The sequence below is a fragment of the Monodon monoceros genome, unplaced genomic scaffold (assembly GCF_005190385.1).
Source record: "Monodon monoceros isolate NGI ecotype Baffin Bay Population unplaced genomic scaffold, NGI_Narwhal_1 Super_Scaffold_6, whole genome shotgun sequence".
Classification (NCBI taxonomy): domain Eukaryota; kingdom Metazoa; phylum Chordata; class Mammalia; order Artiodactyla; family Monodontidae; genus Monodon; species Monodon monoceros.
The window spans coordinates 40,205,023-40,275,188 of NW_021703783.1; the positions used below are offsets into that span (position 1 = coordinate 40,205,023).

Here is a 70,166-nt window from a genome sequence, read left to right on the forward strand (position 1 = left end):
GTATTAGGAATGGGTACGGTTTAGGGTACAGTTTAGTGTACGACAGCGAGTTAGGTTTAGGATACGTGTTAGGGTATGGATTAGTGTTAGTGTACGGGTTAGGATTAGTGTCTGGGTTAGGGTAAGTGTTAGGGTTAGGGTTAGGGTTAGGGTTAGGGAACGGGTACTGTTTAGGGTACATGTTAATGTATGACCATGGGTTAGTGTTAGAGTATGTGTTAGGGTTCAGGTTAGTGCTAATGTACGTGTTAGGATTAGGGTATGGTTTAGGGTAAGGGTTAGGGTTAGTGTTAGGCTTACAGTTAGGTAACGGGTACTTTTTAGGGTACAGGCTAGGGTACAACAACGGGTTATGGTTAGGTTACGTGTTATGGTACAAGTTAGTGTTAATGTATGGGTTAGGATTAGGTTACAGGTTAGGGTAAGGGTTAGGGTTAAATTTAGGGTTAGGGTTAAGGTTAGGGTTAGGCAACGGGTACGGTTTAGGGTACAGGTTAGTGTACATCAACTGAAAAATGTTAGGGTATACGTTAGGGTACGATTTTGTGTTAGTGTACAGGTTAGGATTAGGGTACAGGTTAGGGTAAGGATTAAGTTTAGGGTTAGGGTTTTGGAACGTGTATGTTTTCGGGTACATATTAGCGTACGACAACAATTTTTGTTTAAGGTACGTGTTAGGGTACGGGTTAGGATTAGTGTACGGGTTAGGGTACGTGTTAGGTTTAGAGTTAGGGTTAGGTTTAGGGAATGGGTACGTTTAGGGTACAGGTTAGTGTACGACAACGGGTTAGGGTTAGGGTACGTGTTAGGAATAGGGTACAGTTTAGGGTAAGGTTTACAGTTAAGGTCAGGTTTAGGGTTAGCGTTAGGGAACGGGTAGGTTTAGGGTACAGGTTAGAGTGCGACAATGGGTTAGGGTTAGGGCACGTGGTAGGGTACGGGTTAGTGTTAGTGTACAGGTTAGGATTAGGTTTAGGGTTAGGGAATGGGTATGGTTTAGGGTTCAGCTTAGGGTACGACAAACGGGTTTTGGTTAGTTTACGTGTTAGGGTACAGGTTAGTGTTTGTGTACGGGTTAGGACAGACACTGGCTTCACCCTGTCAACCGGGGAAGCAAAACTTGCTTCTGAGTCTTGATCTGCTTGCCCTCCTCTACCGGCACCTACCGAATGGTGGTGTTGACTTCCTGGTTGAGGGCAGCTGATGGTCGCCTCCTGGAGTGGGTTGCTCAAGCCTGGCCCTGCAGCCTTGTCTTAAGCCCCAACCACTACTCTCAGGTACAATCCTTCAGTGCAGCCCTTCCATCCCATCCTCCAATCCCTCCACCTCCATCTCTGCAAGCCCTTTGGACTCCCAAAGACTTCCCAGCTGAGTTTTGCTTGCTCTTGCTGGTCACTGGGGAATCTGTCCATCTGTCCTCCTTCCAGCCCTCCTCACCACAGGGCAGGACTGGCCACCCCAACAGTAGTTCCAGGGTGGACAGGTGTCTGGAGAGGTACCAACTGCATAGTCACTAAATTTCACAATCTGCCCCTCCCCCATCTCACTCCCCCTCAGTCCAGGCTCAGGTTCGCAGAACTCTGGTTCCCTACCTTAGATTTTCTAACAGTGGGGCCAGCATGTGTGGTTCCCACCAGCTTCACCCTTCCTTGGAGACACGCCCCCCCCCGGAAGGCCAGGACGGTGAGAGTGAGGAACAGGCTGAACAAAGGCAGATACCTGTCCACCAAGCCCCTACCTTCCCTCTAGGAAAGATCCAGCTCTCCAGAAGAGGCCAGGACCCCTGTCAGGAGCATGACCGTTTCTGCCAGTGGTCACAGATAACACTTTTGTTGAAAACAACAAACCAGGCTGCACACACCCCCTCTCTATGGTTTCCTTTCTTCTCCCCACGCCTTCTCCTGCCCTCTTCCCAAACTCTCCGCGCTTCACCTCCCTGCAGCCCCAGAAGTGCTTCCAGCCCCTCTGCCGTGTGTGGTCTGAGAATGTCTTCTTTTTCTGCTCTACAGAGAAGATTAACCTGGAAATATAGGCTGCACAGGCGATATGCAGTGGTGTAGTGGTCCGTGTGGGATTGTGGTGTCGGCTCACATGAGCATCTGGACTGAGGTCCTTGTGCACACCTTAACTGCTCAAGAGGCCAAGGCATCAGATCATGCTGTTTATTGAGGATGCAGAGGGAGGGCCTTTAAGAAGAAAGGAGAAACGAACAGGCCTCCTCTTCCCTGCTTGTGAGTGCAGGAGAATGAAGAAAGAGACCCTGAGTTGTACTTGGTCCACTCAGAATGAGTCATGAGCCAGCCAGGGAGGGGCGGGGATGGCCTCGCTTAGTCGTTTGTCTTTCATTTGCCTTTTCCTGAACACAGAGCTGCTCCTACCACAGGTAGTTAGTAGGAGCTGGGACAAAGGCCCCAGTGTGAGAGGGAGGCCTCAGTCTGAGACCCACAGGGCCAGAGAGAGTAATTAGTGACTGAGCCAGAGGCTGTGCAGAGGATCGAAGGCTGGGAGCTGGTGGCATGGCTCGGGGACCACAGCCAAGGAGGCGAACCCCAAGCGTGTGCAGGGATGAATTTCACCAGGCTTAGTCATCCACACCTGTCCAGGTTCAGGATGACACAGGTGGGTGGCCAAGTCCAGCACTGGAGGTACAAAAGCAGGGCCAGCAGGGTGGGAGTGGGGCTGAGAGCAGGCTAGGGAGATTGCACGTGGGAGCCAGAGCTGGGATGAAGAGGTGGCGGGAGGACAGCCCTCTCTATGGACTGGCTTTCTTGGAGGGGGCACTCGGGCTGGAGCCCTTCCCCAGGGCATCCTTGTAGTCAGTGGTGCTGCTCTGGTTCCGGCCCTCCCTGCCATGGATGCTGCACACTCCAGAGATGCAGCTGCTGCCGTTGACCACATAGCCTCTGCTGACCGAGTTGGGCCAGAAGCCATAGCCACTGCTGACGCTGGTGCTGCTAATGGTGGCTGCCGGGGGAGAGCAGGGTCAACACCCCACAAGCACAGCTGGGAGTGGGACCGGACAAGGCCGCCTTTCCCCAGGACAGGTAGGGCTCTTCTTGGAACAATGGGTTTGGTGGGGGACCCAGTCACAGCCAACCCCGTCCCCACTGGGGAAAATATCTCAGAGACAGCTTCCTCCATGCATTGTCCTTGACTTGCCCAGCTTACATCCAATCTAGCCGATTCTTAACTTTCAGAGGTCCACCTCTTTGGTCCAGGTACCAATGGACCCACCTGTCATTCTGAACACTCTGCCTCTTCTATTAGTCTTTTTTCTAAACTTCCCAGCTTCCAACCTCTCCCTCCTACCGTCTGTCTTCCAGATGGCATCTTTTGGAAGCTATGATTTAACTCTTAGCCCTGATGAGAAATCCAGAGATCTAACACTTTCAGCTTGACCTCCGAGGTCCCCCATTTACCAATTCCCCAGCCCAGGTCTCATCATAACTTGCAACCTGGCTCCCCAGGCCTCACACACACCCATACTCACCTTCCTGCACTGTGTCCTTTGGTTCCCCATCACCATGGTGATAACCTTCCTAGCTGCCCTCAGAACAGGGAGACAGAATGATAAAAAGGAAGGAGTGCTGGGCTGGGAGTCAGAAGGCCTGATTTCTGGACATGCCCTGCCATCTGGCTGTGTGATCTCAGGCAAAGTTTTCCCCTCTCTGGTCCTTAGATTCCTCATCTCCACACACAGGGTATAACTAAGGCCCTTTCAAGTCCACACATTCTACAATTCTAGGTCCAAGAACACAAGTACTTACAGATGCTGACAGGGTAGGGAAATTCTCATGACATCCTGTTAGGGGAGAAATAAAATAAGAACAAACAGTCATTCAACCCACAAGTTATTAACCTCAAAGCTAGTGTTCCCACTGGCCTAATGTGGGTTTCTGAACTCAGTAGGCACCTATGGAAATACCAGGGCTCCATTGGCACAAGCAGAGCTCCAGAAGCTATGGGGGCCACCCCTGAATCTTTGGGGTAACCAGGCAAAAATCCATCAAACAGTAGCTCTTAAGAGGTGTACTTGTGGGGATGGCATGCACACCTCCCAAGGGTCAGTCTCCCAGGCATCGAGGCTTTCCTTCTCCCAAGAGCATTGGTGATGCTGGAGTGGCTGCCCTGGGACAGCACTCACAAGCTCATCTTGTACCTAGACAATTAAGGAAGAGAGAACAAGAAGGCCTAACAGAGTAACGTTTTTTGGGGGGGGCGGGGGGTGGGTAGTGTACCCAGGTACAGGCAGGGAAGTGGTGAGGACTGAATGAACCAATCAACGTAGCACAGTGCCTGGTATGAAGTAAGCACTCGTGTCTGTGTAGTATTATTAATTCTATTATTATTCCTAGCATCACCACCCCTTCTTTCCCCAAGAATTCATCTCTTCTGGATTAAGATGTGTTAGGCTTTCTCCTTTGGTCCTTCCCAAACCCCTGTGGCCTTCCTGCCAGAGCATCGCTCCCTCACCGGCACTCCTTGCTCTCCAGCAGCTTGCGGTAGGTGGCAATCTCCATGTCCAGGGCTAGCTTCAGGCTCATGAGTCCCTGGTACTCGTGCATCATCCTGGCCAGCTTGTCTTTGGAGGAGCTCATCCAGTTTGGCCCAGGCATCCTTCAGGGTGTTGTCCCCACTCTGCTTAGCATCAGCGATGGCCGTCTCCAGGTTGGAAGCCTAAATGGGGAATTACAGAGGTTGGAAACTGGAAGGGCTCACTGGAATCATCCACATCCAAGTCCCACTCATTCTTTGAGATTCTGGAGCAGAGATGCCCACCTCCACCCTTCAGACTCCCTGTTCCTCTTCTAGTTGGAACCCCTTCTGGGGTCGGCAAGTCCTTTCTTAGCTTTATCTCCACTCTGTTTAGACATTGGTGGTGATGAAAAATAGTTCATCCTGCCCCCCTGAGTTGATGGCTAATTCAGTGCCACTCAGTACCTTTCAAAGTCATTTATTTGGCCACCCTGCTCTGAGGATACAAAATGAGTAAGAGTAAGCTCAGCCTTCTGCTCTTGAGTTGTTTAAAGTCTAGGAGGACAGATCACTGGAATATGGTATTGCAGGTACCACAACAGTGGCTGCTCAGGTGCATGGGGTCACAGACGAGGAAATGGGGAAGGAGATACCCCAGGACAAACAATTTCCCAAATGCTTACCATACGCCCGGCACTGTGCTCAGCCCTACACATGGCTTTTATATAACTTGACTCATCCAGTCCTCACAACACCCTGTGCAGTGCAGACAAGTAACTTGCCCAATGTCCCAGAGCTACTAAGTGTTAAAACCCATGGGAGAGTGGAAAGAGCACTGGACCAGGAGTCAGGAGACCTTGGTTCAGATCACAACTCCACCACTTACCGCAGTGCAACACTCTTAACCTCTCTGAACCCCAGTTTCCTCATCTGTAACAACAGGTAAGGCTTGCCTCACAGGGTCTTTGGAAGGATTCAGTGTGATAAAATGACAGGAGATGCTGCTATTGTTAATGTATATGAGAATCTTGTCTCCCCACCTACTAGAACTGAGACTGCTGCCTATGTTCCCAGGAGCAGTACTCCGAGTAAGGCCTTCATAGACATCCACAGACAGATTTTAAGGGGTGCCCTCTGAACCCCCTTCTCCTCAATCCCTGAATCAACAAATGTTTATTAAGTAGCTACTCTGTGCCAGGCACTGTACTAGACGCTGGGCAAACAACAGGAGCAAAGTAGCCAGCTCTCTGCCTCCCTCTGGTCCAGTGGAAGAAGGGACATGCAGGTGTCTGGCAATTACAGAAGCCTGACAAGTACAGGGGAGACACAAGTGCCAGGAGAGCACATTGATCAGGGCAGGAGGGGCAGAGGGATGTGGTCCTAGCCCACCCTGTCGGGTGAGAGAAGTCTTCCTAGGGGAGGGGTCTTCAAATCAGGGGTCCTTGGGGCGAGTTGCAGATGAGATGCCCCAGGGACACCTGTTCTAAGGGTTTGACACAGTCACCTCTTTGGTCCCTTTCCTCCCCTGGGCAGAGATTTGGGAGGCTGACACTCTCGGCCCACTCATCCCCCTCCAACTGTGCCTGTCCACCCCATGCAAAGGCAACCAGCCACCTCACCTGCTTCTTCACATTCTCAGTCTCTGAGCGGATCCTCTGGATGAACCAGGTGAGCTCTGAGATCTCATTCTTGGTGTTTTTGAGGTCGTCCCCATGCTGGCCAGCTGCCAGCTGCTGTTCCTGGAACTGGGGACCCAAAGGGCGGAGCCATGGACGGGGGTGATGAGCGTGTCGTGGGAGTACATGGTGGCTTGGGGTTGGTGATGTCATGGGAGCAGGCCACGCTGGACATTTAACTAGACATTCCGGCCCAGCCCTCATGCCTACTGGGGTCACCCTCCCCGGGCCGGCCTCAGCCCAGCTCACCTTGGTTGGTATAGCGCCTTGGCCTCAGCCTTGCTCTGCAGGGTGATCTCCTCGTACTGGGCACGGACCTCATCAATGATGCTGTCCAGGTTCAGGTCGCGGTTGTTGTCCATGGACAGGATGACAGACATGTCACTGATGTGGGACTGGATCTGAGCGATCCCTTGAAGGGGAAACAGTGATGGTCTCAGGACTTGACTGATGGAGGCCAACAACCTCCCTCCCAAGGTAAGCAAATCCTGGTGATGCCAATTTAGAGGCTCCAAACCAAGGCTGTTGCTCTCTGGGCAAAGCGAGTTCCCTCCAGGCCCCAGACAGAGTCCTGCTGCTATGGAGATAAGGCCAGGACCATTTCCTTCCCACCCAGAGAGGAGATGAGGAGCCTCTGAGGGCTGAAATGGAGATGAGTGGTTGAGAGCTGGGGCCTGTGTGCCCCTCCCGGCCCCAGAATAGAATTTTACCCGCTGGCAGCCCTCGGAGGGGTGGAATGAAGAGACGGACTTACGGCTTCATAGAGACACTGGAAGAACATGATCTCCTGGTCCATGGAGTCCACCTTGGACTGCAGCTCCACCTTATTGGCATAAGCTGCAACCACGTCCTGAAAGATATCCCAGCCATCCCCAAATCACTGCCAGTGCAGCCCAGAAGGCAACACACACCCCAGCCTGGGTCCCCCGCATGGGGAAATAGCCACCTCTTCTCTTTGGGAGGTTCATGGGAAAGGGGAGGAAGGAGCAAAAGGCCCAGCCCTGCCCCATCCTGAGAATGGGCTCCCTCGGCAGTAGGGATGGGGTGCCCCTCTAAGGAAGGGAACCCATGGAGGCTGCTGTCAGTCATCACTGTGACATCCTAGCCAGGCCCGCAACTGCAGGGAGAGCCCCTGTGTGTCACCCTCCACTGTTCTTCACTGTGGACAAACCCCGACCCCATTAAACACTCAAGAATGCCATCATCCTCTCTGCCGTTTTTATTCCCTTCTCTGGATACTCTTGCATCGCGGTTTCCCCTGCCTTCCCCTCGCTATCTCTGAATCGGTTCACTCTCTTTGAAAGCAGGGCACACTGGCAGGCTCAGCTCCTCCAGGTCCCAGGCCAGCCCCAGATCCAACACCTGCCTACCCCTCACCTTTCTGAGAAGCACAAACTCATTCTCTGCTGCTGTCCGCCTGTCGATTTCTTCCTCATACCTGCAGGAATGCCAGTGCTCTGTCAGTTAATATGTCTCACTGAGAACCCTCGTTTGCCCAGGGAAGACCCTGAGCGAGGGCACAGGTGCTGCGGGGCTGCAGAGTCCAGGGCCAGTAGGACCAGCCAGGCAAGGAAGCCTTCCTGGAGGAGAAGATGTGATCACCAATTTTGGAAGGAGATTATTGAAGATCCAGCTTCAAAAATGAGGAAGGAGGGCTTCCCTGGTGGCGCAGTGTTTAGGAATCCGCCTGCCAGTGCAGGGGACACGGGTTCGTGCCCCGGTCCGGGAAGATCCCACATGCCGCAGAGCGGCTGGACCCATGAGCCACAACTACTGAGCCTGCGCGTCTGGAGCCTGTGCTCCGCAACGGGAGAGGCCGCAGCAGTGAGAGGCCCGCGCACCGCGATGAAGAGTGGCCCTCACTCGCCGCAACTGGAGAAAGCCCTCGCGCAGAAACGAAGACCCAATACAGCCAAAAATAAATATAAAATAAATACATTAATTTTAAAAAATGAGGAAGGAGCGTGTGGCATGAATGTCCTGTAGGAAATCTCACGTCTGTCCTAAGTGCCAGGCTGGAGGAGCAGGGAGCAAGTTTCCGTTTTCTTGGGGGTGATTCTGCTTGGTATGACAAGGAACACTGCCTCCCTCCACCTCCAAGAATGTTAAGCTGGGGTAGCTGCCCACTCCTGCTTGACAAGCTCAAAAGGGACAGGGACAGTCGTGTAGCTACAGGGGGTCCCCTCCCAGCTCACCTCTTCTTGTAGTCCTCCACCACATCCCACACGTTCCTCAGGTCCGAGTCCAGCCTCATCCGGCCCCCGGACAGCGTCTCCAGCTGCTTGCACAGGTCGCTGGTGCAGCCCTCGAGGATGGGCTCCAGGTTGTTCTTACAGTTGTTCAGGTCCAGCTGCTGCAGCAGCTCCTACTTGGTCCCCAGCACCTGGTTCTGCTGCTCCAGGATCCACACCTGGAGCCCAACAGCCAGAAGTGTTGAGCCACCACGAAAACAGTCACACCCGTCACTCCCAGGGAGCTTTGCAAAGCGCTCCCCTGCATTTTCTCCTCTACCCCTCACAACCTCTGCATGAGGTGGGTGCATCGTTAACCTTATTTTGTGTAAAGGAAACTGAGGCATAGAGAAGTTGGGCTTCTTTCCAAGGTCCAATAGTTTAATAAGTGGCAGAGCCCAGAACTGAACACAGATATGTGTCCCCATAACCCATGCATCAGATCACTCTGAACCCACTGTGGCCAAACCAGCCCAGGGCAGGGGTGAGCTTGAAAGTACTGGAACAGAGTCAGGCAGGGTTCATCTTTGAAAAGGTTGACCACTCTAAAGAAGGGAGTCTGCTCTTCATTTTCTAACATCTCAAGCTCAGTGAGGCTCAATGGACCAAGGACTTCTGGGTGTTCTAAATTCCTGCATCAGCCTCCAACTGCATCTCTGCTCATGCCTCCTCCTCCTCCCTTTGTCCTGCTCCTCAGAACCATCTTCCCTAGAGCAAGCATGGCTTACGGAGCCAGATGGACAGACGGAGCTCCCCACGCCACTGTGTCCTCACTGGGCCAGGAAACTGGCCAGAGCTGGTGGGTCTGCATACACCTCTCTTGTTTGGTTTGGGACTTTTCTTTAACGTGACTTCCCTTAATCGTACATGAACGCAGCTACTGTTTAAACAAGGTTGTGTCCCTTAAAGTCAGAAACACAGGACATTAGAAAACTGTCTGGTATTCAGTGTTGAGATGGGATTGGTCACCAAACAGCTTGCGTCCAGCAGATCTTCCAGCATTTGGTTTGGTTTAACCAGTCCTGACTTTTTCATGTCTACTCATAAGACTAAGCATTGACCAAAAAGAAAACCCTACACCCAGGACACCACAATACACATCTGAACTCCACATCTGGATGACCGATAGGATGCACGCATCTTCTCCGGCTGCCTGGGGTTATGGGATTATACTCCTCTAGAGAATAAAATTATTTAGGAACCCTCCAGGCTTTTGAGCCTGTTTCCCTCTCACCCCAGGCAGACCACATTTTTCACAGAGGTGACTGTCTTCATGTTTGTCTTTCTCTCCATGTCTCCAGACTTTACTCCTTAATGAGGTTTGATCAGCCCAGCCAAAAGTCAGTCCACTCCCATCCCCCCAGACCTCAAATTTCAGAACATTTTGATCTCCTAGAGGTAAAAGGCTTAGAGGTAAGAAGCCACAGAGAAGGTGCCAGCCCCTGAAGAGAGCAGAGGCAGCAGGGAATCCTCCGAGCCAGGGTCCAGAGCTGTGGGGAGGTGAGACTTCGATGGCCACTGACCATCACAACATAGGATTTGTCCTGGGCTGACTTGTCCTTGGTGCCTCACTGTCATGTGGCCAGCATAGCCCTCCAGTCCCCAGTACTAAGTCTGGAGGCAGGAGGCTGATCATCCAACCTCACCTTCCCTACCCTGGAGATGATCTTGGGCACGGCATTACTTCCATGCTTTTGCCGACCCACAAAATGGGAGCAATCATTTCTTATCTATGGAAAGTCAGGGCCTACCTGGACTGGATGATCCCTTGAGGCCTCTTCCAGACCTTTGATTCTTCTCCTTCTCAACACCCCTACCCTAGCTCTCAGAGATAAAAATGACAATAACAATAACCGCCATTTGGGGAGCACTTAGCATGTGTCAGGCATCGCGCCAACATCTTCACATGCATTTTCTTTCGTGAATCCGACAATGACCCCAAGAGGTAGATTAGTATCTCCGTTGTAGAGATGAAGAAACAGAGGCATAGACAGGATGAATGACTCTCCACATGTCCACATAGCTGGCTATGTGGCGGGCTTAGCCACACAAAGTCACACAGCTGGTAAGTGATGGGGCCAAGGTGGAAGCCAGGTCTGACTGCACAACACTGCGGAGACCTCTTCCCCACCACACTATTCTACTTCTCAAGAGAGTCCTTAGCCCACCAAACTAATGCCCATGGCCAAGCCGCCTGTGAATGACCACACACTGATGCTCCCAATCCACCTGTCAAATGACTAGCAGAGAAATCAGCTTAAAATTGATGGGAGGACAGCTTCCCTGACCAATCAGGGGCAGACTCCCTCTCACTGGCTTTCCCTGTGCACAGCCTGCATGGACCCAGGCTTAGCAATAGCACCAAGCTGGCCCTCAGGAGTAAGAAGCAAGGGTCTGTCTTCTCTTTGGAGCTCCTGCCAGTAACCCTGACAAGCCTCTGCCAGTAGAGATTGACCTACCTTCTCTCGGGAAAGACTACACAGCCCCATGCTAGCTGGTTGGAGCACAGTCCCTGGGGGACTTGGCCACAATCAGAGCCACACATCTGGGGGCAGGACAGCTGTTCAGCAGGTTTGCAGCTGGCAAAGCTGAAGGTGAGCTCACCCCAGAGGAGCTGGGATATAAAGGCCAAGGAGGACTGTCCTGCCAGACACTCAGCTCTGCTCCCATCCTGCTGTTTGGCTACCAGAGAGGTGCCTTCCTGGGCAGCCCCATCCCCCTCGCTTCCTCCTTGCTCAGCTCCGTGGCCGGGACCATCTCCTTTGAGTTTTGCTAGCCATCTTCTTCCTCCAGCCCCACCCCAAGCCTCTGGTGAAGTGTGTGGACTCAGGACTCTGAGGACCCAGGTCTTGGTCCTGCCATGTGACCACGGGCAGGTCTCCCAACTTCCTAAGCCTGTTTCCGCATCCCTAAAAAGGGGGGTGCTAATACCTGCTCCACCTACTCCCAGAGGTGTATGGGAGGCACCTTGTAAATAATAATGATGATGGTAATGATAATAGCTAACATACAGTGTGAGCTCTGCTGGGCACTGCTCTAAGCACTACACATATATTAACTCATTTAATGCTCACAGCGGCCCTGTGAGGCAGGTACTGTTGTTATCCCCATTTTACAGATGAAGATACTGAGGCACAAGGAAGTTAAGTAACTTACTGGTGGTTGCACAGCTAGTGAGTAGCTGAGCCAGGATTTGAGCCAGGGTTCAGCCCAGGCAGCCTGGTTACCATCTGTGCTCATAGCTTCTACACTGTCCTGGCTTTCTCATGTGCAAATGTCCAGTGCAGGTGCCTGCACGGTGTGAAAAACTGAGCTCACCAGCACTCACTTTTCCCTCACTCTTCTTCCTGTCCCAGACTCACTAGGCAGCGGAACTGACCCCCCCACTCCCCTTCTCAGCCTGCTTTACTCTTTTGAAGACAATTGTAATCTCGGGACTTGGGTAGGTGTGCTTATGAGACGATTGCATGTTTCTCACATGCATCATGCTTTTCCCTGATGACATGCTCTGGGCTGTTCTTCCAGCCTCCTGCCCACCAGGGCAGGCTTGTCCTATCCTTTAAGACAAACCAAGACACCCCTCCTCTAAGAAACCTCCCCCAAGCCCTCCCTGGGTCAGTTGCACCTTTCTTCACACAACCCTATTGCCTAAGTGCTGTATGCATTCCTCCAGCCTAACAGTTCCCTCCGAGGCCAGGTGATGCTCTCCGCTCCTTGGACCCAGGCTCGGGATCATGATATGAATTGTGAGCACTGCTCACCAGCTGAAAGATGTTCTCCCATATGTGTCAGAGGCCACATGGGGGTCCACATCTACATGCGAGTGGTCGTGAACACGAACTTAAGCAGAATGGTGCCCAGGGACTGGCATGGCTGTCTTGGTTGTCTGTGGCTGACAAGTACTTTGATGAGCTGGTCCTGATTATACCAGTTGTTAAGTATTGTGAGTATCTTCCGTAGACTTGAATCTGTGAGCCAATGAGCACGTGTCTATGCGCGCTCGAAGAGGGACCAAATATAAAAGGGGCTGTGGTGTGGAAGTGCACCAAGCAGGGAGGGAGGGCCAGGGCGGTGGAAATTGGTGTGCAGGAGAGGAGAGACCCTCAGCGTCTCTCTGGTCTGTACAGCACTTGCCGGATATGAGTCTAAGGGCTGAGGGATGGTACCATAAGCAGAGGGTTAGTCCTACAAGTGGTGGTCGTCCTGAGATGGCAGGAGTGGTGGAGGCCCTGGGAGGGAAATAGAGGCAGCTGGCAAAGGGCAGCTCAAACCTCAGAGCAGCTGCCAGATGAGACCTAAAACGTCTTAAGACACTCCCGTTCTCCAACAAGTAGTGTCCCCTTCACCTTCTATAGGAAGCCTTCCCAGGCTGTCTGTGTTCAGCTCTGATCCCTTCCTTCCTCTGTAGCCCCTTGCCTGTGTCTCACCAGTGCCTCCATGCCCAGATCATCTACTGCACTGGGGCAGGGGCGGGGTGTGGTATTGAGATCTCAGAGGGTCCGCCTTGCAGCCAGGGCAGGAGCTTACCTACAGTGCAGGTGAGGCTAGAGCACAGTATTGCTGAGGGACGGGGGCTCTCACTCCCCAGACTTCCTGACCAGCACCAAGATTTTCAGGTGCCTGTCAAGGAAGAGCTGTCTGAAGGTCCTCAAAGGGGTTTGGGCTGCAGCAATGCCAGCACTACCACAGTTCCTAACCCCCAATCCTGTGAGAGGAGAGATGGGAAAGGAGAGGGAGGGGAGACAGAAGCCAGGGCCTGGGCAACAAGGAGGCTGGGCCAGCCTGGGCACGCCAGGGAGCGAAACAGCATCTCCTCCAGCTGCCAGCTCCACGGTGGGCACAGAGCCTGTCCAAAATCATCCCACACCCTCTCCGTTTTAGGGAAGAGTCTTTCCTCCAAAGGCACGGGGCTGGAAGGTGCAGTACCCGAGGCTGATGGCAGAGGGCAGTGTATGCACAAAATACCAGCACCGGGGCTTCCCCGGTGGCGCAGTGGTTGAGAGTCCACCTGCCAATTCAGGGGACACGGGTTCGCGCCCCGGTCCGGGAAGATCCCACATGCCGCGGAGCAGCTGGGCCCGTGAGCCATGGCCGCTGAGCCTGCGTGTCCGGAGCCTGTGCTCCGCAACGGGAGAGGCCACAACAGTGAGAGGCAAGCGTATCGCAAAAAAAAAAAAAAAAAAAAAAAAAAATACTGGCACCGAGGAGTTACTCTTCCTGCTTGCAAATTAGCAGTTGGTGACTGAATGGGACCGTGTGTCAGTGAAGAGAGCCAGTGTTCGCCCTGGCCCTGCATTTAACCCGCCTGAGCCAGGTCTCCGGGCACAGTCCTGCTGTGGACTGCCTGCTCAGGAACCAGTGCACAGCTGGCAAAACACAAAAGGCCCAAAGAACATGCATTAATAGTAATTATTATAACAACAACTAACATCTATTGGCTGCAAATTATATTCCAGGCACTGTATTACTTCCATTATCCCTTTTCATATTCTCAACTCTTCTCTACGGTGAGAACTTTGACAGGTAAGGAGGTATCGTGCCTGGAAGCATGGACTCTGGGATTGGACTGAGGGTCAACTCCCAACTCTGCCATTTACTAACTGTGGGATGTTGGGTGGGTTATTTTACCCTTTTGAGTCTCAACATCTTCACGAGTGAGATCTGCATTATTAGAATTGCACCTTATAACAACTATACCTATCAGGTTGTTGGGAGAATTCATCGTTGCCAGACATAAAGTGCTGAGAGAAGTACCTGGCACATAGAAAGCACTCAGTAAAGGCCAGCTTGTATCGACCCTATTTTGTAAGGGCAGGATCTTGCACCCAGTCACAACTAGCCATTAGAAGAGCCAGGATTTGAAGTCAGGCATATGACACTCAGCCAGGACACTAGACCTACGACAGCATGTGCCTGACAGAGTCCTGGCTTATGCCTGCTGTCTGCAGATCCAGCTTAGCATGTGTCCAGAATAAAGGTGTCTCCGTTTGGTTGATAAATTCTATAAACTGCATACATGTGGATGCATGTAAAGCACAAATTTATTAACACAAATGTGTTTCATCACTTGCATGCCAAATCATCAGGACACATGTGTGTTCCATGAGCTCGTTCTCCCCAGTGAGGGTCGGTGAGACTGAGCCATGCATATCTGTGGCAAATGTTACATTGAGTGCCAACCGTGAGCCAGACTGAGGGCCCCGGAACAGAACACGGGGCTGTGAGTGGTGGGGGGAGGGGACAGACATGTGCGCAGCTAACGTGACACCAGGAAAATAAAGCAACAACTGTAATACGGGTTCGGGAACAGTGCTGTGAATGTGCAGGGCTCCGGTCCCCAACCTGCTGCTCACCAGCACTGTGAACATGGGGAGAGCACTTAGACATCCAGGCCTCCATTTGCTGGCCTATATAGTGAGGGTACCAGGGGAATTGTTGCCACCAGCTCTAATGTTCCTTCTCATTTAATGCTTGATGACTTGATGGAGTCCACCTGGAGGGACCAGAAAACGCATGTCCATGGGAGGTGGCATTTCAGCAGAGCCACGAAGGATGAGTGGGCTTTCAGGAAATGGGTCATGGGCATCAAGATTGGAAGTCATATTTGCCATGGTCCTGGGGTGTGAAGAGTCCTGGCCTCTGGGAAGAAAGACTGGAGTGTGAGGCTGGGGAATGACAGGGAGGAGAAGGGGTCATGGGCATCCTGAAAGTCACCCTCAAATGACACTCATCCTTGGAAGGTGGCCTCGCCCTGGAGGACTCTGCCCTTCCGCACCTTGATCAAGGCGACTGTGCTAACTGCTTCTGAGAGAACACTAACAGAAACACACATGTGCTTCAAAGGGCACCCTTCTTACTCCACTTAATTTTTCTTCACAGCAGTCATCACTGCCTGACAGCGTATCCTGCGTTTGTTAGTTGCTGATTTTTATTCTCCCCACCAGACTGTGAGCTCTCTGAGGACAGGCTCTGTGCACCCGTTTGCTGACTCCACAATTCCCGGTGCCTGACAATGCCGGGCTCACCGAAGCTCTGTCTAGTGAGCCACTGCTTTGCGGACACTGTAGATACAGATGCATCCATAAGCAAGTGGGCATGCTGGCCTCAAATGTGAGGGTGGAAAAGAATCGGCTGGAAGAAGAGGAAAGCAGGGCTGGAGTGGGGGAGTAGGACTGGGGGTGGGTTGGCAGGAGTGAGGAGGAAAGAAGGAGTGACTCTCCGGCAACAAGAGGCAGTTGCCGGGGACGCTGTGGGAGCTTTTTTTTTTTTTTTTTTTTTTTTGCGGTACACGGGCCTCTCACTGTTGTGGCCTCTCCCGCTGCGGAGCACAGGCTACGGATGTGCAGGCTCAGCGGCCATGGCTCACGGGCCCAGCCGCTCCGCGGCATGTGGGATCCTCCCGGACCGGGGCACGAACCCACGTCCCCTGCATCGGCAGGCAGACTCTCAACAACTGCACCACCAGGGAAGCCTTGTGGAAGCTTTTGAGAAGTGCAGCAGGAAGCTGCGCTGAAGCTCGAACACCTGACAGTCTGGGGGTGATTTGGTTCCTTGATCACAGAGGCCTGAGCCTCTCTATAATGGTCGGGGGGTGGTGACTGTGCCCATCTGGCAGGTCCATTGTGTGCAATAGGTACCCCAGTGCACTGGAAGCCCCAAGCCTGCCCAGAGGCGTATCAGTAACAAATCTCTGCTGTTTATACGGAGCATCTCTCACACAAAGCCTACCTGGCCAGGACCAGACGGCAAAGATCCATGTCAGCGCAGGGACCCAGAAGGAAGAAAGAGCTGGACCAAGCAAAACTGTTCAGGGCAACTCAAATGTCGACATCCCGGGCAACATATTCAACACTCAGAATCAAATGATATCAATCGTTTATTGTGGGGGAAGCAGAGACCTGGACACAATCCCAATAAGAAGACAATGAGAGCTCCTTGGCTGTGAAGGCCCAGAAATGCACAGGGACAGATGAGCTTTCCCCTGGTCGTAGGGAAGCATCCTGGATATGTATGTTATCTCTGCATTTGTGGCAGTGGCCCAGTGAAAGGTGACCAAGGAGAGGGTCACCGAGCGAGCCCATGGCTGGACTTCCTGCATCAGAACATTGCCCTGCTGAGGACAACGGGGGGGGGGGGGGGGATGGGATGGGATTGTGGTTCCGGAGGAAGCATTTCCTGACTTGCAAAGGGAACCTGCAGGAGGAGATGAGGACACAGGGAGGAGATGGATGAGGTCTGCAGCTTTCTGCTCACAGAGCCAGCCTTCACTTGCCCTTCATCTCGAGGCCTTTTTGGTTGCACATCTGCAGCCTGAGGTTTCTGGCAGGGGGATCCTTGAACTCACTGCCACAGCTGCCTTTGGGTTTTTGGTTTTTTTGTTTTTTAAAGGATTGAACAAATGTTTAACCAAAGAAAATATGTGGGTGACAAATAAGCACATAAAAAGTTGTTCATCATGATTAGCCATCAGTGAAATGGAAAGTAAAGCCACAAGATACCATTCTCTCACTGTTGTGGCCTCTCCTGTTGCGGAGCACAGGCTCCGGACGCGCAGGCTCAGTGGCCATGGCTCACAGGCCCAGCTGCTCCGCGGCACGTAGGATCTTCCCAGACCGGGGCACGAACCCGTGTCCCCTGCATCGGCAGGCGGACTCTCAACAACTGCACCACCAGGGAAGCCCATTAAATGGGTTAACTTATGTATAAAAAAAAAAAAGAAAAACTACAGAAAGGAGAACAAAGAAAACCCAAAGTCAGTAGAAGGAAAGAAATCATAAAGATCAGAGCAGAAATAAATGAAATAGAAACAAAGGAAACAATAGCAAAGATTAATAAAAGTAAAAGCTGGTTCTTTGAGAAGATAAACAAAATTGATAAACCCTTAGCCAGACTCATCAAGAAAAAAAGGGAGAGGACACAAATCAATAAAATTAGAAATGAAAAAGAAAAAATCACAACTGACACTGCAGAAATACAAAGGATTATAAGAGACTACGACAAACAACTATATGCCAATAAAATGGACAACCACGAAGAAATGGACAAATTCTTGGAAAGGTACAATGTTCCAAGACTGAACCAGGAAGAATTAGAAAATATAAACAGACATATCACAAGTAATGAAATTGAAATTGTAATTAAAAATCTTACAACAAACAAAAGTTCAGGACCAGATGGCTTCACAGGTGAATTCTATCAAACATTTAGAGAAGAGCTAATACTGATCCTTCTCAAACTCTTCCAAAAAATTACAGAGGGAGAAACACTCCCAAATTCATTCTACAAAGCCACCATCACCCTGATACCAAAAGCAGAAAAAGATATCACAAAAAAAGAAAATTATGGACCAATATCATTGATGAATATAGATGCAAAAATCCTCAACAAAATATAGCAAACAGAATCCAACAGCACATTGAAAGGATCATACACCACGATCAAGTGGGGTTTATCCCAGGGATGCAAGGATTCTTCAGTATAAGAAAGCAATCAATGTGATACACCATATTAACAAATTAACGAATAAAAACCATATGATCATCTCAATAGATGCAGGAAAAGCTTTTGACAAAATTCAACACCCATTTATGAAAAAAACTCTCCAGAAAATGGGCATAGAGGGAACCTACCTCAACATAATAAAGGCTATGTATGGCAAACCTACAGCAAGCATCATACTCAATGGTGAAAAACTGAAAGCATTTCCACCAAGATCAGGAACAAGACAAGGATGTTCACTCTCACCACTCTTATTCAACATAGTTTTGGAAATCCTAGCCACCGCAATCAGAGAAGAAAAAGAAATAAAAAGAATACAAATTGGAAAAGAAGAAGTAAAACTGTCACTGTTTGCCGATGACATGATACTATACATAGAAAATCCTAAAGGTGCTACCAGAAAACTACTAGAACTAATCAATGGATTTGGTAAGTTTGCAGGATACAAAATTACTGCACAGAAATCTCTGGCATTCCTATACATCAACAACAAAAAATCAGAAAGAGAAATTAATGAAACACTCACATTTACCATCACAACAAAAAGAATAAAATACCTAGGACTAAACCTGCCTAAGGAGTTGAAAGACTTGTACTCCGAAAACTATAAGACACTGATGAAAGAAATCAAAGATGACATAAACAGATTGAGAAATATACCATGTTCTTGGATTGGAAGAATCAATATTGTGAAAATGACTATACTACCCAAAGCAATCTACAGATTCAATGCAATCCCTATCGAATTACCAATGGCATTCTTCACAGAACTAGAACAAAAAATTTTATAATTCATATGGAAACACAAAAGACCCCAAATAGCCAAAGCAATCTTGAGAAAGAAAAATGGAGTTGGAGGAATCAGGCTTCCCAACTTCAAACTATACCACAAAGTTACAGTAATCAAGACAGTATGGTAGTGGCACAAAAACAGAAATATAGATAGAAAGCCCAGAGATAAACCCACACACATATGGTCACCTTATCTTTGATAACGAAGGCAAGAATATACAATGGAGAAAAGACAGCCTCTTCAATAAGTGGTGCTGGGAAAATTGGACCACTACATGTAAAAGACTGAAATTAGAACACGACCTAACACCATACACAAAAATAAACTCCAAATGGATTAAAGACTTAAATGTAAGGCCAGACACTATAAAACTCTTAGAAAACATAGGTAAAACACTCTTTGACATAAATCACAGCAAGATCTTTTCTGACCCACCTCTTAGCGTAACGGAAATAAAAACAAAACTAAACAAGTTGGACTTAATTAAACTTAAATGCTTTTGCACAGCAAAGGAAACCATAAACAAGACAAAAAGACAATCCTTAGAATGGGAGAGAATATTTGCAAATGAAACAACAGACAAAGGATTAATCTCCAAAATATACAAACAGCTCATGGAGCTCAGTATCAAAAAACAAACAATCCAGTTTAAAAATGGGCAGAAGACCTAAATAGACATTTCACCAAGGAAGACATAGAGATGGCCAAGAGGCACATGAAATGATGCTCAACATCACTAATCATTAGAAAAATGCAAATCAAAACTACAATGAGTTATCACCTCACATTAGTCAGAATGGCCATCATCAAAAAATCTACAAACAATAAATGCTGGAGAGGGTGTGGAGAAAAGGGACCCTCTTGCACTGTTGGCGGGAATGTAAATTGATATAGCCACTATGGTGAATAGTATGGAGGTTCCTTAAAAGACTAAAAATAGAACTACCGTATGACCCAGCAATCCCACTACTGGGCATATATCCTGAGAAAACCATAATTCAAAGATGGACATGTACCACAATGCTCACTGCAGCACTATTTACAATAGCCAGGACATGGAAGCAACCTAAGTGTCCATCGACAGATGAATGGATAAAGAAGATGTGGCACATATATACAATGGAATATTACTCAGCCATAAAAGAAACAGAATTGAGTTATTTGTAGTGAGGTGGATTGACCTAGAGTCTGTCATACAGAGTGAAGTAAGTCAGAAAGAGAAAAACAAATACCGTATGCTAACACATATATATGGAATCTTAAAAAAAAAAAGTTATAATGAACCTAGGGGCAGGACAGGAATAAAGACGCAGAGGTAGAGAATGGACTTGAGGACACGGGCAGGGGGAAGGGTAAGCTGGGATGAAGTGAGAGAGTAGCACTGACATATATACACTACCAAATGTAAAATAGATAGCTAGTGGGGAGCAGTTGCATGACACAGGGAGATCAGCTCGGTTCTTTGTGACCACCTAGAGGCGTGGGATAGGGAGGGTGGGAGGGAGGTGCAATAGGTAGGGGATATGGGGATATATGTATGCATATAACTGATTTACTTTGTTATACAGCAGAAACTAACACAACATTGTAAAGCAATTATACTCCAATAAAGATGCTTAAAAAAAAAGAGAGCTATAATATTAACAATGTTTAATAGCAGCCATTTATTGAGTACGTACTATGTGCCAGTCACTAAATTAAATAATTCTCCTACATTCTCTAATTAAATGTAATTCTCATGGCAATTTCTTTAGGGAATACTATTATTAACTCCTTTTTACAGATGAAGAAACTGAGGGTCATCGAGCAGAAGTAGCTTGCCTAAGTCACACTGAGTGGCAGAGGAGGACTCCAGTTGGGTCCATCTGACATCTAATGTGTAGGCTTCTCCCACGAGCTCTACAGCATGAAATCCCAGCTCCTTAGCAGACTTGAAAGGGCCCCTCTGATGTGGCTGCTGCCAACCTCCCCAGCTTCAGGTGCCACTGCCCCCTCCATCTCCACCTGCAGAACTTCCTCAGCCTTCCTCTTCACACTCCAGCAACCATGACCTACTTACACCATGCTAGTGCCTCTGGGTACCATGCCCACTCCCTCCTCTTGTCTGCCTAGTAAACTCCATCCTCTCGAAACTCTGCACATGTTGCCTCCTCTGCCAGCCTTCCCTGACCTCCCTGAAGTTCCCCACTCCCCTCTGTGCTGACTCTGTCATTTCTTGTGTTGCCAATATCTCACCTGTGTTATAGTTACATTTTTTGTGGTTATGTCTCCATTAAGAGCATGGACCCGTTTCCATATCACTATCCCGAACACTAACTCATGCCAGGCACATGATAGCTACTTACTAAATATTCCTTGAATTGACCACCATTTCTTTACTGGCCCCAAGAGTGTCTTCCCTGAGACTAGTTATTTGGCCAGCCAGTTCTCCTTTGGGCAATAAATAAACTGCATGTCGTTTATAAGATGGTTTCTTTAAAGCTTAGATTTTGTGAATTGCTTTACTAGCAGCTAAACACCCCTTTCAGTGAGCTAATTTTGTTTTTGAACCACAAAGATTAAGAACAAGATTCTGTTTCCATTTAACATTTATTAAGCATGAACTTTGTACCAGGAATTGCACAGAACATCTTCATGCTGTCTCATAGCCTAACAGCAAGCTGGGGGTTAATTCTGCTTAGTTTATAGCTAAAGAAATGACGCTCAAAAGGATTGAGAGCTTCACTCATGATCACCACTTAGTCACAGGGACTGGATCTGAATTCAAGGCTATTGACTTGAACTGTAGGGCTCTGGACCCACAGTGACCCTGTTCAGATGCACCTGTGAGCCCCAGCCTCAATGTGTGCTGGCCTCTCACTTGCTTTTTGCTTCCTGTCATATCCTGCCAGCATAGTCATGGCCTAGAGACCTATGAGAAAGGTCTCAAACGTACATCTGAGGCACTTTCCTGGTGGTGCAATGTTTGAGAATGTTTGAGAATCTGCCTGCCAATGCAGGGGAAACAGGTTCAATCCCTGGTCCAGGAAGATCCTACATGCCACAGGGCAACAAAGTCCGCGAACCACAACTACTGAAGCCCGCATGCCTAGAGCCCGTGCTTCACAACAAGAGAAGCCACCACAATGAGAAGCCCACACACCACAGCAAAGGGTAGCCCCTGGTCGTTGCAACTAGAGAAATCCTGCGCGCAGCAATGAAGACTCAACACAGCCAAAAAAAAGAAGGCTCTGAGCACAAGAGTGTTTGGAAGCTGAGTGGCGTGTAACAGAGATGCCCCCCATGCTTAAAACACAACTCGTACATATACATTCACAACCATGTTCAACCCAGTGAACCTTCCCCAGGCACCAAGAGAACATGGGTCATTACTTGAAACAGAATCTACCTTTGACCTTTTCCCAGAGAACAAGGAACAGCTATAACTCGATCCCCAGGTTTTCTGGAACTGGCCTTCTGCTGCCTCTTGGCCAGTTTTAAATTTTGCCACAAGACAAATGTTGACTCCCTCTCTCTGCTGAGAATCTGAACGTTCTCAAAGGTTTTCCATTCACCGGTGCATTCATCTGAGAAAAGCATGACTTCAAAGGTGCATCTGGGGCTTCCCTGGTGGCACAGTGGTTGAGAGTCCGCCTGCCAATGCAGGGAACACGGGTTCATGCCCCGGTCCGGGAAGATCCCACATGCTGCAGTGCGGCTGGGCCCGTGAGCCATGGCCGCTGAGCCTGCGCGTCCGGAGCCTGCGCTCCACAACGGGAGAGGCCGCAGCGGTGAGAGGCCCGCGTACCGCAAAAAAAAAAAAAAAAAAAGATGCATCTGCTGGGGATGGGGGACAGAGATGAACCCTGAGTATCACAAAATCCAGCGGAGGTGATGGTGGGGTCCTGCCATCCGTGCAAGGATGTCTTTCACTCAGATCAAAGGATACTTCGAGTCTCTATGGAAGACACTGAGCCTCAGATGCCCTAGGCTCCAGGTCATTGACCTCTACATACAGAAGAGACTTGGCCTAAGATGAGGATTCCCTTAGGAGAAAAAAGCATCCTGGGCCTGCATGAGTTGTATAAGTTTATTGGTGAGACGAGGAAGCAGGGACAGAGGCCTGAACCAGGACAAAAACGTGCATGCTGAGAACACAGATCCTTTCATTGATGGGATCAGTCTGCAGGGGTGCTCCCAGCTATAGTCTGCAGGGACCATGCAAGGTACAACAAATAACCAGGTGTTTCCCCAGAGCTGACGTTGCTCTAGCAAGATACAGTCCTTGCAGGTCTATCAGTGGACCTGTAATCTCCTGTACCCATGGAGCATATGGCTGAATAACTACCTAAGCCAGGGCATGGAAGGAGCAACAGGAGGCCTGGGATGCCCTTTAGAGAAAACCTTCATCTGCAAGGGGGCAGGCAGCCAGAGAAAGGGTCAAGTCTTTATCCTTGGCAATGCAGCAGGAAGGGGAGGCTGGGTTAAGAGGCCTCTTGGTGTGAAAGCAGAAGGATGGGCTAGAATCCCTATTCTTAATTAAGAAGGACTAAGGCAGAGAGTTGCAAGAGAGGACATGTCAGTGGAGAAGAAAAGCAAGGAAGGGATGATGACAAATGTGATGGAGGAATTTCCTGGAGCAGGGAGTCCAGGAGAAACCAGAGCAAGATGTCTGGACAGCTGTCTTTCACTTTATTTTGTGGTTTTCTTGGTGGGTAAGCTCAGAGCTGGGGTCTTCCCCAGCAATCCTTAAATTCACGTGCACTCCCCAGCCTAGTTTTGGCCACCCGCGGGGGCTGCAATTCCCACTGCCAGTGACACAGCTCCCAGACAGGATGCCATAGCCCCTGCCGACAGAGCTGGGCCAATAGCCATAGGTGTTGGCACCGCTGAACCCAAAGCCGACTCCTGCGCCTGCGGTCCTGGCCATGGAGCTGCTGATGACCGCTGTGGAGGACAGAGGGAGGGATGATAAGGGTGTGTCCCAGGACAGGGCTGACCCAAAGTCCTCTCCAACCTCCCAGCCCCAACTAGCTTTAATGTGTCCCTCTTACACAAACACTCCACATCAACAGTGGACTTGAGTTTAGTGATATATGCTCAATTCCTGGGCAGCTCAAGCACTGGGAGAATCAGCCCAGATGCCGCAGGACCCCCAAACCCAGAGCCTCCTCATTCTAGTAGCAGGGGCTTCCCCCAAAGAACAGATGATGCCCAAGTATCGCATAAGCCAAAAAGTCTTGCATTTAACTCAAGAAGACATTCTTAATTTTTTTCAAAGCAGTTCCTGATTGCTCATTCCAGGGGAGTTTTTGCTGGCTCACGCAGTGTTTCCGTGCGCAGGTCTCAGTCTGATTGAGGAGGTGCCCCTCTTCCAACTCACAGCTTCCGTCATGAAGGAAAGCCGGGATGGGAGTGACACAAGAGGGTAGGACTGAGAGTCTCATCTTAGCATGGGTGAGGTTTCTGGGGAAGGGGTCAGTGTGAAATGTCAGAATGTGATGGGAAGCTGACTCCACAGAGGAAGAGGCCGAAGGTCTCATCAAAGGAGGCGATTAGGACAATGATGCTCTACCAGGCAGAGCCCAGGCTCTTCCAAGGGGTCCTGGTGGTAGGGGACTGCTTACTTTGTGTTCGTTAATGGGCTAAAAATACTCTTTCAGGGAGTGAAATACTCACATATGCTCACAGAATTGGTATATTCTCCAGACATCCTGCACAGGGAGAAAAGCACAGGTAAATCTCCTTTACATGGAATCCAAGTTACGCTCACCCCAGCCTGGAATCATCAGCCAGGCTACCGCGGCCTCCACAAGCCCTCTAGCTGGCCAGGTGGCATGAAGTGCACCTGTGTGACTCTAAGCACCTCTCTTTCCCTCCTCACCTGCTCTTTCCCCTTCAGAGATGTGCGAATTTCAACCCTGGAGCGCCCCCCCACCGCCATGGCAACACCACCTCCCAGAGGCCCTCCTGCCATGCTTCTCTTCAGCCCATTTCTTCATCCCTGTGGGGCTACTGCCTGAGTAAATACACGTGTAGAAACGCTAACATCAGGAGTTGCCGCTAAGGAACCAACTGTATGATTTTAGGACCAATAACTTCTCCTCTCTGGGTCTCATTTATAAAATGGTGCTAGGTTAGAACAGGGTTTTTCAAATGTCAATGCTTCATGTACCACCCTTCCAATTGTTGCTACGACCACGTATAACTCATACTCTTATATATTTAGTATTTTCCATTGATCCCGCCTTTTATAATAAAAAATGCATTTCTCTTAAAAGGAAGTCTTATATCACCAGGGTAAACAGAAAACCAGTATTGCTGGACCAAAAAAGACAAAAACTGTAGCAGTAAAAATAATATAATGAATGAAACAATTTTTTTTAAATTTTGGCTAGATATTTTTGTCTGCCCAGAGGCTGTGAAGCTGAGATCTACCATCTCTTTACTAACAGGGACATTTGCAAGTGTCAGAGCAGCAGTGTTAGAGATACAACAGCACTACACTGAAACTTTCTCCCCATCATAGTCTGAAGACTGGAAAGAGAACCCTAAAGGAAATCATCATCTTATTATCTGACCAGATTCTGTATAAGGCTACATTTGTGGGTGACCTAAAAAAGCATCTCCAGCCCCTCCAGCAGCCTGCCCCCCCATCTGGGAAATTGAGTCAGAGGATTCCAAAAGTCCTTCCAGCCCTAACATTCTAAGACCCCTCCCATCACCCACTGGCACTCCTCACCCTCCAGCAGCTTGCGGTAGGTGGCGATCTCGATGTCCAGGGCCAGCTTGGTGCTCATAAGTTCCTGGTACTCATGCATCATCCAGGCCAGCTCCTCCTTGACCTGGAGCAGGGTGGCCTCCAGCTCATCCAGCTTGGCTCAAACATCCTTCAGGGTGCAGTTGCCCCGCTGCCCGGCATCAGCAATGGCCATCTCCAGGTTGGAGCACTGAGGGCCAGGAGGTGGCATTGCCCCCTCAGTTCTAAGGCAGCCTGAGCCTCCCTTCCCGCCGCCCGCCCCAAGTGCTTACTGTGGTTGGACCAAGCCCTGTCCTGCCCCACTTCCTAGAGCAAAACCCCATGCACGGCGATAGAGTCCTGTCAACCTGGGACTGGGGGGCTTGTTATTCCCAGCCCCTTGGCTTTCTGAAAAGGCCCTTCCAATTGTTCCAGAGTTCAGGTGGGAGCTAAGTGCAGGCGATGAGAGCAGGGGCTCCATTTGAGGAAGGGGTTTCTGAGATGGAGGACCCAGAGAAGGAGAAGGGGCATGGGGGAGTGTATATGATTGACAGTTCACCCCTCCCTTGGGATTGAGCCAGGAAACCCCAAAGCCCCTTCACCGGCTTCTTCACGCTCTCGATCTCCGAGTGCAGCCTTTGGATGAGCCGGGTCGGCTCTGAGATCTCGTTCTTGGTGTGTTTGAGGTCATCCCCATGCCAGCCAGCTGCCAGCTGCAGCTCCTGGAACTATGGGGAGAGGGGTCAAAGCAAGGAGCCGAGCTCAGCCTGGCAGACTGTGCCTTTGCCTGGGGAGTGTGGCGGAGGTAGATATCTGTCCAGCTTCGCCAGGCCTATCACCTGCCTCCCACTCAACCATCCGTTCGTTGGCTTGATTTATTTGCCTTAAACACAGTTGATCTCACTGATGGTTGGATTCGGCCTTAAGGTCAGTTGAAATTCCCATACTCTCCACACGGCAGCTTTACAGCACACAACTTAGATTATGATACTCCCCTGCCTATAGCCCTTCAAAGTCAAGGTCAAATTCAAACTCCTAGCCTGGCATCAAGGTGCTTTGAGATCTGAGATCCACCAAGATCTTCAGACTCAATTCTCACTGCCCCTGCCCATCACCTACTTGGCTCTTCACCTGTGCCAAACAGTTCCAGGTTCCATAAAGGGCCCATGTGCTCTCAAGTCTCTGACTCTTTGCGTGAGCCTCTCCCTCCAGCTGGAAAATACCCCCCCACCCATCCTCCCTCTTTCCCTAACCAGCTCCAACTCAGGGCAGAGTCACTTCCTCCAGGAGGCCTTCTCTGATTCCCTGCTTGGGTGCACTTCTGCGCCCAGAGCCCCTGGCACACCAGTCTGTAGGTCTTACCACGCCGTACTATGATCACACGTTTCTATGTCTTTTCCATCGGGCTCAGAATGACAGGATGGCAGGGACCTTTAATTTTATTTCTACCATCTAACTTTGAGCGTAAGTCATTAAATTCAACTGAGGAGGCCCTGAGAGACCCGACAGTGATACTCAGGCTGGCTACACCCCGCTCCCGCACTCCGTCCACTCAGAGGGCACAAAAAAGGCAGTAACCTGCCCGGCTTCTGGGCTACGGCTTCTTGGCCTGGCCCGTCGCGACCTACAACTTCCCGGTGGGTGAACTTGAGAAGCCCTCCCCTGCTTCCAACCCTCGACTCCTCCTCCCCACCCCAGAAACTCGGAAAAGAGCCGATTCAGCATTCTCCCAGGGGAGGGGTGCAGTGATGGAAAGAAGTCAAAGACTTCCTGCTCTGCCACACGGGGTGAGCCCCAGGTCTATGGGGAGATTAGCTCTTGGAGGACCAGCTGGCCAGCCCAGGGAGCAGGGAGCAGCTGCTTCTGGCAGGAGGCCCCTGCCTGGGAGCGCAAACCCCTGAGGTTAACATTTCGCTGCTCTGCCCTGCTGCCCTGAGCCTGTCTGCATGCGGCGAAGGCCCCATGGGCAGAGACCAGCCTTGGGCAAACGGCGTGCCCTTTGTTCTGCACATAGTAAGGGCCCGTGGGAGGCACCATGAGGAGGGATTGGAGTCTGCATGCGCTCCCTGGCAGTCGAGGGTGGGAGGCACCAACTGACGGCCAGGGGAGTAAGTGCAGTCTGCAACCGTAGTAGAAGGGATTTAGGTCAGACTGCACAAGGGGAGCTGTGCGGACTTCCTCTGAAGAAGGGAAGATTGTGATGCTCCAGGTGTCTTGGAATCGGTCCAGTATAAAAACAGTATGTCCACAAAGGCTATACCCAGACCCCCACCTCTGAATCCAACCGGAATCTCCAGGGCTGGCCCCAAACAGGAAGCTACACCCTCCAATGCCCCCAAAGACCTGCCTCACACCCCCCTCTCCCCCACCACTCAGGGACAGCCACTCAGACATAACTTCTGACAGAATCACCTGAGGACAAGGGCAAGTGAGCTCAGCATGAAAGCTCTGTGAGAGCAACATGTTTTCATTTCTCCATCCAACAATCGTGACCTTGTTGATTCTGCGAACAAGTTCCCAAAAGCCTTGCTGGCTTGGTGGGAAAGCCCATGCCTGGAGTTTCGTGAAGACAGGGAGTTGCTAGACGCTGAGCATAAACTCTCCATAAGCTCCCTAACCTCTTGTTCTATATTCAGTGGAGACCTCTGACTGCCTGTCCCCATACCTGCCCTATACCCCACACCTCCAGACTTGCACCCCTTCCCGCCAGATACTCCTGTGTCTCAGCACTGAGATGGCCCTACCCTGACTGCCTGCAATGTGCGATCTTTGGATAACTGTTGGTTGCTTTGAGACTGTGCTCCTGTTCTGTAGGCAGCCTTCAGGCTCCACACATGACCCTTCTGTCCTAATAATCTGGGCAACTTAGAAGTAGAGATCTGAGAAATTAGCTGATAACCTTGATTTGGACAGACAGACCCCTCAGGCCCCAGCCTCCTTCACTTTCACCTGAATTCTTGAGACTTCTCCCCAAGGAACAAACACGATTGCTCAAAGTGAATGACAAAAGCTTTTTATTGAAGATTCACCCAAAGATGGACAGAGGGAAGGAGAAGAGGTGGACAGGGTACTGAGTGGCTCTTGTCCTGACCTTGCAGGGTCAGTTGCTGCCAAGTGATGGAGAAGGAATTTGGTCCTGCTGTAGAGGGAGATCCGGGATCTGGTAGGAGGCGGCATTGGGCTGGGTAGGGATATATGCGACCCTAATAATTCTGGAGATGAAGCGCCTGGCTGGATTCTCCTCTGTCCATGGGACGTGAAGAGTCAGCTGACACCTCTCCCATTCCAGCTGGGTCAGCAAGCCCAAATTAGGAAGAAGCTACCAAACTCCAAGAGAGCAGAGTCCATGCCCTGGCACTGAGGTGGCATTGGTAAAATAAGCCCCAGGAAGGGAGGGTGGAGGTGGAGGTGAAGGAAGCAGAGACACCAGGAATGGACCAGGCTGGCCTCAGACGGCTGCAGGGACCTCACCTCCTCTATCGGTGGGATCTCTTGGCCAGGGTGGTGGTAGAGATGATCTTGCTGCTGGAACTGCCGCCGACACCAACACTACCACCAAAGCCAAAACCACTTCCGGAGCCAGAACCCAGGCCAAATCCGGAGCAGCTTCCTAACCCTCCACCAACACCTCCGGCACTGGCAGCACCCCCAACTACAGCTGTGGGAGAAAGACAAGGACATGGTCGTTCCAACAGTGCTGGAAACCAGGAATCTCACCCCAAACCGGGGTGAACAAATGGCCACAGCGGGGGCAGATGGTACTTACAGATGCTCACGGCACTCTGGCATTCTCCAGACATTCTGTGGGCAACAGAAAGAGCAGTGAACCTCAGCAAACCTGGAGCCACACTTCGCTCAACAAGCAGGTATCAAGCACCCTCCCATCCTTCAGCGGCCAGATTTGAGGCCTGAATGTGAACCTGTTATATAACACCGTCCTGATTCATAACACACCAGCACAGAAGCAAGTGGTCCAGCAGAGGTGTCCCGGACTGGCCATGGCTCTGGACCCTCTCCCTTCCTCCTGTTCCCACCCTGCCTTAGCCCCCCTCACCGGCACTCCTCGCCCTCCAGCAGCTTGCGGTAGGTGGCGATCTCAATGTCCAAGGCCAGCTTCACACTCATGAGCTCTTGGTACTCTTGCAGCATCCGGGCCAGCTCCTCCTTGGCCTTCTGCAGGGCGACCTCCATCTCTGTGCGCTTGCTGTAGGCATCTTTCAGGGCCACCTCCCCACGCTGCTCTGCATCAACCATGGATGCCTGCAGAGTCTGGCACTGCAGACGGGGCACGGGACAGGCAATCACCAGGGTCCTGCTGTCAAGACCTCTAAATCTGTCCCCTCTCCTGTAGCAGCTTTGCTTGGGTTAGGATGTCAGAATTCTGTCTGTCCTTCTCCCCACCTTCCCTGACTCTTATGTATTTTATTCACTCCAGCTAGGGTCCACCAATGCCCCCACCAGACTGATTAGATAAAATGAGCAAAACCAATGAAAAAGAGCCAGGAAAACTTATTTGCTGAGGTTATCATGTCATGTTAACTAGGATATTGCTGAAAAGATCTGGGTATGACTTATGCAAAGAGCTACAAATCCCCCGCAGACTAGCTCAAGATTTTCTGGTCTGATGCCTTATCTGCTTGTCTACTGTGGAGGCATCTGCCTCAGGCCCCTGGCCCTGTACCGAGGCCGGGTAGAGGTGACACATACTTGCTTCTTGACATTCTCGATCTCAGCCTGCAGCCTCTGGATCATCCTGTTAAGCTCTGAAATCTCATTCTTGGTGCTCTTCAGGCTGTCACCATGTTGTTCAACTGAGGCCTGGAGCTGCTGGACCTGAGACCCAGGAGACACAGGGAATCAGGGGTCAGGGGTCTTTGGATAGAGTCTATTCTCAAGAATAGCCACAGGTGGCAGGAATAATACAAAATGTCATGCTGTCTCCAGGCAGACCAGGATCAGTGCCACCCAGAAGAACCAGTTTTACCCCTCACTTCTCTTGGGCTCGAGCCCGACACCCACCTTGGTCTGGTACAAGGCCTCGGCCTCGGCCTTGCTCCTCTGGGCGATGTCCTCGTACTGGGCCTTGACCTCGGCAATGATGCCGTCCAGGTCCAAGTTGCGGTTATTGTCCATGGACAGGACCACAGACATGTCACTGACGTGGGTCTGCATCTGGGACAGCTCCTGCAGGGAAAATGTCTCACATCAGGCCTCCTGGAGAGTCTTCCCTAATCTCTGACACCAGAGACCTGCCATCACCGTGGAAATGGCCATGCCACAGGCTCAGATGGAAGCCAACTTGGCATTCCCAAAGCATACAGAGAAGGAGGAGGGGTAAATTTCTCTGTAGAAATCATGTGGTTGGTGATATCTCAAGTCAGAAAAACAATGCTTATAGTCTCTACTGCTCCCTAAGCTCCTCCAGGTCAGGGGGCCCTGAGTATGTTACATGGAAGGGAAGGGAATGGATCTATTTCACCAGAGAAATGCTAGACAGCAATAACTTCTATCCCATGCAATCTTTAGACCTAATCTTCTAAGACAACCTCTGGTTTTGAGACCTCTCAGTTGAATCTCTCACTTCAACCCTTTCTATCCATGACCTTGCTGAGAGCCCACGGCCCTGAAGTAAGGGAGCTGGAGTCCTTTCAACGAACTGTCAATTCCGACAAGCAGCCTCACAGATGGAGGAGTCCCTTCCCTGAACGGGGGTTGGGGGTGGGGGAATGGAGTCCTCACCGCAGCATAGAGGACCCTCAGGAAGTTGATCTCATCATTATGGGCCTCCACTTTGGCCTCCAACTCCGCCTTGTTCATGTAGGTGGCGTCCACGTCCTGCAGAGGAAGGGGGAGGATAAGAGACAAGGTACAGGCATTCCAACAGGGGGCAGGGAGTGTTATGTGACACACAAGGTAGCACCAGGTGAGGTGGCGGGGGACTAATCATTTGGCCTATTCTGCCCCTAAAGCCACCTGCAGACATGGAAGTTAATTATCCAAATGGGCTTTTTTTTCACAGCCTTAATTCATAGTTCAGTGAGATGTGGATAGTACCAAGTGGGGTGGAGATGAGAGGGATGGACCGAACCCATGATTCAAGCCAAAGGCCACTCCCAAGGGAAGGGGGAGCACATCCCTACCCGCCTTCAACCCTTACCTTCTTTAAGACCACAAAGTCATTTTCAGCAGCTGTACGTTTGTTGATCTCATCTTCATACCTGGAGATGGGAAGATGCAAAAAAAAAAAAAAAAAAGACAAGGGCTTCCCTGGTGGCACAGTGGTTGAGAGTCCGCCTGCCAATGCAGGGGACACGGGTTCGTGCCCCGGTCTGGGAAGATCCCACATGCCGTGGAGCAGCTGGGCCCGTGAGCCATGGCCGCTGAGCCTGCGCATCCGGAGCCTGTGCTCCGCAACGGGAGAGGCCACAACAGTGAGAGGCCCGGGTACCGCAAAAAAAAAAACAAAAGCCGCACAGTGAGCTACTGTTTCTCACTCTCTCCTGCTGGTTTTCAAACATCTAACTACCTGGAAAAATCCATCTAATTGGCTACATTTTCCCACGTTCATACAGATATTCATTCCACCTACATTTATTGAGTAATTACAGCATATGAGGTACCAGTCTAGACCCTAGTTTACTCAGAGAAGTGAAAAACAAATTTTAAAAAGACTGTTTGCAAGAGATAAGATGTGAGGAGGAGAACCAGCAATGATCTGGTCGACTTTATTTCCATAGAAGGGCTGTCCTTTGGCCATTGGGTGGATTAAATTCTCAGGAGGGTTGCCAATACTCCAGTTCTTTTTCTTTGGTGTGAGAGTGAATTGAGAGAGGGAGCTGGTATTTTTCTCAGCTCCATCCCATAATGAGCATAATAAGAGTTACTCTGCATTCAATGTTCATTTTATGTCCAGCACTATGCTACTAGCTCTCTCTATCTCATTTAATTTCATTTAATTCTCACAACCTATAAAGTAGAACTATTATCCCTATTTTAAAGATGATGAAAACTAAGGTTCAGAGAAGGTTAAGCAAGTCACCCAAGATCACACGGCTAGTAAGTGAAGGAATCAGTATGCCAAGCAAGTCCATCTATCTCTACAGCCTGTATTCTTCTAACCCTGCTGTATTATTTTCCATCTGTTCGGTTTTTTATCTTATTTGTATATGGCAAGCCCAGCTCTCTGAAGACATCACTCATTTTCTGTTTGGGGCAACTTAGGGTTACTAGACCTCACCCCATTAAAAAAGTGACCATGTAGAAGCATGGGAACAGACTAGAGGTCCTCCCTGACCCTTTGGGGTCTCTTCAGAGCCTGAGATTCTAAATGATGAAGAGGACCCCGGGGGGCCTGGGGCATGGCTGGGCAGATTGTCACATCCCCTCCCCAAATACTTGGCCTTGAAGTCCTCCACGCTGTCCTGCATGATTTTCAGCTCATACTGCAGGCGTCCTTTGTTGTTGGTCAAGGTATCCAGCTGCTTCCTCAGGGCACTGAGGTAGGCCTCAAAGAAGGGATCAAGGTTTTTGCTGGATGTGGCTGTCGCCTGCTGCTGAAGGAGGTTCCACTTGGTCTCTAGAACCTTGTTCTGCTGCTCTAAGAACCGCACCTGTATTTAACACAGGGACCAACCGACAGATGAGGGCCTGAATCTCTGGCAGGAGGGCTGGCCAACACCATCCCCGTCAATCCAAGCTAACCAGGGAGCCCAAGAGCCATCCGAGTAGGGCCACCACGTTGCAACTCCAGGCATTATCTACTGGGGTCAGCATGGCGGCCCCGCTCCATAGCAGCAAGTGGGCCACGTGTGTTGGGAAGAGCAGAGCAGAGCCCAAGCATCGGGGCCTGACTGTGCAGCAAGAACAACTTCCCGACCACAGGGATCCAGAGCTACTGAGAAGGGATGAGTTGCTGAGAATACTGAACTTCTATGAAATAATAAAATAAAACAAACTTAGGAGATACAACCACAGCCTAAGGGCTATTGCATTCAAAGTGATCCTGACCCAAGGCAAAGGAATGATAAATTCACTGAAGATGTTTTAAACAAGCTTTCTTATAAATGGACCTGGTGTGTCCCTGTGAACCTGTGCACAACTGAGTATAAATATTTAAGATCAAGCCCTAGACATATTCTGAGTCTCATAGACTCACTGCTGCAAGAGGACTTCCCTGAACTTTCCCTCTAGGAAGAGATCTAGCCAGGTAAACCAGGGTTTGGCATGATATTTCCACTTTAGGTGCTTCAGAATTGTAAGAAAAGCAGGTAAGGGTGACTGATCACAGTTTGAACTTAAAGTGATGATGCGAGATTAGACAAGGAAGCACCCAACCCTTGGTCTTACTTTAACATCTATAGGTCCTAGAGTCACAATTTAAAGCCCTTTTAAGCTGCTATGGGTTCATTCAAACTAGCAAGAAGAGCAAATATTCCCACTCGATCTACTCCAAGATTGTTCATTCTTGCCCCATTCATCTAAGAGAAGTAAGACTTCGATGCACAGAGAACCAGGGCACCCTGGGCCAAACGTGCTACAGCCATCTATTCAGTCATTCATCTTTGGATTAATGACTCTCTGGAACTAATCTCTTTGCTATCATCCATCATACGGAAGCACAGCATACAGCAGAAAAGACTTGAACCTCCAGACCTTGCATGGAGTAGGGAAGTGGACTACAAAAAAGAAAATCATAGAGCCATCCCTTATCCTCTTCAAACAGACCCAGAAATGAGCAATTTTGCCCAGAATCAGGAGGATGAACACAATGACCTTCCAAGGTCCTACCAGGAACTCTAATCTACCATTAGAGTCAGTCCCTTTCTCATTTGGGAAACAAGCCTGGTTTTCTTCCGCTCCGACAACAGAAGTGCCAGTCGTTAAGCTATTATATTAACTATAATTAATTAACTATTAAATTATTAGCCATATTATTTATGAAACCAAAATCTGAGAAGAAGCAGGGAAACAAGGAACCCACTTTATAGCTGGGGTGACTGGACCCAGAAAAGCTGAATGATTTGCCCAGTAACACACAGCACGTCGGGAAATCCAAGTATTGAACTGCGTTGAGCAGCCTGTTTTCCCACCAGTCATAGGACAAAAGAGAAAGAGTAATGACTCTCCTTAACCGGGTGGGAAACAGCGGCCCAGAGAAGTTCACAGTTTTCCCAAGTCCGCAGCAGGCTCAGGTCTGAGATGCCAGGACTCAGAAATCCTGGCTTCTACCACCTTATCTGACCAAGGGGCCGGCTCACCTTGTCAATGAAGGAGGCGAACCTGTCGTTGAGGGTCTTGATCTGCTCCCGTTCCTCGGTCCGGACCTTCTGGATCTCAGGGTCAATCTCCATGTGGAGTGGCGTCAGCAGGCTCTGATTGATGGTGACCTCCTGAATCCCTCCAGCAGGGCAGACGGGGAAGCCAGCACCACCCCGTCCACCAAAGGAGCCCCCGAATCCAAGGCCAAAGCAGCCAGCCCCCAAACCTCCAGCAGCCCCAAACCCAGCGCCTCGCCAGCGCCCAGCCGTGCCGATGGAGATGCTCTTGTTTCCCCCGAGGTTGCAAAGGCTTCTGCTACTGAAGCCCCCGGAGCAGGAGCCTGTGCCCCCAGACATGGAGATCGAGCTGAAAGCAGGCTTCTTGCCTCCACCTACGATGGCTGAGCCACAGCTAAAGCCCTGGGGCCCGCCTCGGACACACTGCTGTCTGATGAGCATGGCTGGAGAGAGAGGAACACGCTCAGAGTTGTCAGGGAGAAGCGAGAAGGGCCAGGCCACTGACTGCCACAGCCGTAGCCTGGGTCTCTTATATGTGCAGGAGAGCAGGGCTTGGTTGCAGGGGCATAAAGGGAAAAATCTGAAACACCTCTGGGCTTGGCCTTTGGCACTGGCCCATCCTTCTTACACCTGCTGAACATGTCACAAACACACCTACCGAAGTCATTCGGAGGGCATGCTCTCCGCCGGGAGAAGCTGAACCGGTGATGCAGGGCCTCCTGGGTCACAGGCCCCCCACCCACTGTACTCCCATCTCACCAGCCTCCAGGGGCCTCCCTGCTCCAGACAAGACAACCCATCGCTCTGTCACTCACTCCACAGAATTTGGAAACTGCAGGCCTGACTTCACATGCATGCTCTGCAAAGCTGAAGCAAGTCATTCTCTGGGGCTCAGTTGCTTCACCCATAAATTGAAAATACTACAAATATTCTCCTCCACCTCTGTCAAGATCCTGAGATTAAGAAGAATGAGTGCTTTGTAAACCGTCAGAGGCTGCACGGTTATTTGTCACTTTCATTACTCTTCTTCCATGTGCACTTGGCCCCATGTAGTCATACAAAAGGGGAAATCCATATTCCAGCCTTCTAGCCTTCCAAACCTAGATCAAGACTCACTTCGACTTTACACACAGTTATTGAGAACCTACTATGTGCCAGGCATGGAGCTGGGGACAGAAGAAAGTTGACTCTGCCTTGGTCCGTCAAGACTCGCATTCCTTCTCGGGGCTTCCAGTCTGGGTTGGCAGGATTCTAGGTCAGCGTTCTCCAGGCTGGGTCCTTATTGTGCACGCCATGCTACTCAGTTTGCTGCCCAGTTGTTTTCTTGGCTCCACCGGAACAGGCCATGTTCTGTTTTCCCATGATGGTCCCGGCATTCAGGGTAGGAGCTTGGAACTTTTTGTTCCAAGGTGCTGGGGACCCCTTTGGCAGAATGGTGAAACCTATGAGCCTCTGCCCAGAGCAATGTTTTCAAATACAAAACCCTAGTTTTAAGCTCGAACTTAAATTCTTCCCCACTGAGTGCAACAGATCTGTCTTCAAATCCCACCTGTTGCCACTAACTGGCTGTGCAGTCTTGGGCAGGTCACCTAACCTCTCTGAACCCATTCAACCCATCCTCTCATCTACCATATGGGACGCCTGCCTCATAGATCGTGAGATGATGTATCTACAGTGCCTGGTATGTAGTAGGTCGGTAGGCATTCATTCTTATCCTGCCTGGGCTTTGCCATTGCCACTTCTGAGGAGAAATTAGATGAAACCTCATCCCTCTTCTCAATCCCTAATGAGACTGCTATTCTGAATCTGGGGAACAGCAGTGATACGGGCCTACATAATTCCCACAGGCCTGAGCTGACCCTGACCGAATGAAAGCTGGCCACCCCAAAAATGATCAAGCCATCCCGTGCAAAGAGAGAAAGCAGGGCGGGCCCATGGGGTGAGAAGAGGGTGGTCAGTGGATGCAGGTCTTGGGAATCGGGCTGCAGGGGAGGCTGGACTGGCTGGGAGCTCTCTCCTCTGGCCAGCTCCTCTCTCCCCACCTCTACCCTCATTGCCTCTCCCTGCCCTCCTCTTCCCTCTACCTCTGAGCTGCACCCCACCGTCTGTCCCCATCTACTTCAGCCTTTGCTGGGCTCTCCCTGCCCCTGCCTAGGTGGCCTCTAAGTAAATGGAGAGTGGGTGGAAGTGCTGTGGCAGGGAGGACAGGAGACCCCCTGGGCCCCATCAAATGTCCATGGGAGAGAGCCCAAGGGATGGTCCGTCCACCTGTAGTAAGTGAGCATTCTAGAGCCAGGACTATCTCCTACGAGGGACAAGGTTGAACATCCTCTCATCCTTTCAATGAGTATTTATTGAATGCCAACTTCATGCCAGGCACTGTACTGAATGCTCTATATACATGTGGTCATGTAATCTTCCTAAAAGCTCTCTGCAGTCAGTATCACAACCGTGTTTACAAATGATGACTTGGAAGCCCCGGGGAGGAGAAGTAGCCCCCCAGGGTCACACAGTAGCATGTGGTGGAGCCGGGACCCGAACCCACATCAGTCTGCTCGCAAAGGCTCTGCCCTCCCTGGGGGTTGATGAGGACTTTCATGGGCTAGGAGGAGGGTTTGCATCTGCAGGGTGCAGCCTCAAGGCATCTCGTGATGTGTCCATTGTGTCTTGTAGTCTATAGCTGTGACACCCCAATACTAGGAGAAAATGCTGTGTCCTTAAGTTGTGTCCAGTGCCTAAAACAGAAAGCCAGCGGGGGTGGAAGGGACTTTAAGGGAAATAATCTATAATATACAATCAATCTTATTTTGTGCCTGTGGGGCACCCAAACCAAGGATCCCCAATTGATGTACTTCTCATCAAGCTAACTCTAAGTTGAGGCAGACGCCATCCCTGAGATAAAAATTTAGATGAGGGAAAGCCCGCCTTGCTTTCCATGTAGAAGGAACTCTCATATACAGCTGCCATCACGTGCTGGACACTGGGTGCTTTTCAGGTAGGGGTTCCCTTCCTCACAACAACCCTGCAAAAAAGAGGAGTTGCTATGCTCAGTTTAGAGCTACAGCCGCTGAGGCTCAGAGAGGTTATGTAACTTGCCTGAGATCACATAGCTAGGAAGTGGTGGAGGTAGGAGGCCAGTCCTGTCAAAGGTCAAAGCTTGTGACCTTAACCTCTGCACCACAATGCTGTATATCAGAATCTGCAGGAAAAGCAACTATACAGCAGCTTAGACAGACTTGTAGCTTATGGTGCATAAGAGTAGCCACGGGGTCTCGGCCAGCACTCTGCTTGTTCTGTCCTTGCTTTTGCCACAGGACTGGTTGTTTGGATCATGTGGCCCTGTCCTTACAAGTATCCAATAATATAGGACACTGTCCTGAGGGACCAATTCTGTGTCCTCCAACTAACTAAGTCCAAATTAACTAAATGACAAATCCTATAATAAACCCAAACCAAACAGGAAGAAAGCTCTGGACTAGAGCCATATTCTGTGGCTCTATTATGAAGTCAGAATTACCAGAAGTTCACAAAATCCTCAAAAGGCAGCCTGAGAAACTGAAGGCAGGCATGCCTTCAGTGTGCAAGAGAGCGTTGACCCTCGAGGGAGAGAGGCAAAGAGGGGTTTCCATCCCTGAGAAAGGGAAGATTTCCTCCTGCAGCTCCTGGGCCAGCTCCTGGGTGACTCCCCCTGGCAGTGACAGCTAAAAGCAGGTTCCCACCCCACCTCCACAGTTCCACTCTTAACCTCTGTGACCCTTCCTCAACTGGCAGCCGTTCCCCATCTTGTCAAAGAAGGATGAGCAGCTGACAGGGGTGTGGAGCGGAGCGGAGGGTGTGTTTGCCTAGGATTTTCTGGGTCAGGGAGGCAAGCCCTTGCATTCAGTCCTGGGATTACAGGGATCCCAAGTCTTTTAGCCCCAAACCTGGTGTGTGGTGTGGGAAAGCACCTCTGCCCGTCCTGACCGGGTTGTGCCCTCACCCCGTTCAGTCAACCAGCCTCAGCAGCCCCAGAGTCACTCTGTGGGGAGCCAGAGCCAACTTGGGGATCAGAGACTCTGCAGAAGAGGACCAGTCAGCATTTCAGCAAGGGGACAGTGAGGGCAGAGAGAGGGTGGGGAGCCCTTAGAATCGGGAAGGGGGAGTCTGTACACAAGGTCCCCCCTTTCCCAGGGGTAGAGAGCATTCTTGGTCTCCCCCCCCACTTCCCGGGCATGTGTCAGCAGGGGTTACCCAACATGTTTTGACAGCAAAACCATTCTTGTCATCCAAAACATATGCACACGGGCTTCCCTGGTGGCGCCGTGGTTGAGAGTCTGCCTGCCGATGCAGGGGACACGGGTTCGTGCCCCAGTCCGGGAGGATCCCACATGCCGCGGAGCGCCTGGGCCCGTGAGCCATGGCCGCTGAGCCTGCGCGTCCGGAGCCTGTGCTCCGCAACGGGAGAGGCCACAACAGTGAGAGCCCGCATACCGCAAAAAACAAAAACAAACAAACAAAAAAAAACATATGCACAGCCCCATTTGAAAACCAAGTAAAAGAAGAGATGCTCTGATTGGTGCAGAGGAGGGAACCGTGAACCTTCTTACATGCTGGCCTCTCCCTGGACCCCCTGAGAGCAGCCCCTGGGGTCCTGAGGCTCCAGGAATTCAGCATCGAAACCCCGTGTCCAGGCCATTCCCAGCTTTACACAAGTATTTCTAAGTAACATACACATCATTAGTGGATCTTCATGGTCCATAGTATAATCTTTGAGTTTTGTTACTTGATAAAACTGTTTCTATTTTTTAAGCCGTAAATATAATTTCAATAAAATTGTTTCTCTGTTAAGATATATATATATATATATATATATATATATATAACTGAATCTCTTTGCTGTACACTTGAAACTAACACAGCATTGTAAATTAACTATACTTCAATTTTTAAAAAAAATCTGATTACCACCTGAAAAAATTTGTTTCTTGTTCTACTTTGTCATTAGCAAGTTCTTCCCCTCTCTCAGCTCATTTTCTTACCTATAGAATGAAACATTTGGGGAATTCCCTGGCAATCCAATGGTTAGGACTCCATGCTTTCACTGTCTGGGTTCAATCCCTGGTCAGGGAACCAAGATCCCACAAGCTGTGTGGTGTGACCAAAAAAAAAAAAGAGAGAGAGAGAGAGAAAGAAAGAAACGTTTGGACTAGATTGCCTCAGATATCTCTCCAGCTCCAGTGCCCCTGCTTCTCAATTTCTTTTTCTATAAAACAGCATAACCCAGTTGCTGGGCTCTGGAACCAAGCTTCTTGGATTGCATACCCAACTCAGCTACTTACTAGCTGTGTGACCTTAGACAAGTTACTTAATCACTCCGTGCCTCCGTTTCCTCATCTGCAGGATGGGGATGAAAATAGTACTTCTCTCATAGGCTGCTGTAAAGAGTGAATCAGGTAGAGAGTTGACAGTAGTATAGTAGGCAGTGAGCACTCAGGAAATACAAGTTATTATTCCTATCAGGGGTGCTCTATACTCCAGCCCCCTGAGAAGAGAAAGCTCACTGAAAGTATGACTGCCTCCCCAAGCTGGGGACCACCTAGGTGGTGGAGTTAATTTTGCTAAGTGCTAACCTTTGTGTTCCTAAGCTGTGGTTAGGGTTTGGCTCAAAATCCCTCTGCTGGCACTCCCATGACCCCGGTGGAAGTTTCGTGGGGCTTGTCTGGTCTCTTTTAGGGAGACTGAGTGACCAGGCTCAGAGTGGAGGGGACATCAAGAAGGGTCCCTTCCATCAGGAACTCTAAGGCTGCCAGAGAAGGGAGGGGCACATTGATTTGGCAGCAGGGTTTGGGGTGTGGCAGGGCACAGGGCTGGGAAGTCAGTCAGTTGGGGAATTACTTGGGTAATTAATTGACTGAGGCTCAGAGTAGGGAAGTGTGGAGATGAAGAGGGAAAGGGGTGACTCCTAGAGACACAGTGGAGGAAGGCTCCATGTGATTTGGCGAGTGACGGAAACAGAGGTAGGACGGAGGTTGCCACTGTGAAGAAAGGGTGGAGAGCTTGAAATTGGCAGCCCTGGTTACCACTCACCAGCTATACCACTGCAGGTGCGAAAGTTAACTTCGGTGAGCCTTAATTGCCTCACCTGCAAAAAGGGGTATCATTTGCCCCCTACTAAATTCTGGGGCTGCTGTGAAGGTCACAGGCAAAGTAACATATTTGTGAACCACAAAGTCTAATTAAAATGTGGATTTTTTTCCAGTTTTATTAAGATGCAATTGACATTAAACACTGTATAAGTTTAAGGTATACAGCATAATGACTTGACATATGGATATACTGCAAAATGATTACCATAATAAGTTTAGTTAATGTCCATTACCTCTTACAGCTACAAAAAAAATTTTCTTCCTTGTGGTGAGAACTTTTAGGATTAACTCTCTAAGCAACTTTCAAATATCGCATACAGCATTTTTAACTATAGTCAGCAAGTTGTATATCACATTTCCAGAACATATCCTATAACTGGTACTTTGTACCTTTTGACCACATTCACCCAATTTCCCCACTCCTTATACCCTGCTTCTGGTAAGCACAAATCTGGTCTCTCTTTCTATGAGGTTTTTTGGGGGGTTTTTTTTGGTTTTGCTTTTGTTTTTAGATTCCACATATAAGTGAGATCATACTGTATTTGTCTTTCTTTGTCTGAGTTATTTCATTTAGCATCATGCCCTCAAGGTCCATCCATATTGCAGCATTGGCAGGATTTCCTTCTTTCTTATGGCTGAATGATATTCCATTTTCTATATAAACCACATCTTCTTTACCTGCCAGTGGACACTTAGGTTGTTTCAAAGTCTTCCATGTATTGTAACTAATGCTGCAATGAAGACGGCACTGCAGATATCCCTTCAACATAGTGATCTTGTTTCCTTCATATAAATACTCAAAAGTGAAATAGCTGGATCTTATGGTAGTTCTATTTTTAATTTTTTCAGGAACCTCCACACTGTTTTCCATAGTTGGCTGCACCAATTTCCATTCTCACCAACAGTGCACAAGGGTTCCCTTTTCTCCACATCCTCACTAGCATCTGTTACTTCTTGTCTTTCCGATGATAGTCATTCTAACAAGCATGAGGTGATACCTCATTGTGGCTTTAATTTGCACTTCCCTGATGATTAGTGATGCTGAGCACCTTTTCATCCTTTTCATGTACCTGTTGAATATCTTCTTTGGAAAAGATGTTTTTTTTGGTCCTCTTCCTTTTTGGATTATTTGGAGGTTTTTGCTATTGAGTTGTATGAGTTCTTTATATATTTTGGATATTAACCCCCTAGCAGGTATGTGGTTTGCAAATATTTTCTCTCATTCCATAGGTGGAACTTTCATTTTGCTGATCATTTCTTTTGCTGTGCAGAAGTTTTTTAGTTTGATGTATCCACTTGTTCATTTTTAATTTCTCTCTTGTGCTTTAGGTGTGGCACACCTCAAAAATTATTACCAAGACCCATGTCAAGAAGGTTTTTCCTGTTTTCTTCTAGAAGTTTTATGGTTTCAGGTCTTACATTTAAGTCTTCAATTAATTTCAAGTTGATTTTGTGAGTGGTGTAAGATAGGGGTCTAGTTTTATTCTTTTACATATGAATATCCAATTTTCCCAGCGCCATTTATTGAAAAGACTGTCTTTTCTACATCGAATATTCTTGGCTCTCTTGTCAAATATTAGTTGATTATACATGCATGGGTGTATTTTGGGCTCTCCATTCTATTCCATTGGTCTATGTGTCTGTTTTTATGCCAGGACCATACCGTTTTGATTATTATAGCTTTATAATATAGTTTGAAATCAGGACTTGTGATGCCTCCTGCTTTGTTCTTCTTTCTCAGGATTTCTTTTGCTATTTGGGTTCTTTTGTGGTTCCAAAGGAATTTTAAGATTGTTTTTTCTACTTCTATATCAAATATCATTGGAATCTTGACAGGGATTTCATTGAATCTATAAATGGTTTTGGATAGTATGGATATTTTAACTATTAATTTTTCCAATCCATGAGCACAGATATCTTTCCATTTATTTGTGTCTTCTTCAATTTCTTTCATGAATGTCTTACAGTTTTCAATGTAGAGACCTGTCACCTCCTTGGTTAAATTTATTCCTAAGCATTTTATTGTTTTTGATGCTATTGTAAATGGGATCATTTTCTTTATTTCTTTCTCAGATAATTTGTTGATAATGTTTAAAAACACTATAATTTTTTTTTTTTTTTGCAGTATGCGGGCCTCTCACTGTTGTGGCCTCTCCCATTGCAGAGCACACGTTCTGGACGCGCAGGCTCTGCGGCCATGGCTCACAGGCCCAGCCACTCCATGGCATGTGGGATCTTCCCGGACCGGGGCACGAACCCGTGTCCCCTGCATCGGCAGGCGGACTCTCAACCACTGCACCACCAGGGAAGCCCCACTATAGATTTTTGTATGTTGCTTTTGTATCCTGTCACTTCACTGAATTCATTGATTAGAGCTAACAGTATTTTTGTGGAGTCTTTAGAATTTTCTACATATAAAACCACATCATCTGTAAATAGAAAAAATTTTACTTCTTCCTTTCCAATTCTAATGCCTTTTATTTCTTTTTCTTGCCTGAATACTCTGGCTAGGACTTCCAGTACTAGCTGAGTAGAAATTATGAGAGTGGGCACCCTTGCCTTGTTCCTGACTTTGGAGGAAAAGCTTGTGACCTTTTACCACTAAGTATAATGCTCTCTGTGGGCTTGTCATACATCATCTCTACTATACTGAGGAACATACTGAGGTATGTTCCTTCTATACCTACTTTGTTGATAGTTTTTATCATGAATGGATGTTGAATTTCATCAAATGCTTTTTCTACATCTGTTGAGATGATGATATGATTTTTTAATCACATGATTTTTTTTATTTTTCATTCTATTAATGTGATGTATCACATTTATTGATTTGTGTATGTCAAACCAACCTTGCATCCCAGGGTTGAGTCCCACTTGATCACAGTGTATGGTCCTTTTAATGTGCTGCTGAATTCAGCTTTCTAGTATTTTGTTGGGAATTTTTTTGCCTCTATATTCATCAGGGATATTGGCCTGTAGTTTTTTTCCTTGTAGCGTGCTTATCTGGCTTTGATGCTAACCCCATAAAATGAGTTCGGGAGTTGTCCTGCCTCTTGGGTTTTGGAGAAGTTTGAAAAGGATTGGCATTAAATTTACCTGTGAAAATTTACCAGTGAAGCCATCTGGTCCTGGAATTTTCTTTTCTGGGAAACTTTTGATTACTGATTCAATCTCCTTACTAGTAATTGATCTGTTCAGATTTCTGATTTCTTCCTGATTCAGTCTTGGTAGGTGGTATGTGTCTAGGAATTTATCCATTTCTTCTAGGTTGTCCAGTTTGTTGCATATAGTTGTTCATAGAAGCCTCTTATGATCCTATGCGATCTCATTCGTGGTGTCCCTCAGGTTGTCCCCATGCTTCCCAGCTGTCACCTGCAGCTCCTTGTACTGGAGGCAAAGAAATGACAGTGAGCTGTCAGATCGTTCCAGGCCCCCATGGGTAACCACTGACCCCTGGGCCCACCCTCACAGCAGGATGTGTAGGCTGGATGTGTTTGGCCCCGGACCTCCGAGGAACCCAGTTGCCCAGGCCTCTCACAATGGAGGAAGGTCCTGGTGCGGGCCTAGCCCACATCCTTGGACTGGCCATTCTCTCACCTTGGTCTGGTACCAGGCCTTGGCCTCAGCCCTGCTCTTCTGGGCACTCTTCTCATACTGGACCTTAACCTCGGCGATGATGCTGTCCAGGTCAAGGTTGCTATTGTTGTCCATGGAGAGGATGACACTGGTGTCAGACATGTGAGTCTGCACTTGACTCAGCTCCTGCAAAAACAGAAATAGCTGTCACCAGTGCCCATGCCCCAGGCCAGGGGTCCCCAGGTGGCATCAGGAGGCCTGTGCTCTCCCCCAGGCTCCACCCTAGAAGGAAGCTACAACTGCCAGGAAAGGCCTCAATCTCTCCAGCTGGAATGGGGCTCCCAGTTTTATAGACATCTTTCTTTGTGTGGATTTGCAGGCTTCCAAGAGCTTAAAGAAGGGGAAAGGGAATGTGTGCTGACTGGACTCCAGCTGGTACCAGGCCTGAGCCAGCACAGTCACCTTTAATTCTCAGAACACCCTGTGAGACAGGCAGGGCCACAGCTGGCCCACAGGGTGCTTCTGTGCAAATTAGGAAACAGCACTCCTCTGGACAGAGGCAGCCAAGTATGGGCCTGATTCAAACGCCACTCTCTGCTCAGGCATTTAACAACTTGCATCACCATTCACAGTGGTCCTGACATAGGCAGGTGAGAAACAAGGCTTGGAGAAAAGAAGTGACACATCCAGGGTCACAAGATCCAAGGTCATCCAGTCTGACCCAGCAGGGCCCAGCCTGGAACCAGTCAGGTGAGTGCCCAAAGCCCAAGTGTTTTCCTCTGGAATACACTAATTATCTATAGTCCATGCTGATGTTCTGGACCCTCCCTGTGTTTCCAGGACCATCAGCTCTCACACCTAAAACGACGTTTAAAGGTGCCGAGAACGGTATGTTGGGCCTTGAGACCAGCTCTCATCACTAGGTCATGACTGTGTTGACTCCCAGTTGGGCTCTGCCTCTGTCTCTCCCGTGGTCCTTCCTGCCCTGGGCTGCAGACAAACTGCCCCAAACCCCAGCTCCGATCAAATCCCTCATCCACTCAGTGCTCCTCAGTGGCTCCCAAAGGGAAGAAAATCTTCGGCCTCAAAGTCAGTACCTTCCAACATATTCTGGTCTTGTCTCCAACTTTGCTCACACACTGCCCTTCACTGCTGCCAGTGGGATTACAGTAGATAGAAGAATGGCAAGAACAATCCACATTAGTGGACATTCCCTGTGATCAGGCACTGTGCTAGGCACTTGACAGGTACTAACTCATTCCCTGCCCTTTCCCAATGGCACAGAGAGCAACTTGCTCCAAATCACAAACTATTAAGCAAGGAGCTCAGTCTCAAACACAGGGAGTTTGACACCAGAACCTGAGACGATACAGACTAAGATGGAGATGGGCATAAAGAAAGAAAGAACTACCTCTTGTAATAAACTACAATGGAAAAGAATCGGGGAAAAAAGAATATATACATATATATATATATATATATATATATACCCGAATCACTTTACTATACACTTGAAACTAACACAATATTGTAAATCAACTATACTTCAATTAAAAAATAAAATTATAAAAAAAGAAAGAAAGAACTAGCAAAGCCAAAACTGACATCTCTATGGACATAGATTTAAATTCTCAAATTAGATTCTCTTTTAAAAGGTGAAATGGGTTGGGAGGGAGAGGGGGCAGAAATCCAATCACTAAAATATTTATGGTTTAGTGAAAAGACCTGAGCTCTAGGGACTTCCCTGGTGGTCCAGTGGCTAAGACTTCGCGCTTCCACAACAGGGGGCGCAGGTTCGATCCCACATGCCACGCGGCGTGGTCAAAGTGTACTAGAAAAAATTTTTAAATTTTTCTTAAAAAAAGACATGAGCTCTAAAGACAGACAAAGCTAAGTTCAAGTCCCCAGTCTGACATCTACCAGCTGTGGGACCACTGTCATCAATAAGCCTCACGAGGCCTCAGTCTCCTCTTCTGTAAAATGGCCGTGATAATACCTTCCTCATGCAGTTGATCTGAGGATTCAGATCCATACGTGGCCCATGGTGGGAGCTCAGTAAAATGAATCATTTGCCCAGACTTCTCCAAAGGTCAGTCAGGATGCCCGTGAGGCATGTGCCACAAAAAAAATCATTCTGTCACAGTCGTGCGTTGCCAGCATCATCTTGCAGCATCACCCATCACCCTCCCCAGCTCAGGGTCCCTCTACAGTCCCATGCCAGAGCGTGGTCCTGAGGAAAATTAACTTGAAATTTTTAAGACAAGGAGGCAAACACTATCTACCAGACACCATCAAGAGTGGATAAAGGTGTTCTTGCTAGGACTAGAGGATAAAAAGGTCAGGCTTTCCAAAGAAAGAGCTAATGCTAGTGGAGAGAGAAGAACTCTGTGGATTAAAGGTGTGAGCTCCTTAGACATCTGGGGCCCTGAGGGGAGGGAGCACCCACGCATGGGAAAAGGAACCAGAGGGGCGAAGTGAGGGCACTGGAGCTGGATCCCGGAGGGACCCCCCAGACCAGAGGGAAGCCAAGAGGTAACTTTCCTGCCCTGTACAACACACCAGGGATTGGTGGCTGGCCTTCTGGATTTCCTTGAGATCTGGCTTGACCAAAACCAGACCATGAAATCGATTACCGAGTGCAGTGTTAGCCATCACGCCTGGTATGCAAGCAAGGGAATGACTGCTCTGGCCTTCACTCTTCCCCCCCCCCCCCCCCCGCAAGGAGGTGCCCACAGACATGGGGAACTCTGACAGGAAGTGACCCTGGCTTGGTTCCAGCTCGCCTTCCCTGTTCATCTCCTCATCCATTTCTCCCACACACTTGATGCCAGGTCACCTGCTGCTCCCCAAACACACCGTGCTCTTTGGTGCCTCCGCGTCATGGCGCAGGCTGGGGCCCTGGCTGGCAGACCCTCGCTGCTCCTCCTTCAGAAGTCCCGCCCTTCCTTCAAAATCCAACACGAATGCTGTCTCCTCTGAAATGCCCTCAGACCTCCCAGGGAGGGTCAGCCACAGCCTGCCCCATGCACCTTATCCCTGTCCCAACATGGCTCTCATCACATGGTAACCCACAAAGGCAGACTGTCCTTCTGTGGTCATGTGGAAGGTATTCAGCCACATGTGTCAAATGGACAGGGAACAACAAAGGAAGGGAAAGCTTTTTGAGAGAGTAGGAAAGCTAGTTCCTACCCATTCAGAGAAGAGGAGCTAGGCACCCTTGACCTGTCCTAAAGGAGAGTCCACCCTAAGAGAGGAGAATAAGGAAGCTCCGGATGGTGAATGCCCATCAGTGATCCCACTAAAAAAGAAACTGGGGAGGCACCTAAGAAATCAGCATGATGGTACAGAACACTCCCCAACAAGCTCATCCCGACAGGCGTGTAGAGATGTTTGAAGGGGAACAACACAGCCAAGGATGCACTTGGAAAAACGCTAAGGCCAGTGGACAGGGGTCATTAGATAAGCTCTAGGTGTGAAGAACAGGGAGGTAGCATTGGGCTAACCCTACAGAAGACCCAGGCAAAGCCAACAACTCAACTGCTGTGTCATTTGCTCTTTCCCATCAAGAAAACAGTCATCAAACTGGAAAGGGCAGGATGCTTGAGAAGAAATGGAAGCCAAGACAGACACTGAGGGTATGAGAGACCTTGGCCTTGTTGGGAATCTCAGGGGTCCAGGCCAGAGGAGCAAATCCTAGGACCCCATGGCCATGGCCAAGGAAATAAACACCCCTGGAGATCCATGAGAAATATAGACAGTAGAAGAGTTTCCAGAGCCTGAGACATGAAAATGTCCTCATTTTCAAAGGGGAGAGATTTAGACTTCTCCAACTTAAACTTGATATCAATCACCTATGAACCTCTAGAATGAATTCTAAAATGTGTGTGAGAGGCATGGAGCCAGCAAGACTTCCCTAAGGAAAAGTCAAACCAAATAGATTTTATTCCACGGCTGTGTTACCAAACTACTAAAGGATGCCACGGATGCTATTTGACCAAGACTTTCTTTGGAAGACGGCTTTTTTTTCCCCTCTCTTTGGAAATGCTTTTTTTCTGACATTCTTAAAAATAAGACAGAAAAATGTGGGCCAGATGATGCCATGGTTAACTGGATTTTAAAATAACTGAGCCTCTTGAAACACAAATTATTTATTAGTGGAGTGATGAGATCAGCCTGGTGGGAAGGAAGGTCTAGCTCTTGGACGAGGACTCTTTTCTTGGCTCTGTCTGCCTTAATGTGTTTTATCAATGATTTACACTGAAATGTTGTAAAATAACTAAACTGAAAGTTTATCAGGTCTGCAGATAACCCAAAGCTGGGGCGTCAGTAATATATCCACTTATCCATTTGGACACCTCCAATATATGGATAGGAGAATCAAGTTTCAAAGCACCCACAGTGACCTAAAATGATGGGATGGAACCACAATAACATTTCACAGGAAAAAGGGGAATCATTAACTCTTGCGTTCAGTTTCAAAAATTCAGCTGCCCAAATACAGGAAGTTGGAGGACAGGGGATGCATGTCTCACTTGAAGGCATTCACGTAAAAAAACCCAGGGAGCTTTTAAGGGGCAAACATTGTGAAATGGCTTCTAAAAATAACACATAAACTAGTACAGTATTAGGCTGCATGAAGAGAAGTCTGTATCTGTAACCTTCCTCCCCACCTCTCTGTTTTCTGGATTCTGGACTAAGGATGCTGTTTCCCCAACTTTCTCACATGCCACAAATGTCAGTTCGCTAATCATCCCGACCACTAAATGGTTGTCATATGACAGGCATGTGTCACATGGAAGACAATTGGATACGTGCAGCCCAGAGGGCAGAATCAGGGCCAATCAAGAGCAGAAGTCATGGGAAGAAGATTCAAGTCTGCTTTCCAATACGGTTGTTCAACAATGGAAATGCCTTCCCTAAAAAAGAGTGAGCTCCCTGCCTCTAGAAGTATTCAAGTAGAGGCTACATGCCCCCCGTCAGGGATATTAGAGAAAGGGCTCTTATTCTGAGCATAAGGTTGGCCTTGGGCTCCCTATTGAATCTAAGAGTTTATCATCAACTCATGTCAAGTTCAACCCTCTTACCTTGGTCTTCAAAGCCCCCTTGTTTCCTGGGACCCCTCGTAGATTCTGTGATCTACCTGCTACCCACAGCTCACCTCCTGCTCTCACATGGAATTTCAGTCCCCACTCTCTGTCCATCTCTGCTCCTGTATCCCTTGCTCCATTACAAACTGGGCAACAAGGGGAACAGTATAACAGTCCAAGGACCAGGTTTTAATTTCAGAACTGCCTCTAACTAGCTGTGTGACCATGGGCAAGTTACTCAGAGCCTCAGTGTCCCTGACTATAAAAGGGAGACAATAATAGAACCTACATTATGGAGCTGTTGAGAGGATTATGTAAAAAGCTTAGCTCAGTTCCTGGCCCATCATAAGCACCTAAACATGGAAGCAAGTATTGATCCAGGTCCAGGTGCTATATTCTATCAATTAAGTTGCACTAGTGAATTCTGATCAGACTTCCAGGGGGAATCCCCAAAGCTGTATGTGAATGTAAGTATCCCTGTCCATTGGCTATCTTACTTCTTCATAAAGATGCCTCAAGAACTCCATCTCCTCTATCAGGATGCCTCTCATGCCACGCAGATCCATTTGGCCCATGTATGCAGCATCCATATCCTGGGGGCGAGAGAGAGAGCAGGGCGGTTGGCTCAGCCCCCAGGGCTCTCGCCTCTCTCCGAGTCAGCCCAGCACCCTGGCAGCCGGAGACCACCTGCCCCCACTCCCTGCCACCTTGTTCACCTTCCTGAGCATCACAAACTCGTTCTCTGTGGCAGTGTGCTTGTTGCTTTCATCCTCATACCTGTTACACAGGGAAGACTCAGCCCAGGCTCCGCCCAGTTCTGCCTTTTAAGACATTGAACCCAGTTGGCTTTAAGGAAGCCCTGATGGGTCCCACAATGGCCAAGAACACCTTTGGGGAGCAGTTCTGTAATGCAGCTAACCAATGAAGAAACAGGGATACAGTCTTTAAACATTCCTCCCACTTCCTTTGAGGAAATGAGCACAGTATTTGTGCAATAATATGGCAATTGAGAGCAGCCATCTCTTTGGATCAGAGCCCTTGGGAGGCTTTATGGGAACAGGTTGAAGATGTGTCGACAATGATTATCCTTTGCGTTCACTTTCTACAATAGGATGTCATTGAAAACACCAACTTCTCTCCAACTGCTTTTGCAGAGAATTTAAGGTTTAGAAATTGCCAGTGTCAAGCAATGGGAAAAGATATGGAAGTTTATACCTTAAACTCATAAATATACAGACCAACCAATCATAATATGTGGACCTTATTTGCATCTTGATTCAAGCAAACTGTATTTTTAAAATTTATGACATTTATGGAACAATTGGAAATTCAATTGTTGATTGGATAGTTGGTGATACTGAGGATTATTGTTTCAAAAGATTTAGGTGTTCTTAGGGCATTGTGTTTGTGTGTTATTAAATCACGTTATGCAGATGAACTATATGAATATATCCAGTAAACATAGTTGTGAATGAAATGACATGATGGCTGAGATTTGCTTCAAGACAATAAGGGAAGAGGAAAAGCGAGTGAGTAGGGGTGTAGACAAAATAAAATTGGCTATGAGTAGACAATAATTAAAGTTGGGTAATGAGAACATAAATGTTCATTACACTTTTCTCCCTACCTTATAATATTTTTTCATCTTACAACAGTACACAGTGTGACAATCCTCCAGGAGGCAATGGGTCCAGGACCTGAGCCCCCGAGGGAAGCAGCTCTGTCTGGACACTCCCCCAGCTGGGTCCCTGGACCTAAGAATAGGGTGGCCCTGTCTGGGGAGATTTCCCACGCTGACCCCTCCCCATCCCCACATGGCCCCAGCCTATCCAGCTCTCCTCACTTGCTCTTGAAGTCCTCAGCGAGATCCTGCACGTTCTTCAGCTGAGTCCAGCCTCCCCTGCTCGCCCTGGAGGTTGTCCAGCTTCCCCCATAGGTTGTTGATGAAGTACTCAAAGAGGAGCTCCAGATTGTTCCAGATGATGCCCAATTTCTGGCCCTGCTCCTGTAGCATCGCCCACTTGTTCTCCAGCACCTTGTTCTGCTGCTCCAGGAACCGCACCTGAGCCAGAGCAAGAAGGGTGGCTGGCGCCAGCCCCAGCCCCAGGAGGGACCAAGGACCTGGCCCATCGTCACCTTCTGTCTTGACCAGGACACCACAGGGCAGTGCAGGGCCTCTGTCTTGCTGTGGGGAGGAGTTCCTGAGTGAACAGTCTTTGCTGGAAAAGACAGTCCAATCCAATTACAAGGACCCTAAAGAGTTAATAAACATAAAAGCCCAGCTCCGGGACTTCCCTGGTGGCACAGTGGTTAAGAATCCGCCTGCCAATGCAGGGGACATGGGTTCGAGCCCTGGTCTGAGAAGATCCCACACGCCGCAGAGCAACTAAGCCCGTGCACCACAACTACTGAGCCTGTGCTCTAGAGCCCACGAGCCACAACTACTGAAGGCCACGTGCCTAGAGCCCATGCTCCACAACAAGAGAAGCCACCGCAATGAGAAACCCCCACTCAGAGCAACTAGAAAAAGTCCACACGCAGCAACAAAGACGTGGCCAAAATAAATAAATAAATTTAAAAACAAAAAAAAAAAGCCCAGCTCAGTCAGTCATTTACTTCACGACCCAGGAAGAAGTCAAGTCACTTCTTCCTGGGTCTCCCTTTCTCACTTGTCCTGGGTAAATCAAACTAGATCAATGTTTCTGAGCCTCAATTCTGCATCAAAATCAAAATTTTTAATGCAGATACATATATAGTATACGTGTATATATAGGTACATATGGATATATACAAATATACATACAGAAAGAGAGAGAAAGAAAGCAAATGTGACAAAATGCTAAAAACTGGTGAATCTGGGTGAAAGGAAATATAGGAATATGTTGTACCATTATTGCAACTTTTCTGTAAATTTGACATTTTTTAATTTTTTTTATTTTATTTTATTTTTTGCGGTACGCGGGCCTCTCACTGTTGTGGCCTCTCCCGTTGCAGAGCACAGGCTCCGGACGTGCAGGCTCAGCGGCCATGGCTCACGGACCCAGCCTCTCCGCGGCATGTGGGATCTTCCCAGACTGGGGCATGAACCCGTGTCCCCTGCATCGGCAGGCGGACTCTCAACCACTGCGCCACCAGGGAAGCCCAACATTTTTTTAATTTTTAAAATATGGATGTCCAGCCCTATTTCTACAGACTCACAAGGGTGCTCATGGCGTGAACTTAATGGGCCCCCAGGGGGTTCTCTGCCCAACCGGGATTCCAGGATACCAGACACGGACAACCTGTCAGGCCCCAGCTCCTAGACCATGGTTCTGAGAGTCTGAGAAGGTTTTGCTTGTTTGACCTTGGGGACAGTCCCACAAAAGAAACAAAAGTCACTAGGGGAAAAGGTGAGGAGGTGGGCAGAACAGCTTGCCTCACCCTTTGCCATCAGGTCTCTCCAGATCCCACCTCCACAGCACCCCAGGCCCACAGTCACATGGCCCCAGGACACTAGGCAGCAGTGACAAAAAGACCTCTTTATGCCACGAACTTGGGTCCCAGGGCTACCTCTGCCTCCAAGTACCTATATGATCCTGGGCAAATCACTCAACCTCTCCAGACCTCAATTTTCTCTTCTTAAAAATGGACACACGGGACTTCCCTGGTGGTCCAGTGGTAAAGAATTTGCCTTCCAATCCAGGGGATGCAGTTTCGATCCCTCGTCAAGGAACTAAGATCCCACATGCCGCAGGGCAGCTAAGCCTGTGCGCCACAACTAGAGAGAGAAAAAAAAACCGCACGCCACAACTAGGGAGAAGCCCGCATGCCGCAACCAAGACCAGACACAGCCAAAAATAAGTAAATAAATAAATAAATAATCCTTCAAAAAAAAAAAAAAAAGGAACACACTATCACCTAGACTGATTTCTCATGAGACACTGTGGGTATCATATGAGAAAGGGGACATGAATATCCTTTGGGAACCCACAAATCACTGAACCAAGGTATGGTCATCCACCAGGATTTTCCTCATCATGGTCCCACACTGCCTGGGGGGGCTCGGGGTAGAGGTAGACAATGCAGCAAAGTGGACCTGGAAATGCCAGAGATTACTACAAGAGCTTCCCTAGTTGGTCTGAGAGCCAGAGGAGGAGTCAGGACACTCCCGATCTGGGACAGATCAAACTGCATATCCCCGGGTCATGGTGACCACCATGCTCATTTTCCACCCCAAACTGAGCTCCTTGGTTGGAACAGCGAGGAAGAATTGGAGAAGGGAAAAGGAGACTTCCCCTAGGACCCCCTCACCATTGTATCCTGATCACATCTTTGTCCTTAGACCTCCTCCAAAACCAAGAGAACAGGCAACAGATGGGGTTCCTTGGAGACTTGACACTTGAGCCCGTTTTCCCAGCTATAAAACAACAAGAGGCAGTAAGGGCCACCCCACTAAGAAGAGCAATGAGGACAATCCGCTGTTTAATTGGGCGACAAGGCTGCCGTGTAACCCCATTAATGACGACTATAAGAAAAGCTGCAACACGGTCAAGCTAGGCTGGGCCAACAGGCCTCATGAGTGGACTCGAGATTCACCATCAACTACAGTAAAGACAGTCCAGCCATTCGGGTCCAGGCGTCCCACGCTCAGGCCAGAAGGGCTCCAAAGGTCATTCCATCCACTCCAGGCCCCAGTGCACAAGGGCTGCACCAGCCTCCGCCCAGCCCACCCTCTCTTAGGGGCCTGGCTTGCACTCCATGGCCCCTCCCTGCCTCCTTCTACCTCGGCCCACCTTGTCGATGAAGGAGGCAAACTTGTTCAGGGTCTTGATCTGCTCCCCCCCCTGGGTGCGCACCCGCTGGATCTCTGGGTCGATCTCCACATTGAGGCAGGTCAGCAGGCTCTGGTTGACAGTGACCTGCTGGATGCCTCCAGGAGGACAGGCAGGCCCAAACGTCTGCCTGCCAGCCCCCGGGCCCATATAGGCCCCACCACCAAGGCCGAAGCCTCCCAGGGCCTGTCCAGATGAGGCCCCTCCAGCCACGCTCACCGAGATGCTCTTGCTGGCCCCCAAGTTATAGAGGCTCCGGCTGCGAAAGCCACCCGTGCTGGGGCCACAGCAGGCCCTCCCCCGCTGCCACCACTCCGGGACACGGTCACCCAGCTGACGCTGCTGGGGGCCCGGGAGCCGCCCCCTCCGCTGGCAGAGTTAGAGCTGAAGGCCCCTTTGGTGGAGTACGTCTGCTGAGACATGGAGGACCTCATGGCTGCAGCAGGGCTGGAGTGCAGGCCGGGAGAGCTGGGAAAGAGCACGGTGAGCTGCTGGGCCACTGATGGCTTTTTTATCTTTTCCCGGCTCCTGGGCTCCACAGACACTCCTGCCCCATCGCCCCTGGAGAGAGGGAGGGGCCCTGTGGGTCAGGGGAGTCTCCTCTCCCATAGCGGGAGGGAGGGGCTGCTCCCAGTTATTGCCTGAGCTCCAGAGCTGGGGCTGAGCCAAGACCATCTGGGGCAGGATGCCACCTCCTTCTCCCCCCTGGGGCACTCCTGACTTGGAACAGGATGATAGGGGCTGCCGTGGCCACTGCCACCATGCAGTGGCTGGCTGGCCTTCTCCCACCCAGGCTTAGTGGCCACCATCAGTGGGGCTCTGTTCTGGGGTTGGTCCCAGGCCCCTGTGGTAAGCCAAGGCCCCAGGGCCCAGGCTGTGCGGTGGTCAGGGCGGAGGCATTGGGCGAGGGGCTGTGGAGAGGGTGCCCAGACCTGTTCCAGTCCCACCTTCCCGGCCCACGGCCTCGGTGCCTCCTGGAGGCCCAGGGTGTAGGGGCACAGGTGACAGCCTGGGGTGGCAGAGGGCAGGCAGCCTGATCTTTTGTCATACGCTGGCAGACTGTCTGCTCGGTGGAGATCCTGTGCTGGGCAAAGGGGATACAAAGACAGAAGAGGGTCCCTGCCCAGGCTCCTGGGAACTAAGATCCCTCATGCCACACAGTGCGGCAGAAAAAAAAGAAAAAAGAAGACGTAAGTGTCCAAGAAAAGCCCCAAGAGGCCTATGGACACCCCAGTCTTCCCAGCCCGCAGAGCCCCAGTGCTCAATCCAGAAAGGCCGGGGGGTTCCTCAAATCACATCGCAGAGTCTCCTCCACGCCCACCCACCTCAGGCTGCTGGGACCAAACATATCCCCAAGGGAGAAATGGGAGACATCAGTGTTAGTCAAGTGTTACGACGAGGGAGCTTTGAGGACCTGAGTTAGAGATTATTCCTCCTCACCCACCTTAGCTTTCAGCAAGGAAGGGGCACCAAGAGGAGAGAGGCTTGCCTGAGGAAGGAGCAGAGACAGCACTTGCTGTGGTCCTCACACAGCTGCCAGGGCTAGAGCTGGGACTCTCAGCAACTGTGTCCCCAGGATCCCAAAGGAAAGGACATGGGACCACCCCCACAGGAAGGCAGGCAGAGAGCGGGCCACTCCAGGAGGCTGTGGGATCCTTTCTAGGGCCTCTGGGAGGCTACAAATGGCTCCCAGTTGCCTGAAGGAGTTGAACCCAGCCTCCCATGGAGGATGGGGGTGAAGGTGCTCCAGAACTAGTCCCTTAATGCCCGAGAAGGATTCCTCTCCCTGCCTAGGGTTAGGACACCAGGCACTTGGGGGAGCTGGGCCGGGCGATGAATCCCCACTGAGGTGTATGTCCCCGGGCAACATTCAACCTCTCTGGGCCCCTTCACCTCTGCCTATAAGCAAGGCCCGCCAGGGAAATCCTTTCAAAAATCACTGGCCCCCACCTCTAAACACACCCTTTGACACGGCCCTGCCCACCAGATGGACAAGACCCAGCTCCACCCACCAGTGGGCAGGCATCAGTCCCTCCCACTAGTAAGCCTGCACAAGCCTCTTAGATCGGCCTCACCCACCAGGGGGCAGACACCAGAAGCAAGGGGAACTACAATCCTGCAGTCCATGGGGCCACAAACACAGAAGTCAGACAAAGTGAGATGGCAGAGGAATATGTTCCAGACGAAGGAACAAAATAAAACCCCAGAAGAACAACGAAGTGAAATGGAGATAGGCACTCTACCCGAAAAAAATTCAGAGTAATGATAGTAAAGATGATACAAGATCTCAGAAAAATAATGGAGGCACAGACAGAGAAGATACAAGAAATATCTAACAAAGAGCTAGAAGGTTTAAAAAACAAACAAACAGGGCTTCCTTGGTGGTGCAGTGGTTGAGAGTCCGCCTGCAGATGCAGGGGACATGGGTTCGTGTCCCGGTCCGGGAGGATCCCACCTGCCACAGAGCGGCTGGGCCCGTGGCCCATGGCTGCTGAGCCTGCATGTCCGGAGCCTGTGCTCCGTAACGGGAGAGGACACAACAGTGAGAGGCCCGCGTACCGCAAAAAAAAAAAAAAAAAAAAAGAACAAACAAACAGAGCTGAACAATAAAATAACTGAAGTGAAAAATACACTAGAAGGAATCAATAGCAGAATAAATGAGGCAGAAGAACAGAAAAAAAAAATTGCTGACCCACCGTCCCAGAACTGAGCCATCACTTCCACTAACCTTTGTCCCCGAGGCTATAATCACTTTCTCAGCTCCCTTATCTCTCCCCACGGAGCATGGGAGGGGGAGACAGTGGCAACTGGGGAAGGGAGTGATGTCAGCCATCTGAGTCAGGCGCAGCCAGGATGGTGGCAGTAGAGTCAGCTGCAAACACACACTCCCCCTCTCCCCAGAGACTGACATCCTCCAGTATTTACGGGGTGCTCTGTGCCAGGCTTTGTGCCGGGAGCTGGTAACAGGCGCTCAGGCAGCCCAGGGCCCATTCTAACCATTATTGCTTGGAGACAGTCTCACCAGTCCCAGCCCAGACAGCATGGAGCCACTGTGCCTCCTCCAGTCCAACTCTCCACTCATCTTTATACAGGACACCCAAACTCAGACCTTCTTAGTGTAGGAGGCGTGGTTCCCTCCCCACCTCTGCTGCTTGGACCAAGGGCTTCCATCTCTGAGACCTTCCCCTGTCCAGGGGCTCTCCCTGCACAGGACGCAAGGACAGAGGGGACAGAGCGCTGCTGCCGCTATGGAAAGGATGAGGGGAGACAGCCTATGGCATCAACCAGGCACCCAACGTGAGTCAGGCTGAGTGATAGGAAAGATGCAGAGGTGAAGAAAACAGCCACTGCCCTTGAGGAGCCCCATCCAGGGCAGCGCTTTCTCATCTAGTAGGAATAATTATAGTTGGCATTTATTGAGCACTTACTTTCCATGCAATAATGCATCCAATCCCTACAGTGGGGATGCTCCGTTTGCGTCCTTTCTGCCCCAGGTCCATTCCCTGACCTCCTTAACCCCTGCAGGCTGCTCCCTGCCTCTCTGGCTTCCGGAGGAGGGGGTTGGCCAAGGAGGGGACACTAGCAGGAGATCTGAGAGAGAGGTGGCTATTTCCTCCTGCCCCCTCCCTGCTCCAGAGGTGGCTGCCTTCCTCTGTGATTACAGCTTCTTCCCATCCCCGCACCTCTATCACCCAATCAGTCATCCATTCTTCCTCTTGTCTCTTAAGCTCTACTCAGAGCCACCATCTCGTCCTGATTTTCCTGGGACTGTCCTGCTTTAGCACTGAAAGTCCCACACCCTGGAAAACCCCTGGGCCCTGGACACCCCTGGTCAGGGGGAGTGGGGGGATGGGGTGGGTGGCAATGGCTTCCCACAACTGCCTGCCTCTGGCCTCTCCGTCCTGTGTTTGTGCCCTTAGCCACATCCACACCTCTGTAAGGAATCCTTTCATTAAAGTCCATTTAGTTGAACTATCTTGGGTAAATTGGTTTCCTTCTGGGACCCTGAATGGTCCCATCCCCACACAGCCCGGTGAGGTAGGTATTATTATTACTAAAATCTTTTCACAGGTGAGGAAACTGCGGCACAAAGGGGTCAAGTACTTGGTCAAAGTCACACCACCAGTAAATAGCAGAGCCAGGATTCAAGCCCAGGAATTCTAGCTCCAGGGCCATGTGCTTACCCACTCATGTCTCCCTCATAGAAGGCAAAGGCTGAAAAGCTCCTCCTTAGATACTTTTGATGGAGAGAACTGTGGGTCTGATAAAAGGGCTGGCCTCCCCATAAAGGAGAGGGCAATGGCGTGACCTCCTGCAGCTCAGGCCATGGAGTTGGGAGTTGACCAGGTGGAGACAGGGAAGAGGGAAGGAGCAGTGCAGGAGCTGATGGGCTGCTGGAGAATGAGAAGGTGACCCTCCCACCCTCTTAGCACCTGGCCCTGATGCCCACACTCCTGGCTTCATGCAGAGCTTCCTGCAGAAGAGGGAAGGAGAAGATGTTTCCAGGGTTATGTTCAGACAGGCCCAGAGATAGGATGAGCGCCAAGGGGCAGGAGGGATGGGGCATAGTTCCAGTCCCAAGTACCCATCAAGCCTCCAGGCACAAGCTGAGCTGCTGATCCCCATCCAGGGTGCAGGAGAAGAGCCTGCCCAGAGGTCCCAGGCTAATAGGAAACCTGCATTCCAGACAAGAACTGGACAGAAACAGAGCCAAGAACAGCAACGGGCACAGCCAGACTGTGACAGGGACAAGAAGGGTCTCGTGCATTCTGACATGGAGAATTGGGGAAGGTTTCCAGGTGGGAGGAAAACTGGTGCAGACTTGGGAAGAAGGAGGAACAGGGATGAATGGGGCTGTCCTGGGTCAGGAGTAGAGCCCATTGTAGGCAGTTAAGCAGGGAGCAAGATACAAGAGATACTAAAACATCAGTGGGATGGAGGAGATGGAGGGCATCCCAGGGAGCATAGTGGAGGGTTGGAAAGAACCCCTTGATGAGCTGATTGGGGTGAGGAGTGAGATGTCCACAGGACCTACCCAAACAACAATAGATATTCCATAAATTGCCTCCCGAGGAGAGTGAGCTGGGTAGCTGCATAGCTTTTGTTTTGCTGGGTGAGCTGTGCAATCCTGGGGCAGAGCTGAATTGCTGGAAGGAGCGGCAGAGAAGCTGCACATTGCCAAAAGGAGCCTTCATCTCTGGCCTGCAGCCTGTCCTCTAAATGCCCTTTCAACACATATTTAAGGCTATGGCTTAGCATCATTGCTGAATTATTAACCTGCCCAGGAGAAGGGTCAGGTTAAAGCTCAGAGGTGAGAGATGGGGGTGAGGTGACAAGACCCAGGTTTGCCACCCTGGGTAGAGCTGGAGCCAGCACATCACTGGGAGGGGACTGGATGAAGTGACAGAACACAGAGGACCTCAGCACAAATCCTCATCTCCAAACCCAGGGTATCTGAATTAGCTGTCAAAGGCCAGCCTCTGGCCCTGGAAACCAAGGGCTCCAAGAAGGAAAGTCTGGCTCTCATGAATGGGAGGGGTTATGCAGGAGACACCAGGAACAGAAGGGGTGAGAAAGACACATTAGGAGGGCACAATAGGTCTGATCTTGTTTGCCAGAGTAGCCCTAGTCCTGGCACTCAATAAAATTTATGGGAGGGAGGGAGGGGGGAGGGGGAGGGAGAGCGAAAGGAAGACCCACTACCAGGAGAACTGGGTGCTGCTTTATTTCACAGGAAATAATTGGACAGAAATACAGAAATGGAGGCCCAGAGGCTGCTGAAGAGGGCAAGGATGGTGTCCCTTGGTTCCAGCCCTCAGGCTCTTGTCAGTGGGCCTCAGGCCTCTCCCTTGGGGTGCGGATGCAGTCTGGCGAAGCCCAACCAGGAGTTTTCCTAGCTCGGCTGAAGGCTGTGGAGAGAGGAGAGGAGAAGCCTGGCTGGAGGCTCGACGCTGTGCTCCTTGGTTAGTGTAGGCAGCGGACAAATGAGATGCAAATCAGTACGCGGAACAAGGCCAGACAGGGCAAGCATTCAGAACAGCAGGCCGGACCCGACTGACTTCTGCAGAGTCCCCTGTGGGCTGGCTCGGGCTGTGGGCAGTGGACACAGAGCTGGCCATGGAGGGATGGGAGTGATAAGAGTGGGGGAAGAGCTGAGAGGGCTCAGGAAGGCGGGAGGGTGGGAGGAGCAAATGGCCTCCGGGTCACTCAGTCTGTGATGGACGTCTTCAGACTTGACTCGACCATCTTCTTCAGGATGGTGTGGCAGGTGCAGCTGGAGCCAGAGCCGGACACAGAGCAAGAGCCCAAGACAGGGCGCTGCCCAGAGCCCAGGATGACGTTGGAGTCACTGGTCACGATGCTGGAGCAGCTGGACCCAAAGCTGCCATTCCCGCCTCCGAGTCCACAAGTGCCCACCAGGCCACCATCTGCTCCTCCAGACACGATGGTGCTGCCTTCCCCAACAGCTGCCAAGAAAGGCACCAGGGTCACAGCAGAGTCCTCGATTCCCCATGGGGCCCCTCTCCCAAAGTCCCCTGATACTCACAGATAGTGACTTGACTGGTGCACTCCCCAGACGTCCTGGGGGAAAAAGGACGAGAGGAAGAAATGCTAAGCAGGGCTGCAGAAAATATGTTCCCAGGTGCTTTTAAGCCTCTTAGAGCAGCTCACCACCCTCTGAGCAGATAAAATCCCCAGTCCCCAATTTTAAATCCCTCCCAGCAGAATGGGTGGCCCTCGGTGGCTTACAGTGTCAAGAAACCTCTCAGCATCCTAGGGACTTCCCTGGTGGCGCAGTGGTTGAGAATCTGCTTGCCAATGCAGAGGACACAAGTTCGAGCCCTGGTCCGGGAAGAACCCACATGCCGCAGAGCAACTGAGCCCGTGCGCCACAACTACTGAGCCCACGCGCCTAGAGCCCGTGCTCCGCAACAAGAGAAGCCACCACAATGAGAAGACTGTGCACCACAACGAAGAGTAGCCCCTGCTCGCCACAACTAGAGAAAGCCCGCTTGCAGCAACGGAGACCCAACGCAGCCAAAAATAAATAAATAAATTTATTTTGAAAGAAAGAAAGAAATCTCTCAGCACTCTGTGTTGGCCTTGCATCCCCCCACCCCCACCTCCGTCACACATCCTCAGGGCCCTCTGACCAGCCCCACCTGCTCTGCTCGCCCTCCAGCAGCCTGCGGTAGGTGGCGATCTCCACATCCAAGGAGAGCTTCGAGCTCATCAGCTCCTGGTACTCGCGCAACAGCCGCGCCATGTCCTGCTTGGCGGTTCTCAGAGCGGCCTCCAGCTCGGCCAGCTTGGTCTGAGCATCCTTGAGGGCCAGCTCCCCACGATGCTCGGCATGGGCGATGGCAGCCTGCAGTTTGGCATTCTAGAGAGGGGTAGAAATAAGGGAGGAAGTGGCTGTAAGCCCGACACAGACTCCCAAAGCACCTACTGTGGATATAACTTAAAGGCTGAGATGGACCATAATCTCAAAAGCTCAAAATTATTCCTGGCCATGACCAGCTCTTCTCATTCTCAAAGAGAGTATTGCCTCTTCTGCTTCTTTAACTCCCAGAGTGGGTTAAGTAACATCTCAAAAATGTCAGGTCCATCAAGAACTTCAGAAAATAATCTTATTTGGAGATAGGGTCTTTGCAGATGTAATTAGTTAAGGATCTCAAGATGCTATCACATTGTATTTAGGGTGAGCCCTATATCCAGTGACTGGTGTCCAAGAAAAAGATGAGACAGACACTGAGATGACGCCGTGTGAAGATGGAGGCAGAAATGGGAGTGATGCACCACCAGACGAGGAATGCCAAGGAACTTCCGGAGCCACCAGAGGCCAGGAAGAGGTGAGGAAGGATTCCCCCAGCTCCTTCAGAGTGAGTGTGGCTGCCCGCACCTGAGTTCAGACTTCTAACCTCCAGAACTGACAGAATAGATTTCTGCTCTCTCAAGCCGCCAAGTCTGTGATACTTTGTATGGCAGCCACAGGAAATGAATGCAGCTCCTTCTCCACTTTCTCCCATGATCTCCCCTATTTCTCCCCACCCTGTCAACCCTCAGCACCTTCCCTGCAGCACTTTCTCTCTCCTAGGGTACTTAAAGCTCTTCCTGTCCCGGGCGGGTCATTATCTACAAGTCTTATCTTGAGGGCCACGTGTCCTTGAGGCTTTTGGAACAGCCCCATTTCAAATACTTTATCCTGATGTTGTCAGAGTCTCATGGGCCTCAGTTTGGGGTCTGAAAAACATTCTCTGTGCTCACCTCTCCAATCCGACAGAAAACTCCTAGAAGAAGGACAGCATCCCTGTCCAATCAGCCATCTAGTTGATTTTCCCTCACGTTCGGTTCAAGAAAGAAGACATTCCCTAAAGGCTCTCTTTCACTTACCACAAAGCACCCCATGGATGAGGAACAGGGTCTCCATTCTACAGGTGAAGAAACTGAGGCTCGGAAAGGAGGTGAGTGGCGGAGCTGAGACCCTAACCCAGAACAGCTGAGGTCCAGTCCACCACTCTTACTGTAGCCTCAGTTCATCAGGTTTGTGCATGAAAAGGAGGAGTGAGAGGGGGCTGTGACCCCAAGAAGGATTCTCCCAGGAAAGGCACCTTGCTATGCAGGGGGGACTGTGTTTCCCAGACATGGGGACATAGTGACTCTCCTAAGTGCTGGCCACTGGTCTCTGAGACTCCACGCACTTCATTGTCACCTGGGTGAACTTAGTTGAGAAAGCAGGTTTCTTGCCTCCACCTTTTTTTTTTGCAGTACGCGGGCCTCTCACTGTTGTGGCCTCTCCCATTGTGGAGCACAGGCTCCGGACACGCAGGCTCAGCGGCCATGGCTCATGGGCCCAGCCGCTCCGCGGCATGTGGGATCTTCCCGGACAGGGGCACTAACCCGTGTCCCCTGCATCGGCCGGCAGATTCTCAATCACTGCGCCACCAGGGAAGCCCTCTTGGCTCCACCTTTAGAGACTCAGATTCCCTCTCTCTGGTGGGAAGCCCAGGAATCTGCATTTTATCAGACACCCCCAGAGAACCCCAAAGCTTCCAGAGCAAAAAGTCCACATTTATGGGCAAAACACTGTGGCAGCAAATTGAGTAATAGGACCTGGTCACCCTCATCTCAGGTCCTTCCTCACACTCCGAAGGAGAGCAGGTCAGAATGGTTGGAGACTGAGTCTGGCCTTTGAATGGTCTGTGCTCCAAGAAGCACAGACCCTGCTTGCATGTGGACCCTGCTTGCATGTGGACAGGCCACCCATGGCTTGGGAGTCAGGCTGAAGTGCTTGAGGAAACGGCCAGACTCTGTGGTCTCAGCTCTCAACCCTCTGTTGATCCCAAGAAAACGATGCTTTGGGCTTGGCGAAAGTGAGGGCAAAGACACTTGAAAACTTAAGAATCTGTAATCCTCACACCTTGAAGTCAGGTCTCCAGGAGAAGCAGGAACCCACCTCCCTGCCCTTGCCATTTTCTCCCTCCACCTCTCCCAGCTCCTCACACCCACAGTATCACCTGACCCTAAGGGGGCCTCGGCGCCCCACCGTCCTGCCCATGTCCCCCGCTCCCTGAGATCCTGGTACTCTCCCTCCCTAACACGGGACCAGGAAATTCAGCGTGTGGCCTTAGAGTCCTTACTGGGCTTGACGAGTAAGCATCAAAAGAAGAGATAAGAAAAGAGACGAATTAACCCTCTCCCCAAGGAGCTGAAAGCAAGATGTGCATGTAGACACAGAATGCAGCGTGAGGGCTGGGGCCAGGGTCGGCAGTGCAGAGCCCATGCAGCTAGAATTCCCAGGAGGAGAGCTGAACGCCTCTGAAATGGGGCTTGAAGTTCTCTCCACCCCAAATTAGCCAACCCCCGGCCAGTTATCAAAGTTTCACACAAACCCAGCAGTGACCCTGGCACAAAGGTGGTAAGACAGAGGGCTTGGGGCCTCTGGTACCCTCACCTGCTTTTTGAGGTTCTCAGTCTGACTCTGCAGCTTCTGAATTGCCTGCTGCAGCTGCGTGATCTGGACTTTGGTCCCCTTCATTTGGTCCCCATGAAGCTGGGCAGACACCTGAAGCTCCCGGTACTGATGGGGGATGGGGTGACACCGTCAGTGGAGAGGACCCTCACCTTTGACCCCAAGACCATGAGGAACACCATGGCCCCGGTTCTCTGCCTCCTCACATCCTCATTTGGGAAGCGGGTTAAAACGCTTGGAAAACCAGGACACGGTGGGATGTGGTTGCGGAAGTCTGGGCTCATCTCCCACAGTTTCCCTGCATTGCCTCCCTCCTGGAGAGGGGAAACATGGTGCCCACCCAGCCCCGGTGCTTCAGAGAGGTTATTACAAGTGCCCAACGGGACCAAGGTGGACGACCACCCTGGGGGGGCAGGCAGGGAGACCCAGCCATTTCCAGCATGGTGCCTGTCCCCCGGCCCTGGCACCTTGGTCTGGTACAGCATCTCGGCCTCGGCTTTGCTGGTCCCAGCGATCTCCTCGTACCGGGCACAGACCTCGGCGATGAGGTCTCTGAAGTCCAGGCGGTGGTTGTTTTCCATGGACAGCACCACAGACATGTCGCTGGCCTGGGTCTGCAGCTGGCCCAGCTCCTGTGGGGAAGACTGACTCAGTGTCCGTTGGCCCCCCGGCTCCCTTTCCCCTTGGAGCCCCGGGCAGGTGGGCAGAGTGCCCTCTTCCTTCGGAGGCAGCCCTCCTTCGTGCCGGGTGACCATGAGCACACCCTGCCCTCTGTGGGGCTGTGTCCTTTTCTGGAATTGAAGGCTGTCCAACGACTCGTGGACATTAAAGGAACGTGTCTGGCAGGGTCTGAAATCACATGGTCCCCATCACTCCCCTGACCTCCTAACACATCCTCTCTCTTGTTCCCATTGATCCAGTCACAGCAGCCTCCTTGCATTTCCTCAAAGACACCAGCACCCTCTGCCTGGAATCCCAGATTCCCCACTGTGTGTCTGTCTTCCTCACTTCCTTCAGATCTTGGCTCAGATTTTGTCTTCTAAATAAGGCCATGCCAACCACCCTATTTGAAATTGCCACCTGCCCTACCCCCTGCCACATTCCCAATCCTCCTTTCCCTGTTCTAATTTTCCTTATTCCCATAGTATTTATCACTTTCTAACATACTTGGTAATTTATTTATTTACTAGGTCTAGTGTTTATTGTCTGTCTCCCAATAGAAAGCAAGCTTCATGATTTTTGTCTGGTTGTTCACTGGTGTATCCCCAATACCTAGTAATTCACATGGTAAATTCTGAGTAACTGTTTATCAAAGGACTGAATGACTGGCATCTAATTCACTCTAACCAGGCTTCACCTCCCAGCCACTCCCACTATTGCCACAGGAGCCTGCCCACACTGTCCCCTTCCCTCCCGCCCACCTGCCCCTGGCAGACCATCACTTCTGCCCTTAGTGATCCATACTTCTTCATACAGACGCCTCAAGAAGCAGATGTACTCTTTCAAAGCCTCCACCTTGCCTTCCAACTCCATCTTGCTCGAGAGAACTCCGTCCACAACCTGGGGACAGGAAGATAAAAGCCATATGCCCCCACTCCCTCTTTGGGGGTCCCACTCTGACCCAGGAGTTCTGTTCACACACTGCCCAACACCCACCCCATGGCCATCTCCAGCTCCCATTCTTTCCTCCTCCAGCCCCGCCCTGCCCTGCTCTCTCTTTTGCCTGACACTGACCTACACCACCTTCAGGAAGCCTTCCCTGATTCATCCTAACCAGTTCTGTTTCTTCCACTCCCTCCCCACCCTCTCCCACAGTGACACCAGAGCTCATCACATAGTCCCTCAGTTGGATCTTGTCCTAGGGTCCCCCTGTGTCTACGTAGATGTCCCATTTCCTCAGAGGGTCCCTATAGGCAGTGTGACAGCATGTCGTGCGTGAGGATCTCCCACCCACTGCCCTCCCAGCCCAGGACCGGGCTCTGTGCACGGTGGATGCTCGGGGTTCGGGTAGAGCAGCTGACCCCACCCTCACCTTTTTGAGGACCACGAAGTCTTTCTCCAGTGTGGCGCACATGTGGGCCTCCCGTTCATAACTGCCAAGTAAGTATAGAAAGACGCTGCCTGGAGTGCCGGCATCAGAGCCCAGGCCCCTCTCCAAGTACACCCTCCCTGAAAAGGCCACTCTGCTTTAGATGCTCCAAAGCAGGACACACCACCAGCCGGCTTCTCTACTCTTCCATCAGGAAGCTTTGTCATGTCTTATGTCCCTCTTCACTCTTTCAGCCCAGGTCGACTTGTGCCATCAGGCGACCTTGCTTCATGTTTATAAGGCACATTCAAACACTCTTCTCACTTACCACTCACAGTCATCACCTGAAGCAGGCCTTTTGGATTTTATTAGCGACATTACAAGATGTGCCCAAGTCCTAGATAACTAGGTGGCCCAAGCAGACCTAAATCACAGGTCTCCTGGCCCCACTCTTTCCAGGACCTTCCACCTGGGTCCTGGAGCAATGCTCCCAATGTTTCTGGAAGGTAAGAAAGGCAAGTGGCATTTTCCCAGTCTACAGATATGGAAAGTGAGGCTGGGAAAGGTAAGATGCCTTGCCCAAGGCCACACAGCTATTCCTTGTCCACAGTCACTAAACCCAAGCCTCCTCTTGGTCCAGGGCTCTCTCCATACCACCAGGTGACCTGGCGGGGAACCCAGAACCACAGCCTACCTGTGAATCATGCCACAGGCCTAGGGAATGAATTCTCTTCCACCTCTGAGACCAGAGAATGTCTGAGTCACTTTGACCCACAGCCTGCTCAACAGAAATTTCTCAAGAAAAAAACCCACATAGGCATTGTTTAATAAGCCCATCCCAGCCTTGACCAGAAACGTGGCCCTCGTAACTGGGGCCTGCTAGAATCGAGGCTCTCCAGTCCTGGATATCAGGGGCTGTGGGACCACTTACTTGCAGCAGGTGGGGCCCCCTGAGAATCAGAGGGAATGGGGATGCGGAGGGGCTAGAGGGGAGGCCGGTCATGTGACCCTGGGAGCTCAGCAGTGAGATACCCTCTGGCTGACAGCCTGATTCAAGCCCTCCCAGCCCCCATCCAGGGCCCATGGGGATGCTGCGTTTTGCCTACTTGGCTTTATACTCCTCCTGCTGGTACTGGCAGGACTTCAGCTCGGCGTCCAGAGACACTCGTTCTCTCTGCAGCTGCTCCAGCTGCTTCCTGAGCTGGACCAGACAGGCCTCGAAGAAAGACTGCAGGGCCTGGGGACTGTCACTCAACTCCTGCTGCTGCAGCAAGTCCCACTTGGTCTCCAGGACCTTGTTTTGCTGCTCCAGGAACCGCACCTACAGCACAAACAGCGGGTCCCTGAGGCAAGCTCCTGCCAGACTCCCTGGGCACAGCCTCTGGGAAATAAAGCCTGAGCAACCCTCTAGCCAGCCCGGAGCCTTTAAGGCCTTTGATAAATATTTTCCAACACACTAAATGAATTATAATGACATTTTTATAAAGGGAATTTCAAAACACTAATTAAACAGAGCCTCAGCATAACCAGAGAGCCTCCAGTCAGACCACAGGAGGGACTTCCTTGCTGCAGGAGTGATTAGAAAACTAGTAGGAGACCAGACTTCCCCATTCCCAAGTCCATCGAGAACAGTTCCTCGAGGGAGGCACAGAGACAGGGGCTTAGCTGAGTTCACCCTCACCTTGTCAATGAAAGAAGCAAACTGGTTGTTGAGGGTTCTGATCTGTTGGGTCTGCTGAGACTGAACCACCTGGAACTGGGGGTCGATCTCAATCTTCAGTAGGGTCAGCAGATTCTGGTTGATGGCCACTTCCTGGATGCCTCCCGGAGGGCATGGGGAAAGCCCAGGCCCACCGATCCCCTCCCCATACCTCACCCCTAGCCTTCCCCTTGAACCCCAGGCCCTCCCACGAGAGCCTCCTTGGCACCCCCCAAAGGAACTGAGGCTCCTGCTGCTGAAGTTGACCCTGCCTCGGCCCCCCGAGCGAGCAGAACAGGCTGAGCAAGCACTGAAGCCCCTCTGGGCCCGGCAGGGAGAGAGAGACATGGCAGAGACTGAAGGTTTCACAGCTACAGACAGAGTATCCTCAAGGTGTGTGTGTTCCTGCCCTGAGGCCCCGGGATGGCACAAGACTTTTATCTCCTCTCGTGCCTGGGCTGGGTCTCGGAGAGCAAGATGCTCTTGGCCTGAGTGTGTCTGTCACTGACTCCAGCTGGCCTCTTCTGACACGCCTGGGGAATAGGTGCCTGGCAAGTGCAGAGCCCAAGGAAGAGACCCAGAGCCTGCCCTCAGAGCTCCCAGGCTATAGGAGGGATGGGCACATTCTGAAGACCAGGAAGTAGCCAGAGACCTGGACTTCAGTGCTGGGGGATGGGGAGAGATGGCCCTGAGCAAACTTCCTGAGGGTCATTCAAGGAAGGCTTCCTGGAGGAGGAGATGGGGAAGAAGGGAGGCACATTCAAAGGGAAAAGAAGATGGAGGGGGTTCAGATGGAGCCCTTGAGTGCCCTGCAGATGCTGGACAGAGGAGTGCATCTTCCCGAGGGAGGGTCTACATTCGAGAGGAGGAGGAGGAAGGCACTTTGCAGCACAGGAGAAGCCAGGAGGTTAATAGAGGTGTTATTGTCATCGTTAGCTAAAAGACACTGCAGGGCTTCCCTGGTGGTGCAGTGGTTGAGAGTCCGCCTGCCGATGCCAGGGACATGGGTTCGTGTCCCGGTCCGGGAAGATCCCACGTGCCGCGGAGCGGCTGGGCCCGTGAGCCACAACTACTGAGCCTGCGCGTCCGGAGCTTGTGCGCCGCAATGGGAGAGGCCACAACAGTGAGAGGCCCGCGTACCGCATAAATAAATAAATAAATAAATAAAAGACACTGCAGGATTTGGAAATGAAACAGAAAAACGGGGTACCCAAGTCCCTCCTCTTGCCCAACCCAGCAATCATCCATGAAGCGCCACCCCACTCAAACCAGCCATCTCCACCCGGGATGGCAGCGAATGGAGCATTTCTAAGCCCAGCCTGTGTCCCTTTCACAAAACACAGCACTAGGCACATCCACTTGGGTCCAGCACTGTGTCTATCAAGTTACACATCAGAGGATCCCAGGCTCTGAAATAAAATGTACATTTAGAGACATACCTTCCCCGGGGACTGGGAGCAAAAACAGGAGTTTTGAGGCTCGTTTGCAGGATAGATCCCATCTCCGCCCTGAGAGTCTGCTAATTGGAGGAGCCCCAAGGTTCATCATTCAGCAGGCCTCCCACCCGGTGGAGGACCCGTGATGCGAGGCATCCAGCCACCTCCACTGCTGCCCTCCCACTGCTGTCAGGGAGGGCAGGCATCTCTGATTTTTAGAAATTTCCAAAATGTCTTCTTTATAAGGCGGGAGGGCTATTTCCCCCTGTCCCTCCCCCGCTTTCTTAGAGCCTGATGCACCCTGAAGCTGGGATACTGGGCCTTTGATAATGCAACTCAAAGCCAGGACAAACAGAGACTCAGCATAATAAACACTCAAGAGATATGCTATGAGGAAGTCAGTCCTAGCAATGCAAACAATCCCATAGATGTTCCACCCCCAGGACCAGACAATGGTGAGCGCATCTCCCCTCCCTCCAGAGGATTAGAAACCCCATCTGGCAGATGGCACCCCGGAAGGAAACTGAATGACAGATGACGAGGTCAGGCCTTCTGTGGGGAAAACAAAGGAGATCAAGGGACTGAAGGCTCAGGTGAGGAAGAGAAGAGGAGAAAAATGATCCAAGCAGAGATTCAGGGACACAGAGGAGAGAGGAGGCAATGTGGAGCAACCTCAGAGTCTAGAAAGAGAATCTGGAAAATGGGTTGAATCCCACTGAGGACCCACCTCCAAACCCTACCCCCTGGGGACCACTTTGCAGAG

The 70,166-nt window shown here is 50.4% G+C and overlaps 4 protein-coding genes across 4 annotated transcripts; all 4 read right to left on the reverse strand.

Annotated features, from left to right (window-relative positions):
* Nucleotides 1-2,752: 2,752 nt before the first annotated feature.
* Nucleotides 2,753-26,250, reverse strand: LOC114886161 (keratin, type II cytoskeletal 71-like). The gene is given in 14 exon segments (XM_029206713.1): nucleotides 2,753-2,964; nucleotides 3,768-3,802; nucleotides 4,474-4,590; nucleotides 4,592-4,677; nucleotides 6,096-6,221; nucleotides 6,398-6,564; nucleotides 6,903-7,002; nucleotides 7,530-7,590; nucleotides 8,348-8,562; nucleotides 23,509-23,600; nucleotides 25,396-25,498; nucleotides 25,541-25,603; nucleotides 25,995-26,120; nucleotides 26,236-26,250. Coding segments are annotated over 14 exon segments (1,518 nt in total).
* A 2,618-nt stretch (nucleotides 26,251-28,868) lies between these two features.
* LOC114885927 (keratin, type II cytoskeletal 4-like) lies at nucleotides 28,869-35,108 on the reverse strand. The gene is made up of 9 exons (XM_029206336.1): nucleotides 34,650-35,108; nucleotides 32,788-33,002; nucleotides 31,550-31,610; nucleotides 31,132-31,227; nucleotides 30,412-30,576; nucleotides 30,100-30,225; nucleotides 29,447-29,667; nucleotides 29,159-29,193; nucleotides 28,869-29,050 (listed from the first exon to the last, which is right to left on the reverse strand). Exons 1-9 carry the CDS (start codon nucleotides 35,106-35,108, stop codon nucleotides 28,869-28,871), a joined length of 1,560 nt encoding a protein of 519 aa, XP_029062169.1.
* An 8,999-nt stretch (nucleotides 35,109-44,107) lies between these two features.
* Nucleotides 44,108-54,700, reverse strand: LOC114885928 (keratin, type II cytoskeletal 79-like). The gene is given in 8 exon segments (XM_029206337.1): nucleotides 44,108-44,179; nucleotides 44,390-44,554; nucleotides 49,953-50,048; nucleotides 50,172-50,232; nucleotides 51,299-51,340; nucleotides 51,342-51,517; nucleotides 54,228-54,556; nucleotides 54,559-54,700. Coding segments are annotated over 8 exon segments (1,083 nt in total).
* A 5,773-nt stretch (nucleotides 54,701-60,473) lies between these two features.
* Nucleotides 60,474-68,315, reverse strand: KRT78 (keratin 78). The gene is made up of 9 exons (XM_029206714.1): nucleotides 67,950-68,315; nucleotides 67,375-67,589; nucleotides 66,272-66,332; nucleotides 65,704-65,799; nucleotides 64,707-64,871; nucleotides 64,222-64,347; nucleotides 61,430-61,650; nucleotides 60,814-60,848; nucleotides 60,474-60,733 (listed from the first exon to the last, which is right to left on the reverse strand). The coding sequence occupies exons 1-9, from the start codon at nucleotides 68,313-68,315 to the stop codon at nucleotides 60,474-60,476; spliced, it is 1,545 nt and encodes a 514-aa protein (XP_029062547.1).
* Nucleotides 68,316-70,166: the final 1,851 nt, after the last annotated feature.

Coding starts and splice junctions, on each gene's coding strand:
- LOC114885927 (XM_029206336.1), bottom strand. CDS start 35,108: ATGCTCATCAGACAGCAGTGTGTCCGAGGCGGGCCCCAGGGCTTTAGC. Junction 31,228..31,549: donor ACTTTGTGGTCTTAAAGAAG/GTAAGGGTTGAA, acceptor CTTCCTCTGCAG/GACGTGGACGCCACCTACAT. Junction 29,668..30,099: donor TCGAGAATGTCAAGAAGCAA/GTATGTGTCACC, acceptor CCCCGTCTGCAG/TGCCAGACTCTGCAGGCATC.
- KRT78 (XM_029206714.1), bottom strand. CDS start 68,315: ATGTCTCTCTCTCCCTGCCGGGCCCAGAGGGGCTTCAGTGCTTGCTCA. Junction 65,800..66,271: donor ACTTCGTGGTCCTCAAAAAG/GTGAGGGTGGGG, acceptor TCCTGTCCCCAG/GTTGTGGACGGAGTTCTCTC. Junction 60,849..61,429: donor CTGGAGGGCGAGCAGAGCAG/GTGGGGCTGGTC, acceptor TTTTTCCCCCAG/GACGTCTGGGGAGTGCACCA.